The 69,509-nt window shown below is 57.3% G+C and overlaps 2 protein-coding genes across 5 annotated transcripts; one reads left to right on the top strand and one right to left on the bottom strand.

The window, feature by feature from the left end:
- Positions 1 to 9,465: 9,465 nt before the first annotated feature.
- Positions 9,466 to 10,617, top strand: LOC119507771 (splicing factor, proline- and glutamine-rich-like). The gene is made up of 2 exons (XM_037800923.1): positions 9,466 to 9,733; positions 10,006 to 10,617. Exons 1-2 carry the CDS (start codon positions 9,466 to 9,468, stop codon positions 10,425 to 10,427), a joined length of 690 nt encoding a protein of 229 aa, XP_037656851.1. The 3' UTR covers positions 10,428 to 10,617.
- A 22,544-nt stretch (positions 10,618 to 33,161) lies between these two features.
- On the bottom strand, positions 33,162 to 67,515 carry CXXC5 (CXXC finger protein 5). Of its 4 annotated transcripts, none has more exons than XM_037801860.1 (3): positions 67,497 to 67,515; positions 35,713 to 36,783; positions 33,162 to 34,228 (listed from the first exon to the last, which is right to left on the bottom strand). In XM_037801860.1, the coding sequence occupies exons 2-3, from the start codon at positions 36,616 to 36,618 to the stop codon at positions 34,184 to 34,186; spliced, it is 951 nt and encodes a 316-aa protein (XP_037657788.1). In that variant the 5' UTR covers positions 36,619 to 36,783; positions 67,497 to 67,515; the 3' UTR covers positions 33,162 to 34,183. The 4 variants fall into 4 exon arrangements, with proteins under 4 accessions (XP_037657788.1, XP_037657785.1, XP_037657786.1 ...); XM_037801857.1 differs by lacking the exon at positions 67,497 to 67,515 and adding an exon at positions 66,633 to 67,183; XM_037801858.1 differs by lacking the exon at positions 67,497 to 67,515 and adding an exon at positions 66,469 to 66,590.
- Positions 67,516 to 69,509: the final 1,994 nt, after the last annotated feature.

The following is a 69,509-nucleotide window of genomic DNA, read 5'->3' as shown; positions in this document are numbered from 1 at the left end:
CAGAAGCCCTCGGGGGCATCCGGCTCCCATCCCTCACCTCTGTGCACGCCCCCACCCACCATGACCGGCTCTGGCCCTCCCTGCCAGCCCCCCACACACCCAGGTACTCCCTGGCACAGGCATCCCCACCTAGGAGCCTTGGAGCAGATGGAGGGGCTACAAGGCAGCCACATTGCGGCCCTGAGGACACCCTGCCTGCCCCACCCCACACCGCCTGGCCTGGATCGCAGGGCACCGAAACCAGCAGCTGCCCAGGCTGGGCCAGACGTGCCTGGACCCACAGAGGGACACAAAGGCCGCCTTGTTGCCTCGCCAAACCCTGCGGGCGCTGGAGTGGGAGGGAGGGACCCGGGCAACTGGCACCCCTACCCCTAGCTCCCAAGTTGGCCCTGGAACAAGGCTGGACTTTAACCTCTTAGGCCACTACCAGAGCTGGGGCTGGAGGGCAAGGTGAGGACAATCCAAATCCCCTGATAAAACCTGCCCAAAGAGGGCTTCGCAAACCCAGAGCTTAAACCCCGCCCAAGGTCTTTCTGTTTCTCCTGAGTCAGAATCTCTCTCTCCCTCCCAACATTCGCACAGGTTGTTCTCTCTGCCTGGGACTCTCTCCCCTCTCCTCTTCTGGGGATCTTTTAATTTCCTCTCCTGAGAAGCCCTCCTGATTCCAGCGAGCTGCAGGAGGGGTCCTGCTGTGCTCCCAGGAGCACCCCCAGCATGGTCCCTCCTGGGCCCAGCCACAGGGAGCAGCAGTCCCGGGCGGAGGAATGGACGAGTGGGCCTGAGCCAGGGGACTCAGTGGCACCTCAATCCAAGCCCTCACCAGCCCCAGGACCACACGGTGGTAATCGGGGAGAGCGGGCAGAGCCACTAGAACATTCAAATCACAGACAGTAAACAGTCACCCCCACCAGGGGACAAGGACAAAGGGGAGTTCCTCAGAGGAGCCTGCTTTCTCACATCCAGACCTTTGTTTTCTTTGCCTGGGACACTCTTTCCCATTCATCTGCTTGCTAAGTCCTACTCACCCAAATGGTAGCTGTTTTTAATTTTTATTTAACAAACACTCAGAGAGCTCATACTCTTGCACTTATTGCGTACCAAAAACTGTTTTGAGGGGTTTAGATGTACTAACTCATTGAAACTTTGCAACAACTCTTTGAGGTATGTACTATTATTATTCCCCAGGAAAGCAAAGCACAGAGATGTTAAGTAACTTATCTAAGGTCACACAGCTAGTAAGTATTGAAGCTATAATGGAAATCAGAAAGTCGTTTCCTCCAGGCAGCCTTCCCTGGCCTCTCATACCAGATTAGGGGTTTGTGCAGTGAGCACCCCAACTTCAAATCAGTCTGAGATGTAATTGGCTGTCTACTGGTTTGGCTCCCCTCTCTTGATGGTGAGCCCCTTGAGGGATTCCACGGGGGCATTTATTTCTGAGTCCCAGGGGCCCAACCATGAGGGCTCTCAAGAAACATTATTAATTGAATGACCGAAAGCACAAAAAGGATGGCTGGGTTCCCAATACCCAAGGCCGGAGGAGGTAGGAGCTGCCTGGAAAGCACCAAGGAGTTCTCTCCCCTCCCTCCACCATGCACCATCTGCTCTGTCACTTGCTGCAAGGCCTCTGCTGTCCCTGGGTACATGGGGCCATGGAAAGCTGGGGAGGGAGAAAGGGGCTACCAGTCCCGACAGGGACTTCGGGAAGCCCCACTATTCCCAGGTCTCTATACTCTTCCAGGCAAAGGGTGTCTTGGAATCTTCAGGCATCCTGAACCAAAATTATAGGGCCTTCATAGGGTCTGCTGCCCCGTTTCTCTCTTCTTACACCAATTTTCCAGCTTACTGACTAGTTTCCCCAGCTCCCAACCAATATTTCCAAACTGCTGCTCAGACCTCAAGCAGTGCAGAGATCTGGGTGGAGGTGAGCCTGGGGGCCCAGTGGACCAGCCCGGCTGCAGGACCCTCACACCTGGGGGTTGTCCTCTGGATGGGGCCTCTGCCTCTAAGAAGCCCCATTTCCAAAAGCTCTGGCCCAGCCTCCCAGTAGCTGTGTCTGCACTTCTAAGGCAGGGCCAATCTCACCTCCAGGAGGAGGTGGGGTTCACTGGCACCTGGCCTCAGTCTCCCACCCGTGAAACTGGGCTGAGAAAGTGCTCTGTAGAACAGGTGAGAAAGGTTGCAGGTCACAAGGGACAGGGCCCTGCTGCTCTCTGGGGGACAGCTTCCTCCCTATGTCAAAGCAGATTTCCCCACCTGCCCAGCCAGGGTCAGCCCACACTTCTGGTCTCTCAGTGACGGTGACTGGAAACAGCATCTCCCTGAAAGGAGCTGGGGTTGCCACAGGTCCCCTCCTGCCCCGGAACCAGCCACCATAGGGCAGGGTTTCCAGAGAATTCTCTTTATAACCCAGGGGTGGCGGGAGGAGGCTATGGCTGGACAGAAGCAGCTCACGGGGGGACTGAGGCAGCAGTCTGGAAGGGAACTGGGGGCCTTGCTTGAAGCTGTGTGTGCAGCCAGTTTGTACTTAAATAACAGGTTACAGACCAACAACAACAACAAAAGAAGGGAAGTTTTCTAAAAATGCTTTACATAAAATGAAGAAAACGCCAGTTACCAATATCAAAAAATTATTGTTTTTATGATAATGACAGATTTTGTGGGCGCCAAGGACCTCCGAGTCATTCCCTGTTTCCGCACTAGGCTGGATGTGAGGGCTCCCTAGACCGAATGAGACCAAATCCCTTGGAAATGTAAAAACACTTCAACTTCAGTTGAAAAAAAATATGCTCCAAGCCAAATATAGAGAGAATTGTGACAAATCGCTAGGTCTGCCCTCTCAGGTTGAGCACCTACAGTGGGCCACACGTTTCGGAGGCCCTTCACCAGCCTTATGACCACCCACGAGGGAGCACTGAATCACTGTACTTCCCCCATTTTACAATTATGAAACTGAGGCACAGAGAGTTCATGTAACAACTATAGCCACATGTTGAGCGCAAACTAGGCCCTAAGCTGAGTGTTTTTATTTGATCATCTAATCTGCTCCCCAGCAGTGATGGTTAAGGGCTCAGATGGTGAGTCTGAATCCTGGCCTTGCTACTGACCAGCTGTGGGAACTTGGTCAAGTCTCTTCCCCTTGCCAAGCCTTGATTTCCTTGTATATAAAATGGAAATAACAATAGTACCCACCTAAGAGGTTGCTCTGAGGGTTCACAGAATGGCACTGTACACAGCCTAAGCTATCACTCAAGAACAGAGCTGTGGCTCTTGTACTGGGCAATGGGGGCAAAGAGGCCTCCTGACAGACAGGAACACAAGCAAAGCCGAACTGGGTAAGGACTGACCCCAGCCACTTCACCTCTTAGCACAAAGGAGCCCCCTGGGCTGAAGAAGAGTGAAAGCAGATGCTCTGATCTGGGCCAGGGCACAAGCTGCCCCCCCACCCAAAGCTTCTTTGACATCACCCGTTTTATCTTTAAAGAGGCTTGTGAATTCCCTTATAATCAATGCATGATTGCCTCTAATAAAAATAATGTATTAAAATACTGAACTCTCCCTTCACTGAGACAGACATTCCAGGAAGCAGAGCCATTTATCCCAGCCTGTCCCCCATCCACCTGCACAGCCCGGCCGTAGGCTCAGACACTCGGGTGGATGCCATCAGCAGGCCAGCCTCATACAGGGTGCCCTCAGCTGGGAGGGCCCTGCCTTTATGCTGGCTGGTTCCTCTGCCTGGAATGCACTCTCCTCCTACCCCAGCCCCAGCCCCAAGAGGGCTGGGTTTTCAGAAAATCTGCTTCACAACTGAAGGGCTATCCTCTTGAAACTCCAGTGTCAGCTTGCCTGACTTGTCTTCAGAGAGGTCTTCCCCCACTCACTGGCTAAACTGACCATCTATGCCCTCTGTCGTATCATCCTAGTTTCATGCTTGCCTAGCACTCCTCCCCATCTGAGTATTTTCTCATTTATCTACTACCAGGCTGTCTCACCCAACCAGGATGTAAGCTCCACTGTGCACCACTGTGTCCCCATCACAAAGAACAGTACCTGGCACATAGCAGGTGCTCAAGAAATACTGACAGAAAGAGGGACGAGAGAATGAATTATTAAAGGAACAAAATCTAGGTTCTTGTCCTCAAGCTTAGGAGGGTCCGTTGAAGCCTCAGTCACCTCCTCTGTAGAAGGGGCAGGCCCAGGGCCCAGTGCTAGCAATGGGCACACCCTAAGACTTGGACCCCTCCCCACAGTGCTATCACAGGCCTGGCCTCTGGGGCCACTGCTCCCTTCTCCATGCCCCATCTCAGAAATTAATTTCCCTTTGGCATAAACTGATTTTGATGAGCCCAGTCCTCAGCGATTCATCACAGGCCTCTCGGGGAGCACGGCAGGGAACGGCAGGTGGCGGCATGACTTATGGGCCTCGCAGCCCCAGACGCCCAGCTGCTTTGGATGGCTCCGGACACCCCCAACCCCTCTAAATCAGCTGTGACGGAGCGACCGGGAGAGCTGCCCAGCCTGTCCCCGGGTTCGGCTGGTGTCCCTGGTAGGCGCCTCCCGGGTCAGGGGGCGCGGGCTGCACTGCATGGAAGCGGGTGACTTCATCCAGTCTGACTCACCCCAGCCGGCCACTGGGGAGGAACTGTGAAAGGCGGGCAGCAGCCCTCTGCAGCTTGGAGCTCGGGGCATGCGGTGGGGACCTCACCCTCCCTCTGCACCTCCTAGAGTATCCCAAACCAGACGGGGCCCCACTCCCACTGTGCTTTCATCCAAGAATCTGCACTGACTGTTCTGCAAACAGTCCAGGCCCTCAGCTCTGTGCTGGCCTGGAGAGGTCTGAGTCCCAAGCCCACTGTCTCTCTTAGCAGCGAGGTAAAATGGACCAGCCCTGGAACCCGAGACTATTTTGTCATCTATAAAATGGGCATGGTGACCCCTGCTCCAACTACTGCCCAGGGATACTGGAAGAATCTGATTGATGTGAGAGGGTCTTGGGTGATAGGTAAGTACCATGTGGAAGGGTACTTTGTGGTACATCCTGGCCTGAATGGATGACCTGCCCTGCCTCCCCTCTGTCCCCTCACACCACACTCTACCCTCAGTCACACAGCCACATCCTTAAGTTCCTCAGAGAGCCTGTGACCCTGCCACCTCCACGCCTCTGCAATGCTTTTCTAGCCTAGAACTCTTTCCCCATCCTCCCCACTTCCTCTGGCTAAATCATAGGAAACCCTATCATTTTCTCCAAAAAACCTTTCCTGGCCCCTCAGTTTGGCATTAGGGTCCCTCGTCTGTGTCCCCGCAGTTGACCAGTTCCCCTACATTACAACTGTTTGCTCACATCTGCCTCCCAGACACTGGCCTTGTTCTCTGTAGCTCTGGTTCATGGTAAGTGCTCAGCAAGTACTGATTCGTCTGAACTGAATTCCTGTGGCTACTTATGTGGCCTAGCATTGTGTTAAGAAGGATTCTGAGGCTGCACAAATACACATAAGCACTATGCCTGGCAGAAAGTGAGTCATGTCAGCTGTTATTATTGGTGTTCCTACTGGGAGTTGGTTTTCGAGAATCTGCACCCTCCTCTTACCTGCCTCTACCCCCAGTCACAGTTCCTGCAACCCCAGGGGTGGGAAGGGAAACAAAGAGGGCTTTTTTTTTCTGAAGTGACCTGAAGACCCTTACCTGCCTCTAGAATAAAGACCTGAGTTTGAGACCTGCACCACCCTGCTGTCTCACTTAGGGGACTAGCTCCAACTGTCTGGGCCTCAGCATCCTCATCTGTAAAACGGGAATAATTTCCACCTTGCTGCCCTCACAGGACTGCTGTGAGGACCAAATTCAAAAGTGTGAAGGCAGACACTTGATGAAGGATACACGTCATCATCGTTGCGGACACTTCCCTGACCCCACCAAGGTCTTAGTATGACCTCAGAGGGTGGGGACCCCAGAGTCATCACCCACCAAGGCCTCCCAATGGAGACTCCCATCTTCATTCAATTGCAGGATGTGTTATGAAACCTGAAGAGCAGAGTCAAACTTTAACTCCCTCACTCTCCAGATGTGTGACTTTGGCCAAGTCTACTTCTCTGAACCTCAGTTTCTTCATTTATAAAATGGCAATGATAACAGTAGCTGCCTCCCAGATTTCTTGGAAAGATTGAATGAGATCATGTGGGTAAAGGATGGACATAGCATTTGGCTTGAAGCCCAGGAAGTGCTCAGTAAACACTGCCCATTATCATCATCATCATCATCATCATCATCATCATCACTATCATCCCCCTGAATGCTTGTGGCTAGGCACTGGATAAGATGCCCATGTTAACATTTCCAGTCCTTCCATACCACGATAACTCCTGGAACCCATGCAGCAGACCAAACTGTCATCCCTACTTCCTGGATGGGCAAAATGAGGCTCAGAGAAGCCTGGGACTTTTCAGACTGAAAACTCCCTGAAGGCAGAGGCCATGGGCTCTTAAGCCTGGGCTCCCCTTAGGACTGAGGCTGTGCCTCCCAGAAAAGACTGGGGGTTTTGTCTCCCTCCTAGGTCCAGGGGCTAGGTCTGTTTTAGCCCTCCCAGCCCAGCCTCAGAATTAGGAGTATGATCAACACACTGCTTTCTCTGCTTCCACCCTCGCTGGAGGGCCTGGCCTGGGAGAAGAGGAAAAAGGTAGGGTCCAGCAACCCTGCTTCCTGCCAGCCCAGGGTACAGCCCAAGGTGGGGTTTAGGCTGTGGACAGAGGTCAGCAAGGGGCCTGACTGGTCTTAGCTGCCCCAGTTCATGCAGGGAGACCTCGTGACTGCCACCGCTGTCCCCACCCTGGCTCTGGCTCCCCGCCTGACTGGGCAGAGCACTTCAAAGCCAGCATCTCTGAAATGAGGCTGCAGCATTTGAGATGGCAGCTGGTAGGGGGAGTCAGGCAGGTCCCTGGCCCTGGGTAGGCATCTCCAGGCACTCCTGTCAATGTTAGCTGGTCAGGCGATGCTGGCTGCCAGGATCCTGGGGGATGGCTCTGGGTACCAGGGCCATGGCAGAAGCAGTATTAGAGCTGCCAGCATGCCAGTGAGCCAGCTGCCTCCCAGGGCCCGAAGGGACCAACTCCTTCATGCAGGCAGGCCCTAGATTTCCATGTGCTGGCAGGAAAGAGATGGGGAGCCATGGAGAGTGACCACCAGGACACACACACACAGAGAGAGAACAGGGTGATATTGTGAGCTCTGTCATTGAAGACCTAGGTTCAAATCCTGACAATCTTACTTCCTAGCTATGAAACCTTAGGTAGATGACCATTTCTCAGAGCCTTGGTTCCCACAGGCACCATGCCTGGTGAGTTATGTCAGCTGTTACTACTAGTGTTGCTACTGGGAGTTGTTTTTTGGGAATCCTCCTCAGTGCCTAACCCCTGGTTTTCAGGAAGTTCTTCCTGCATTTTGACCACAATTCCTGGATGACACTTCAGAAACCAGTAGTCCCAGGTATCAGCCCCGTGCTTGTCCTACATGCTCACTCAACTTCCCCCAACTTGCCTTCCAAAGGAGGGGAAAAGGATCCCACATTCCCAGAGGTCTCTTCAATTTGGGTATCCTGTTCCTGTCCTCCTCCCAAATACCCAAAATCAACACTACTTAATCCCAGGACCTGATGGTTGACAAAGAAGTAAAGCCGGACATGGGTCTAGGAGGGTTAAACCTTCAAGGACTAACCAGGCCAGTGTCCAATGGACATTTGCAACTAACTCCAAGTTGGAGCTATGGGGTGGTAATATTTAACCCAAAGGTGAAAGAGACCTAAGGCCCCAGGGCTGGGGGAGGGATAGTTGAGACCCAAGGATGAGATCCTCCCTTCACCCCCTCTTCCCTGCCCAGGACCTGATGGAGCCCCCAGGCAACTAGCTTTGGGGAAGCACCAGGCTCTCCCATGCCCACAAAACTAATGTCTGAACCATAGGCGTGAGTTCCAGTTCTGGTTCTAATATTGGAGATAATGCAGGCTCACATTTATCATGCCATTACTAAGTGCCTGGACCTGCACTTGGTGCTTATCCATGCACTTTTCCACTGAAACCACACATTGTTTCAGTGGGGTTAGGGACTGTCAGTGTTAGCCCCATTTCACAATTGGAGAAACCAAGGTACAGACAGTTCAGGTCTGTGTGCCTTCCAGCGCACAGCTGAATAGTGGCAGAGCCAGGACTTAAGCCCCGTCTCAGAATCCAGAGCTCATACTCTGAACCACAGGGCCCTGTAACTGTCCCTACCTTACTGATTGACCCTAGGCAGTCTCTTCCTTTTTTCCTTCTCCTACCTGAGCAGTGAGGGTGCTAGATCCCATGACCTCTGACCTCTGCAGGGCCTCCAACTCTGACTCTTGGGAGGGAGGCATGCTTCTCATTATTCAGCCAGGGCACCAAGGTTTGAGAATTTTTGAAATGGTGGGATCCCTTGGCCAGAAGGAAGCTAGCAGAAAGGTGGAAAGAACTTTCCACCTCCATCAGTAAGCCCTGTTGGTGTTCTGCAGCCCAGTACTGCTCTTCTGGGGCATCATTAATGAGAAGGAGATCTATGAATTCCAGAGGTGCTCCCTTCATGGGGACAAGGAGGAAGAAGTTCTGTCCTCCTCCCCCAACTACCTCCCTCTGCCATCTCTGATCTAGATGGGCACAAGAGTCTGAGCAGAGCTCCCCTGCTCCCCCTCCCCCCAATTTGAGTGGAGTGGAAGAAATCCGCACAGCTGAGGGGGTGGGGAGAGGGCACAGGAGTGGCAGGAAGGCGGGAGCCCCGGGAGACAAAGGCTGACCCCAGCCAGGCCGGCCAGCCAGCACCCCCACTCCCACGCCTGCGGCAGGCAGCTTGGCAAGGCTGAGCGCCAGCTCCTCGCTCCAAACCGAGTTCCCGCCGAGCGTGCTTAATGCAGCGGCGGTGACATTTCTGCCGTCAGAGGCAAAAACAGGAACTCGGCCATTTTGATGAAGGTCGCCAAGAGCGCGGGTGGGAGACCAAAGAAAGTCAGGTTCCGGCTCCTGCCTCTCCGCCCTACCACCACCCCCACCCGGGTCCAGGGCACGTAACAGAGGGTCACAGAACCGGGGTTCGCCAGACAGAAGGAGGAGGTGCTACAGAAGAATACTCCCTTATTGTATAGGTAGGGAAACTGAGGCCACAGCGCTGATATGAACCGATCACCGGGGCGCTGAAGGAGGGGTCAAGAAAAGCCCAAAGATGACTTGAGGCATGTCCGGGATGGGCTCACCTGTCGGAGGAGCCGGAGAGCGGAATCTAGGAGGCCACAATGACCCATCCCAAGAGTCTGCACACCTGGCCCCTGACTCTGGCGCGCCCTCATGGGGGCGCTAGCGGAGCCTCTAATCAGACAAGCAGCGATAGGGTTAAGCTTCCTCGCGGTACATGCCGCAGTAAGTGGAGAGGAAAGAAGTGTCAACTCTGTTCTCACCACAGCGGGGCTGTCGGATGGCACCTCCCCCCGCCCCGCGCACCCCGCCCGGCCAGCTCTCCCGCCCTCCCCTCGGAGCGCGCGCGCACACACCGCCCACCGCTTTGCCCAAATTATTTTCGATCCCGGGAGACTCCGGATGCCAGACGCGCTCGGCGGCGGCGACGGCCGCCGCGCCTGATTCATTGCGCCAAAGCTGCAGATGCGACCTCCCGCCTGCGCCCGGTGCCCCGACCAGCTCCTCGCTGCGCGCGCCTAGAGAGATGGGGGGTGGGCAATATATAGGTACAGCTTCCCCCAGGAGGCGTCCCTGGCCCCCCGGGGCCAGGTCCCCAGTCCCCAGCTCCCGGGGATGCGCTAATTAGCTTCCTCCGGGGGCGCCACGCGGCGTAAGGGGCGGTAATTTTCCGGCTGGGCTGCGGGGGAAGCGCTCCCGCCGCCTGGGAAGGTGAAATGGGAAACTCGATTCAAAGAGAGCTTTCCTCCCCCCTCCCTCCAAGCGCCGTAGAAAACGGGTTTGAAATTCCTCCTCCTTTTTTTTTTTTTTTTATTTATAGTGCACCGTCTCCATAGCAACCGCGGAGGAGGTCACGGTAGCTGGGCCCCCGCGCGTCACCCCGCGCCTTGCCGGCTGCAGGCGCCGGGATTGCGGCCTCCCAGGCGCCGCGGCCTGCGTGGACTCGGCTCCGAGCTTCCCGCCCCCACTCCGCCCCGGGGTGGCTCAGGTCCCCGCCATATGACTCTGCTGGATCCCAGCCGGGAACGGCGCACCTGGGCACCAGTGCGCAAAGCTATGCTTCTGTCCCCGGGCGCTGGCACGCGGGACTGCACCACAAAACACGTGCTCAGCCCGGAGACGGGGACATGTGCGGTGAGACGCCGCAGAGGAGTTCTCAGCGTTTGTGGATGCCCTGGGGAATCGACCTATATTGGTGCACAACTCCGAAGTTCTTGCCAAGAGGAGCCCACCCATGGTTAAGAATGCGGGCTCTGGAGGCCGAGCCGTGTGACGCCTCGGTAACTTACTAGCTGCGCGTCTCCGGGCAAGTCACAACCTCTTGGCGCCTCAGCTTGCGCATCAGCAAAATGGAGTTGTCGTGAGGCTTAATTGAGTCAAAGCACGTTAAACGTTTAACATGGTGTTTGGCACATGGTTGTCAAAAACAGTAGCTCTGGTGTTGGTTGTTTTTTCCCGGCTGGGAAAGTCAAGGCCTTAAAGGCTTTGCCCAAGGGCGCGCGCTTAGTCGGGAGGCTGGAAGTTACGCCCTGGGAGCTCTCCAGTACCACAGCCTAGGCGCACAGGCGGGAAGTGAGCGGACGCGGGCGGTCTGGGCCGGGCCTGATCCCGCTTGGGCGCGGCGGGCGGGGTTAGTCTCCAGAGCTCGCCACTTCCGCACCCGGAACCCTGGAAACGCGGCTCCCCGCGGTGCGCACCCCTCCCCTCCCCCGCCCCAGCCCCATTAGCAAAAGGCCTGCCTGCCCTCCCTCCCAGGGCTGAGGCCGCACCTGCCCCACCGGATGGCGGCCGGGGGGCTGGGCCGTGCGCCCCACCGCGCACACTTCCTCCTGGCCCCATAGCGCCCCGTGGAGCCCGCAGGGGGAGGGGGCCGAGCCGCCCCCGCCCCGCCAGCTTCCCACAGCCTGAGCTGCCCGGAGCGGGGGAGGCAGGAAGTCTCAGAGCCGGGGCGTGGAGGCGGGGTGGGGGCAGGAAGCTGGGGGTGACTCTCCCAGAGACCCCAGACGGGGCCCCGGCGTGGGAGCGTGGTGGGCGGGCACGTAGGGATTAAGGGCGCACCCCCCCCGCAGCCTTAGACCATGTGACCCTGGCCAGAGCGCCCCGCAGGGTGAGGGCTAAGGTTGCTACCTCTGGCAAACCCCAGCAGAGTGCACACGGAGGGAGGGGCCGCCTTTGTCTACTTTGCCGCAGAAACAGCCCCCCACCCCCGCGCCCCGTCGGCCCCTTCGCAGCCCGGGTTTTCCATCCGGCCCGGCTCGGCTCGGCAGCTGTCAGGGGACCGAGCTGACCTTCGCGAGCAGGGAGTTTCAATTAGCCGCAGATCAGATAAGCGGGCGGGCCCGTCTCTCCGGGCACCGCGGGGGCGCAGCCCCGCCCCCGCCACGCCGCGCCAAACGCGCTCCAGATGGGAACAAAGATGAGGACGCGGCTCCACCTGCCTCCCCGGGGAGGGGGGAAGAGGAGGCCCCGCCGGGAGGAGCTTCCCACCCGAAAAAGGGGTTGAGCGCCCTCCCCTGCCGATCTGGTATCCCTTGCTGGGGCAGGGGGCTGGCCAAGATGATCTTTGCGGTTCTGCTTGCCTCCTGCACTGCGGAGAGGCGCCTGCCGCGCTGACCTCATCCCCAGGCGGGCATCGGGCCCTTCCTCCCTCCCTGGAGGGAGCGTTTTGCCATCTCTGATCTCATCCAGAGCAAGCCCTGGGAGGCTGGGAGGAGGGCGGGCCCAAAAGAAAAAGGAAACTGAGGAAGAAAGAGCCTGGGGCTTTTGGGTCCAGGTCACATGGACCACAACATTCTTTCAGTTGTTTATTGAGTGCCTACTAAGTGCCAGGCACTGTTTAGACTCTGGGACACCATGGAACAAATAGTCTTGTGTCCAGCCTCACAGCACTTATACTCAGGGAGACAGACCGTAATCAAGTAAACAGTTGAATAAGATCATCTCTGAAAGTCTAAAGAGTCATGAAGACAATTAAAATGGGTCATGTGAGATTGACTTAGGGGAGTGGGCCATAGTAGTTCTGGTAGTCAGGGAAGGCCTCTCTGGCAAGGCCTGAAAGACCAGGAGCTGCCAGCCAAGCAAAGGAGTGGAGCATACCAGGTGGAGGGCACAGCTATAGCCAAGGCCCAAGTTGGAAAGAATGCACCTTGTGAAAGGGAGGGGAAGGCCAATTGGCCAGGGCCTTGCAGGCTGCATCAGGGCTCAGGGTTTACGCGAAGTGCAATGGGAGCCTTTGGTGGGTTTTAAGCTGGCAGTGACATGGTTGGCTGACATTTTTAAAAGGTCTTTCTGGCTATCATATTGGTCAGAAGGAGGCAAAGGTGCAAGTGGGGAGAATAATGAGGAGGGGGGGAGGCGAGATTTGAATCCAGGGATATAGAGCTTTTGCTCTGGAGTAAGAATGCCAGGGTTTCACTACTGTTTCTGGTGTTCATCAGCTGGGTGACCTTGGGAAGCATCTTAATCAATTTCCTCAAGCATTTAAAAAGGAAAGGGGCGATAATCAAGATTGTCAGTGTAAAGTTTGCGTATAACTTGTGAGAAGTGTTTAGCAGAGTCGAGGAAAGAGTAGGTGCTGAATAAATTTTGGCTGTTGTGGGTGTTACTGTTACCCCTCTCACCCCCACACACCTGCCTCTTTGTTCCAGAACCGTCTACAGACTACCTGATTGCCCCCCGGCCTTGGGCCTTATTTTTCCTGGCTGCCTCCCACTTATCCCCCACCCCTGTGGAGGGCAGCGATGACCTGTTGTACCCAGCCCCATGCTAAGAGTGTGGGGTCATTGGGAAGAAACCGCACACACACACACTCCCCAGTCCTTGTTCACTAAATTGGCTGCTGGGATCCCTCCTCATCCCAGGACCCCAACTCACCATCCTGGGGTAACCCTAGGAGCCCCTCATGCCTCACTCATGGTCTCAGCATGGGCCCTGTCCTCCCTGCCTGCCACTGGAGTTGAGGGCATTCAGTCACCCTTCAGGCATTCAGGTTGAGTGACTCTCTGGCAAGGTTGTGGTGGGGGCAGAAAAGAGCCAACCCAGGCCCTGCCCTCAGGCGGATGCTTGACAACTCAGCCACTGTTTGTTTGGCATTTTGGGCTCTAGTTGCTCAGAGCAGGGCAGGAGGGGTGTGGGGCAGAGGGGCTGCCTTGGGGAGCTGTGCAGGTGAATTGTGTCCTCAAAAAGATATGTTGAAGTCCTAACCCTCCCACCGTGTCCCTGTGAATGTGACCTTTTTTGGAAATGGGGTCTTTGCAGATGTAAGCAAGATGAGGCCACACTGGCATAGGGTGGGCTTTAATCCTATGACACAGAGGGAAGATGGCCCAGTGAAGATAGAGGCAGAGATTGGAGTGATGCATCTATGAGCCAAGGAACACCAAAGATGGCCTGCAGCCTCCAGAAGCTAGGGGAGAGGCATGGAGCAGACTCTACCCTAGAAACTGCAGAGAGGGCTCAGCCCTGCCAACACCTTGATTTCTGACTGCTGGCCTCCAGAACTCTGAGAAAATAAATTTCTGTTGTTTTAAACCACCCAGTTGTGGTAATTTGTTACAGCAGCCCTAGGAAACAAATACAGGAAGCAACTACTATAATTACAATTTGCATTCATGGAACCCTCACCCAGGGCCAGGCACCGTGCACTGGTCCAGATGTGTATTATCTCAGAGTCCTTACAACCACCCAGTGAGGTCAATACTAATACTGTGCTTCATTTATAAACAAACTGAAGCTTCCAGAGGAGAAATGCCTTGCCCAAGATCACACAGCGAGTAAGTGGCAGAGCTGGGAATCAAACCCAGGTCTGGCTGAGGCCAGAACAGCAGAATCTAACCATTCTGTTGTCCGGTGTCGTATGCTATCAAATGGATGGATGCCTCAGAAGGGGCCTCACACATGATCAGCCCTCAACCAAAGTCCTGTGGACATCAGTCTGCCCCTTATTTCCTGTGTGCTCAACAGCTGTGTGCAGGAGTCTTCGAGGATAGAGGCTTCATGGGAATCCTCTGGCACCCAGCATGGTGTGGGTACACAGTGGGTGCTCAAGTACTGCCTGAATGTGGCATCCTCTTGATGAACCAATGATGATGCCTCCCCTCACTTCCACACCTCCCCTGGGGTTCTGGGCCTCCCTGTAGCCCATTTCAGAGTATGTCAGAGCCATTGACTAGAGAAAGAAAGTTCTCGTTTGCATAATATTTGCATCTGCTTTGCATGCTGTTCACATAACATCAAAATGCACAGAGGCCTGCCCTGGCACCCTCTTCCTCCTCTTGGCATCTCCTACCCCCACCACTAACCCAGGGCAGGGGTTGGGGCTTTGGGGGTAGCATTTAGGCTGTACCTAAGCTTGTCCACTTCCTATGTTGTGGGGAGGGAGATGGGAGGGCCCCAGCCTGCCCTCCTGCCTCCTCCCCTCATCTCTTCCTGGAGGAAAATGAGGTGGATCATGGCAGGGGAGCTGGCCTGAAGACAGGAGGCTCTAACATGCGCGCGCTTGCGCGCGCGCACACGTGTGCACACACACACACACACACACACACACACACACACGACAGTGCAGCAGGAAACATCTGGGAACTGGGTGCGTGGCACCCCTTGACCTGACCGAGGCTGAGGAGTAGGGAAAAGAGGAGGTGTTGCTGCAGTTGTTGCTGCTGCTAAGGGATAGGGATCGCTGGGGTGCCCCCCGGTAGAACCTCGCACCCCAGTCTCTCTTCACAGAGGGCCAGTCTGTCTCCTGTGGCCGACCTCACACCCACACACCTTTCTGACCTTTCTGATGTAGCTGCTTGGGCCGGAGAGAAGGGTAAGGGAAGAACAGGAAGGAGTGGCTATCCCAGCACTGGAATGGTAGCAAGGGCTAGAAAGAAAAGATGGCTCAGTATCCCTGGGGGCAGAACAGGGGAGCCTGTGCACAGCCTGGTCCCACCTGGATCTTTAACCAGGCCAGAGCCTCCTAAGGGAGCCTGGCATTGGGACTCAGGAGGAGGGAGCTCCTGTGGTTGGCTGATGAGCTGTGACCCACGTGAGTTAGGAGGCCAATAACCTGTCCTGATTGGACCCTGACATCATCGTAATGAGAGTCTTGGGGTCCAATTGGTCATGAGAGGTCAGCTGTTGACTGTTGGCAGAGGCATCCTGCAGTCCACACCTCCTCCTTCCCCAACTCTTTGTTGAGAGTCCAGGCTGAGAGGAACCCAGAAGCTGAGCAGGAACCAGAGACCCAGGAACTCAGAATGTGGGCTCACCTAGGGCCATCTGATGAATGAAAGGCAGTAGGATCCTAGCAGAGTGACTGTGTGCCAGCCACGTAATGGGTGCTGAGGTTGGCACAGGGTACTACTTGTCCAGCAGGGATCCTCAGACCTGCAGAAAACCACTGCCCAAACACCGTGCCCTGGGAGGCAGTAGTGGGGCTGGACCTCCAAGGATGGGTAGGGATAGTGACAAGACATGTGACTGAAGATGCATGGACAGGGAATGCTCTGGGGCACAGGAGGAAGGAGGGGGAGAGGAGAAAGGAAGAGTAGGCAGGGGCTGGATCATGCCAGGCCTTGGGTGCCAGGCCCAGGAGCTAGCATTCTGATAGGCAGACGGGGCATGAAAGGTATGTGCAGACTGGAGGAAGAGGATCTGAGATGCCCTGCCTGTCCCCTACACTCACACCCTTAACCTGCCCCTGGACAAGGAAAGTGCCAGGCCTGGGTGAAAGTCCCCAGTGCACCGTTGACTCTGTCCATGCTGGCCCCACACAACATGTTGGGTTCTGCCCCCAAGCTCAGGAGAGGCTCCCTGGGCTGCTCTCAGCTGAGCTTCCAGAGAAACGTTCCACCCCTGCTGTGGCCCCTCCTGTAGGAGATGCCCCCACGATGCTCAGCTGAGTGGCCAGGCCGGCAAAGACTTTCACAGTCACCCCCACAGCGCCTACACCTCTGGGGTCACACAGTCCTAGGGATGAATTCCAGTTACCGTAATTTGTAGTCACATAACCTCTTTGTGTCTCAGTTTCTTCACCTCAAAATGGAGATAATGCCAACTTCCTTGGGTTCTTGTGAGGATTAAGTTGGATGGAGCACTTAACAGAGTACTACGTTTCATTTATTTAATCATTTTATATTTATTGAGTGCCTTCCTTTTGCCAGGCACTGTTTTAGGCACTGGGGATTCAGCAGTAAATCACACAGACAATGTCCCCTGTTCTCAAGGGCTTCCATTCTAGAGAGGGAGAGTGAATATAAACCACAAATACGCAAATGAGAGAATTTCACTTTATGACAAGTGCTGTGAAAGTATAAATAGGATAATGTAACAGGGTGACATTCAGGGTCACTGGAGGAGGGAGGGTGATTTTGGATAAGGTGGTCAGGGTCTGCATCTCTGAGGCACCATTTGAATTGAGACCTAAAGGATGACGGGGAGTCAGCGAGGCTAAGAGTCAAAGAAAGTACGTTCCGAGGAGAAGAAACAAGTGCAAAGGCCCTGAGGCAGGAAGAGCTCACTCTGTGGGGAGGCTGGTGTGGCTAGAGCAGGCGGAAGTGGGAGGTCTCAGGCAGGGATACTGGGAGTCCTCAAGGACCTTGGAAGAAGTCTGACTTTAATTCCAAGGTCTAGGAAACCACTAGAAGTTCTCAGCAGGGGATACTGGAATTTGATTTACACAGTAATTGCTCAACAAAGGCTTGCTGTTATCATTTTGAATAATAATAATAACAATAATAATAATAATAATAATATGAAGCTCAGAGAGGAGGAGCAATTTGCCCAAGGTGACAGAGTCCCCTTCACACAGCCTCTTCCTCCTCTTTCTGGCCTTCCCCCTCCCATAAGGAGCCCTGGGGATCAGTCCCTAGCCTGGTGGGAAGAAGGTGAGGGCAGCCTCCCTTCCCTCATTCTGGCTCCCTTCCCTCCGGCCATTTCCCGTGCTCCCGGCGCCTGCGCCCCAATTAGCCAGCGAGGCTGACGGCCTGGGCTCTGAATGACAGACACCTCCTGTCACCCCCTGACGGGCAAGAAGATTAACTCAGAGCAGAGCTTGCTGGAGGGGATGACAAGGAGGGGAGGGAGGGGGGCTGGATGACCAGGTCTCCCACCACCAAAGCCCCCCCTCAGTGCCTGGAGAAGAAGGGGAGATGGAGGGGACCCCAAGAGCACTGGCAGGAGGGGAGGAGCACACACACACACACACACACACACACACACACACACACACACACACACACACACACACACACACACACACACACACACACACACACACACACACACACACACACACACACACACACCTCTCCTGATCAGCTGCTCTGAGCTGGAGCCACTGCCCCAACTTCCACCCTTAGCCCTTCTGAGGGCAGGGACCACACCTAGGGGTGCATTCACGGCTGAGCCATCAGTTTTGGACACAGGATGGGTGCCCAGTAAATATCTGTGGACTGACTGTTCCAAGCACTTTTCACAAACACTCTTTCAATCCTCACAACATCCCCATTTTAAAGAACAGGAAACCAGGACTCAGTGGTGGAGGGACTGGTTCAAAACCACGTGGCTGGGCTAGAATTTGAACAGAGATTGCCTGATGTCAAAGCCAAGCTTCTAATCACTATCCCATATCGCTCCTCTCTTGTGGAGAGAGCTCAGCCCATGCTATTTAGGAATTTGCAATCCACTTTGGGGCAATGAGACACAATCCCTGGAAAAGGGAATTGACACAGCAATTCTGAGTGTAGGCACTGGGCACCAGACTGAGGGTCAGAAGTTCTAGTAACTCTCCAGAAGAGTGGGGCCAGGAGAGATGGGTACAGAATGTAATCAAGTCTCCTGGAGGAGAGGAGGTGAGCTGGGCCTCTAAATGTAGATATGACTAGTCAGTAGAAGACAAGAGGAAGGCGTTCCAGGCAGAGGAGAACTGCATGGACAAAGGCTTAAGGCAGAAATGGGCAAGGTATGCATTAAGTGGGTGCAAGTGGCAGAAACCCAACACACTGGCTTAAACAACGTTGGAACCTATTGGCTCCCTCTGGGGCTTGAGTCCAAGAGTGTTTGGCTTAAAGCACAAAGGGATCAGTTTCCCTTTGCTGGCTTTATTCATGGGTAGCTCTCCCTAAGTGGTTGTGGCCCCCAATTGCTACACTACCAGATGGCTTACATATCCCCTTCCCAAAATTCCAACCAAAGCCCAGGGATTCAGTCTGATTGGCCAGACCCAGGTCACATGCAAACCCCTGAACCAATCACTCAGGGAGGAGGGGTCTGTTGACTGTCCAGATCCCCCAGAACCAGAGGTGGTGGTTAGTCTCTCTAGAGCCCCAAGGCTCCTGGTGGAGGGGAATGGGTGTTCCTCCAGAGGTCGGTGGGTGCTGGAGGAGGGCTCCCCAATCCCAGGTCTGGGTTCTGGCCCATGAAAGACCCTTTCATAGACATTGAGGATGCTCCCCCCACACACACACTTTCTCTCCAATTCCAAGAGTTCCCACTTGTATAGAAGATATTCACCAGCCCAGCTCTGATCAGGTAAGAGGGGGCTCCAGGAAGGGCCCTGATCCAGGACTGGAGGGACCTTGAGGGTCCCCTCTGCCCGAGTTTGTTCTCATGCCTTAGATGTCTCCATGGGCCTGCTTGATGTTCTCTCCACCCCTCTTCCATCTGTAGCCTTACAGAGAGCTTCTCCGAGATTTTCTTCATTATTTGGGTCTTTGCTTGCCTTTTACAAACTCACCAGCTCTGACTGGAGCTTAAGAATGGCAGTCTTGCACCAGGAAAGACTATGGCCAGGTACCAGCAAGGACTTCCACAAGGGATAGTGCTCCTCTCCATAGCCAGGGATAGGCATGGCTCTCAGCCTCAGGAGAGGACAGGCAACAACAGTCCTGCCACCCCCCAGGTCAGGGAGAGAGGCAGGTTGCCCATCCTAGAGCTAATAACCCTAGGAACAATGAACTCATTTCACCAGAGGAGGTGGGAGGCAGAATGACAGGTGAGACCTGGGAAGAGGCATTTGGCTTGTGGTGGTCACGCTCAGTAGTTTGGAGCATGGGCTTGGAAGGCATACTGACATGGATTTCAATCCTGTGTTGGCTTGAACCTTGGTTTCCTCATCTGTAAAATGGGGATAATGCCAAACCTGACCTCAAATGATAGTGAAGTTGGAATGAGATACTGCACACCAGGTGCTGGGACCACTCTTGGCACACAGCGACTGTTCCATAAGGAGGCAGCTGTTATTAATGTTGTTCTAACACTGTTCAGAGCTGGTCCTTTGCCTGGGACCCAAGGCACCCCTCTCCGGACCTCAGTTTCTCCATTCGTACTTCCAGCCTTCTCACTCCTAGGTGGGTGAATTACTTAGATGACCTCAATGAGGGTAGGACCCCCCCTCCAAACATGATCAATCCATGGGGGGTGAGAAAGCAGCAGTGCCCAACCAATGTTTTCAACAGGCTGGGCGGGCAGCACCAGGCAGGCAGCACAGGGCAGGCGGGGGCTGGTCAGGTTTTTAATTGAACGCAATGCAAATGAAATGTAAATACCATGCAAATAAGCTCTTGCCAGGAGGCGCAGGGTGGGAGGCAAGGAAGCAGAGAGGGGATTGCGAGATCCCTCTCCCCGCCCCTTTTCTTTCTCTCCCACGGCTGCCCATGTCCACCCCCTGGTGCTGCCCATCCCACAGGGCCATTCCATTTCGGGAACAGCAGGCACTTCAACCCAGTGCCCCCTCCCAGGCCCACTTCTCTGCCCTGCGGCTCCTGCTGGTGGTGGTGGGGTGCTCCAGGAGGAGCCAGGGACCCTGTGGACGGGTGGGGCTGACACAGACGCTAACAGTCGCCCAGAAGGACCCACACAGAGATGTAGAGGAACACACAGATACAGACATGCAGAGACACACATTCCCTCCCAAGCCCCCCAAGACACCGAGACCCACGCAGAGACAGCCAGTCGCACGTAAATATACACAGTCCCACATTCAGTCACAAATACACACCACGGCACAAATAAAACCAGTCAACAACACACACACGCTGCTTGCCTAGCCATGAGGACTCCAGACTGAAGTCCCTGTGCTGGCTGGAGGTCGGAGAGGGTGGGGTGGGGGGGCAGGCACCCTGTGTGGTCAGAGCCTGGTGGCCTAAGTGAAGCCATGCAGGCGGTAGGGGTTGGGGGGAGCTTCAGGGTGGCCTGGGCCCTTTGACCATACCCCAGGGCTCAGAACCACTAGACAATCCCAGGTGTTGGTCCATCCTCCAAGTCCCTGGGGCACTCTGGGCCCCATCCTGGCATTTGGGGTGCCCCCATGGTTCCCATTCCTGGGGCAGCCAGTCATTTGGGTGTGGTTGGCCCAGGGTGACAGGGCCTGGTCTGCTCGGTCAGGAATCCAACCCTGCCCAGCCACGGGGTGGAGGGTGAGGTGCAGGGGGATGGGGGAAAGGCTGGGCAGTTAGGACAAACCTCCATTCCACCCCAGGATCCACATCTGGGGGTGGTCCTGGCCCTCCTTCCAAAGTGACTCACACTGCACATTTAACTCTCATTAGCGCCTCCCAGCCCAGCTGGGAGGGACAACCGCCAACTTCCTCCAGCAGACAGGGAGCTCTGGGTGGGCCACCCCCGCAGCCTCAGTTTCCCTCTAGGGGCCTGGCCCAGTGACAAGGGCTGCGTGGGAGAGCAGCTACTCAATGTCCCCTTAGCCTGAGCTAGGGCAGTCCTCTGCCCCACGGAATGAGGAGCTGGGTGTGGCCTCTTCCAGGAAGCTCCCCCAACCCAGTCCCCTGCCGGATGTGCTGCAGCCTCAAATAGACACCCTGACCAGGGCCCAGAGGTTGGGAAGGAGGGGAGACAGTCAGACAGCACTGGACCTCTGGCTGCCGAAGTTTGAGGGTGATCCACCACCAGTCCTGCTCCGGTGTTCTCCAACAGCACCAGGGGTGGAGGGATGGGAGCCAGAGAAGCGGAGACGTGGCCAAGGACCCACGGCCTTTCAGAGTGTCTTTCTCCCTCGTCACAGGCCCAGCCCTGCTCTTATTTTGATTGCAACTGCCCTGTTTCGCTCACAGCGTGCGGGGCACCCTGGTGCAGGCCCCAGGGGGGACGTGCCAGAGACCCTCAGCTCACCGCAGGAGCGGCCAGGGCCTCCTGCCTCCGCCACACTCCCTTCCCCCCACCCTTCCCCTCTCTGTGGGAAGAAGGCAGCTGGGGCGGGGGTGGCCGCGGGAGCGTCTTGCCCGTGTGATCGTGCCGAGCCGGGAATTCGGGGCCATGTGGGAAAGACATTAGTGCCGGCCGCCCTGCCAGCCAGGAATGCGCCCCCCGCTCCGCAGCCGCCGCCCGCCTGGCCCAGAAACAGTGACTCACCCGCTCGTGTTCCCACCCCCTCGTCGTGCACCCTCCACAGCCCACCACAGGCCTGGCTGGGGCTCTCCAGCCTCCTTGCCTTTGTTCCTGGCTAGTCCTGCTACCTGCCTTCTTGCCCACCCCCTATTAGCTATCAATCTCTTATGATACTGAACCAGATGGCACCTCCTGGGGAGCCCTCAGAGGCCCCCAGCCCCACAAGGCCTGTCAATTCCCTGGGTTCCTTCCCTGGCTAGAACCCTCCTTTGGGACTTAGCACCGCAAGGTGATTCACCTCAGGGCCCTCACACACCCAACCCAGGCCCTGGAGCTCAGGGCAGGTGCAGAATAAAGAAAGGAGTCAATGTGGCCTCTTCAGCTTGGGAAGCAAAGCACTGTGTGGGGAGTGCTGTTTCCTTGGGCTCCTCCTCTGTGAACTTGGAACAATAAAACAATCCCTCCTACCTCAGAGGGTATGTGACCTTGGACCTTATCCCCGCTGTCTGAACCTTTGCTTTCCTCCTCTTATGGGATGGGAATAAGCTACCCACTCAAGGTGCAAATAGGGAGAGCCTACTGATGCCTATAAAGCCCACCACTCAAGGCCTAATACTGATGGGTACATGATGCTATTACTAGTAATTTAATGAACACCTACTATGTGCCAGGTCCCAGGATGGGGATTTCTAGACATTATCTCATCTAATCCCTACCTCAGTCCGATAAGGTAGCTTCTGTTATTATCCCCCTTTAACAGACAAGGAAACATTGACACTTGGTGAGGGGAAGGTACTGACTCAGGGACCCAAAACAAATTGACAGAACATGGACCCACCCCAAGGCTGTGGTCCCAGCCTCCTTTCCCCCTCTCCAGTACTCTCCAGAGCCCATAGAGGAGCATTCCTTGGGTCTGCCTCTTGCAAAGACCAAATGGGGCGCTAATTGGCGGCCTCTCGCAGCCCCACCCTTGTTGGAACCCTTCAACCAGACTTCTACCCAGGCCCACCTTTCAGAACTTTTAATAAGACATAATAGCACCAAGCAGCGGGCATCGGCTTTGTTTTTAATTATCTAATTTACATTTAATTTTTCCCTACCAACGTGATGCACTTTATTAATGTTTTACCTAAGTGCATCCATTTATGGACTGAAAACATGTTCCCAAAACTAATGGGCATTGCTTCTCTTTTGGAGGCCCCCACTCCAGTTCAGAGTGAGGGACCCCAGCCAGGGTCTCAGGCCCCAAGATCCAGCAACCAACACAGTCCCCAGTATAGGTCACTGCTAAAAACCCATCTCTGAAATTCTGAATGAACAAAGGTCCCAGAACCCTTTTAGAACATGCTCCTTCTCTGCCATCTTCCAGAAATAATAATTATTGAGTGCTTACTCTGCCAGACACTTTATAGGAATATCTTGCTTAATCCTCATGCCAACCCTTATAGACAGGTATTATTAAATACCTGCTTAACAGACAGAAAAACTGAGACCCAGAGAGATGAAGTGTCTTGCCCAGGGTCACACAGCAACCAAAGGGAAGAGCTGGCATGCAAATTTTGGGTGCATGTTTCGAAGCCCACTCTGTACCACAGGACTGGGTATTCCCCTTAGAAAATCCATGCTCTGTTCTTGCAGACACCAGCCCCAAACTATGGAGCCTTGGATCTGTGGGGAAGTGTGCCCTGAAGTGACAGGGCAAGTAGGGTGGAGTGTGGGAACCTGGGGACTCAGGGCCTTCCCAGGCCAGAGGTCTGTGTTACCTCTCACCTCTCTGGGCTCCCAGGTTTTTCAGGTCTCCTGATGCCCAGTGGCCACGACTTCCATGGTGGATTTTTCCTGCCAGCTGCAGGAGGGTCCTGGAGGTAGTAGGGTACACCCATCTTTATTTCTCCCACCAGTCCCCCGAGGAAACTGGGTCTCCTCTAAAGCAGAAAACATGAGCCAAAACTCTGCTTTCCAGGAGTGAAGAGAGACTATGAAATCCAAACTGAAGTCCCGCAGTGGAAGGAGGACTTGGGCTCACACTCACCTTGGCCTTCACTTCAGGAGGGCAGTGTGCCCTCACCCAGCCTCAGCCAGATCTGGGCAGACAGGCACTGTGGACATTTGCTCCATGCCTGGGCCAGACCTTGGATGAATGGACAGTATGGATGTTCACCTGAGCTTCAGCCACTCCTGGGCAGGTGGTGTGTGTCCTCACCACGGCCTTGGCCGGGCCCTGAGCAGACAGGCAGTGTGGACACTCACCTCAAGACCTAGCCAGACCCAGGCAAGAGGGCAGTGTAGACCCCTCTACTCTCAGTCATGCTTGTGGAACCAGAACTTCTCTGAGATTCCATGCAGCCAGCCCCTGCCCAATGTTGGGGCACGGATCTATTCTTCAACAATGCCTGGGGGCCCCAGAAGCTCAATTTGTCACTGCAGGGAGAGAGCAAGCCAACCTGGAACCCAAAGGCCTGGATTAGCATCCTTGCATCACCCTTACTTCTCCAACCTCAGAGTACTCATCTAGAAAAGGGAGATTATGAGTCCATGCATACCCAGGGAGCTGTCAGGGCTGCTATGAAATTAAATGAGAGGGGACAGCCAGGGCCTTGACTATCTCTATTCCTAAGCCCCTGCCTCCTCCGTGTAGCAGCTGCATTACACAAAAAGGGAAACCAAGACCCAGAGAGGCCAAAGGACTATCCCAACATCACACAGCAAATTGGAGTCAGAGGTGAAACCCAGATCTGGGTCTTTCACAGGGGCAGGACTTTGGGAACATCTGGGGACCACGGCATCATGTGGGTTAAGCAGCACCTTGGCGCCTGGTCCAGGCTGGGCGAGTGTGTGTTGGGGGTGGGGGGAGCGGACAGGGTGTCGGGGGAGCCGCTGCTGCTGCCTCCCTGGTATTTTTAGCCTCGAGAATGAGCTGAGCTCAGGGTTCTGAACTCCCAACGGTAGTGAGGGAAATGGGAAGGTCCCCGCCGCCCCTCCTACCACAGCCAGCCTGGAGCCGGGGGTATGGCGGGGGGGACCTGGAAAGGGGCAGGGACCCCAGGGGCTGGAGGCAGTCAGGCCCAAGTCCCTGCACCCCAGCCCACTCCCATCTGGGTCATTCTTCAAATGCCCTCCCTCCCCGCAGGGGTGCGTCAGCGCCTGCTTGGCAGGGACAGGCGCCCCCATCTCGCCCCCGCTACCCTCCACTTCCCCTGCTAGGAGCTCCGGGCCAGCTCTCGCCTGCGCCAGGTCAGAGCTGCGAGGTTCCCATGACAACGGATGACAGCAGCGGAGGCTGCCGGCCACAGGGTCAGGGGTGAGGGGGCTGTGGGTGGAGGAGCAGGAGAGGGAAGGGGGGCCCAGCAGGGGGGTGGGGGAGGGGGCTGGAGCAAAGGCCCCCGAAATCAGCTTCTTCTTGAGCCTTGAACACCAAGGAGAGGCTTGAAACCTCGCTGATTCATGCTGGAAGGGACCCCATTGCACTGACCAGGAAAGCTAGGCACAGGAGGGGCCTGGCTATGCCTTTGATCATGTGATCGGGAAGCCAGCTAGGGGTAGAGCTTGGATTGAAATCCTAGCCCCGTGCTTCCCAGCCTAGGACTCTGGAGTAGGATCTTGAGGGGTAAGGAATAGAGCCCAGGGATCCCTTACCTCACCTCTAGGAAGTCAATTGTTCCTGAAGTCCTCCAACCAGCCTGGCCATTCTGTAACTGTGATGAGGCATCAAGGCCCCCATGCCAACAGGTCACTTCCCATCAAGCACGGCCCCCCACTTCCTAATGTGGGAATATGTTTTGGTTCTTCTGGAGGGTACATGTCAGGGATCATGGCCTTCTGTGGTCTCCTCCCCAGGGACCCAGAGTGAGGTTGGGAAGCTATCCCCAATGCCCAGGTTGACCGAAGTCTTCATCCCAGTCTTTAGCCCCTTGCCGCACAGGTTCCAGAACCATCATTGGCTCCCACTGATCCCCAGACAAAACACACTCACTTATTTTGGAGCTTGAGGTTGATCCCAGTCTACTGTTTTCTCTCTGAAGTGGTCTCCTCACTGTCCCAGAGGTTTCAGTCTCCAAGCCTTCTTGGTAAGTGGAATGGTCCTTCAAGGCTCTATCTTCTCCATAAAGCCTTCTTGGCTATTCCTGTCCACTCAGATCTCTTGTTCACCAAAGATTACAAAGCTTGAGAGTTCGTAAGGCCCCTTCTCACAAGGCTTCTCATTTCACCTTCATAGTGTCTCTGAGAAGTGGTGTTAGCGAGTTCACCCAGTATGATCCCAGCAGAGCTGTGATAGCACTGCTGGGGACAGTGGGTGCACAGAAGAGGGACCTTGGCTTCCCTTAGGTCCTGCTGGCCTGGGGAACTTGACTCCCATGTCTAACCTCCATCCGACTCACTGCAATCCCTAAAGGACTTTTTAAGTGGCTGACTGGCTGAGAGAGGGCCAGAACCCAGGTCTCTGATCCCAGAGCTTTATCAACCAGCAACCTCACTCTAAACCCCCTCAGGATCTCTCTCTCCACCTACGCCAGAAGCCCTAGGATGGTTAGAGGAGGGAGGCCGGCTGGACAGCAGACCCGTCGGGCCCACAGAAAACAAATCCATCGAGCTCCTCTTCGAGCCCCCCCCACAAAACACTGCAGGTCCAGGGACTTCCTACAGCGTCCCCTCTCCCAGTTCTGCTTTGGGGAACCCGCAAGCCAGTGGGGCCTTCGAAGCAGAGGCAAGAGTTAGAGCCTCCCCTCCCAGGGCTGCTGAGCCAGGCCAGGAAGCAGGGAAGGAAAGAGGATTTGGGACGGCTGCTTGGAACTCAGGATCCCCCAGGGCCACCAGGAAGGGAAGACAAAATGAGAAAGGAACTCAGTCTCTCCCAAAATCCTCCCACCAGTTGGACTGGGGGCTGTGAGGGCTGTGGGAGGCAGGGCAGCCTCCTGACAGGGGACCCAGTGCCCCACCTGGAGGGGGGGGAGTCAGAGTGCTGGGTGCCCTCGTGATGAGGCCGGCTGCTGGGCGATTAATCTTGTGAGGACTCTACGTCAGCCCCTCCCTCCCCAGCCTCGCAGGGCCAACCAGACCCGCCTGCCCCGGGAGTTAATCTCCGCTCCCGGGGACTTCTCAGTCGCTGTCACGGCTGCATTAATTCCCAGGCGGAGGGAAGCGGGAAGGAGGGAACGCAGCTGCAAGGGGTGGGGGTGTGTGTGGATGGCCTCCTTGGAAAGGTTTTGTGGTCAGCAGCTGGTGGGGAGGGGTCCCAAAGGATGGGCCCTGGGTCCCCTTCCAGGTGCAGCCCTGGATGAGGCGTGGGGATAGGGGTGGGGGCGTCCAAGCTATGCCCCTCAGACCATCAGATCCTTACACCCTTGGCCTCTAGCCCTGGTCCACCAGCCAAGCCTCAAATGCAGTTTGCAGTTTTGACAGCAGATGTCTCTGCTATTATGATTTATCAAATTGCTTAGGGTAAATAATGCACACATATTTATAGGAGGGTGGGGGGAGGAGTGGGGTTAGAGGGTTTAATGGTGGAGGGTGGAGGGTGAGGGGCAGGCCTCCCCACTCAGACTCAGGCCTTAATCCCAGCCTGGCCCTGGGGAAACTGAGTTGGGGTCACACCAAGCCTGGGTAGCCACCCGCCACTCAGGCCTGGCCCCCAGGACGGCAGGGAGTGACGCAGCCAGTGGCTGGACTTGTCTTGCTGGGCCCCCGCCAGGCCTGGGAGGCGGCCACCTGGGGGAAGCGGCTGAGCCAGCCTCACACCTCGGCTTCGCGTTTCCATGGCTTCACTGAGTCCCCTGCTCCCGAGGGCTCCCATCGCCTTTTCAACAGCGGGTATTGCCCTTGCCCTTACCCTCGCCACCACTCTCCCCAGACCCCCGGTAGCTGTCTGCAGCGAAGTCAAGAGCCGGGTGAGGGGCTGGGAGCATGGTGGGAGACCCCAGGGAGGGAGAGAGGTGTATGTGTATGTGGGGGGGTTCTCTTTAGATTCAGTCTGCACCCACTTTGGGTCCCCCAAATACTCACACCCTGTCATTCCAAGGGAGGAGTCAGTGATCTGGGCCTGCCCTTCACCCCCTGCCCTCACTCCACACAGTGCTCTTTGTTTCCAAACCTTTCTGGGTTTGAGAACATTTGGTTAATGAGATTTATTGGGTTTTATTATTTGAAGAGCAATGTATGTTCACTGCAAAAAATATGTAAAAAAACACACCAAAAACCCAAAAGTCAGAAAATGCAGAAAAGTTTAAGGAAGTAATAGTTGCCCCTAATACCCCACCTGGCCATGATCCCAGGCAGCAGGGAAGGGGTGGTTCCTTCCAGCCAGAGCCCAAAGCATAACCAGGTGTTTAAGGGCCAGCATCTGAAACCAGAGGAACCTAGCTGTGTGGCTTTGTGCCTCTCTCTACCTCTCTGGACCTCAACTTTCTCATCTGTAAAATGGGGATAACTGATCAGTGCCCTCCTCACAGGGTTGTGAGGGCTAAGTGAGCTAGCATGGGCCATGAACTCTATGCCTTGTCAGACTGGGGGGTTTCCTTGGCACCTCTGACCAAGGGGTAGAGATGCAGGTATGGGGGGCTTTCTGGGGGCAGGGAAAAGGGGACTCTTCTTAGTAAGTATCCTTCACCTATGGACAACACTCCAATTAGGGCTGGAAATGCACAGGAGGAAAAATGCCCAGAAAGAGGAGAAAATATGTTTCTTCAGCATGTATGTTTTCTACCCCTTCTGTGTGCCAAGTGCCCTCCCCGAGCTGCAGATGGGTAGCCCTGTAGCCAGGTGACGTCACCCAGTGATTGATGCTGTGATGGGAGAGGCACAGGGACCCCTGACCTGGCCTGCAGAGGTCAGGAAGGCCTCTGGGGAGGCACCCCCCTGAGTAGGGGCCCTGAAGGAGAGGAAGGCTCAGTCAGGAGGGAGATGGCAGCAGGAATCAGACCTGCGTCTGACCAAGTACTGGGGGGGCTGGGGTAGCCAGCCACCCGAGCCCCCTATCCCAAGCCCCCCAAGCCCAGCCACTTTACACCCAGGCCTGGAGCCCCAGAGGACCCGGCTCACCTCCCCTGGGCCTGCCCCATCTTCACGCCCTGCTGCCTGGAATCTGAGGCAGCCCTTGTTCTCTGGCAGGAGGGGAATTTAATGCCGCTGAGAGATGGCAGGTCGACAGGCGGAGAGAGATGAAAGTGTCTGCTCTGGCAGCCGGGACTGCAGCTGCAGGAGACCCTCCCGCACCCCCATCAACCTCCCCGGCCATTCCCCAAGCGATGTGGCAGGAAGCCCTCAAGGGCCCCTCAGGGGAGATGTGGGCCTCTGGGGACAGGACTCCCTGCAGGGCTGTGTAACCTTGGGGGGCAGCTGGGCCTCTCTGTGCCCTGCCTGCGGGGTGGCTGTGTCAAGGTCTGCCTTGTTAACATGCTAGGGACTTCCCTTCCCTCTTCCCAGCCTTGGCTGTCACCAGCAGTGCCTGTCGGCCCAGGGCCACGGGCAGGCAGTGGGGGGCTAGAGTGGGCTATGCAGTGACCTCCATCCATCCATCTCCGGCACCTGGGAGGGGGCAGAAGTCAATGCAATCAGTTCAGGCCCCAGCAGTCTTGACTGCAGCCGAACCATGCAGCCATCCCATCCTCTTGTTTGTGGCAGCCCAGAGCTGGGCTGAGCCCGGGGATAAAGGCTGGGCCCCCAGTCTCATGTCCCTGCTGGAGATGCTATGGGCCTTGGCACTGTGAGGTGAGCTTGTTGCTCTGCAAAGCACCCTGTCAGGTGCCCCCACCCTATAGTTCCTGGCTATGTAGGGGCACTTGGCAAAGGTCATCCAGCAAGGGCACACACATATACAACGTGGCTTTCTCACATGGTAACCAAGAGATGAGGAGGGACCCACGTGTCCAGACTCCCAGGCCCCCCTCTCCATTCTTTGGGAGGCAGCTGGTCCTTCTCCCAAAGCACCCAGGTGCTGGGGACTGGCAGCCAGGAGCCTGGGTCCTAATCAGGGCCCCACCAGCCTCTTGCTCTGGGACTCAGGCATGCCTTGCATTCTCTCTGGGTCTCAGTTTGTTCTCTATAAAATGGGTAATAATTCCTGTCCTGACAACTTCCTGGAGCCAAAGGAGCAAACTTACTCAAGAAACTGAGACTGGTCCAGACTGAAGACTGAGCCTCCAACTAGCCTTGGGTCAAGGGGAAATACACATGTAGAGAGCCCAGCTCTCGGTCCACGTTCATCCACTACAGCTGCAAGAACTGTGCTGCTTCCCCTTCCTACACATGACCACAGGAAGTTCACAGAAGAGGGCCAAAGGCTCAGTCTGGGTCCTGTGTCGGGCCCAGGGTGTGGGACAGGCCCCCAGTCTTGGGTGGAGGCATAAGAGCAGCGAGGGGACTAGTTTAAGCCGAGCCTGGCTGCTGGGGGAGAGGGGGTTGCCTGGCAGGCCCTGGGCAGGCTGGGGTGGGGGGAGGCCTTTGGCGGCTGCAGAGAACAAAGAGGCTGGGGTTGCCAGGATATTCTGTGGAGCTGAAGCTGGCGGCGGTGGGGCTGCGAGAGGGGCCGCGGCGGCCGTGGGAAATGAGCCTGCTGCCCCCACGCCAGCTCCCCCATCCCGACTGGGCTTCGGGGCCAGGCTGGGGTAAGATGGGCTGCCAAGGCCCCAACTCTCCCCGCAGAGTTGCATGGCTGTCAGGGCAGAGACCCAGGAAGTGCTGTGGGCAGAGATATGCATGGGTCAGTGTCAGCACCACTGAGGGGGCCACAGGTGCACATTGCCAATGTCACGACACATACCCAGGCTAACACAGCCAGCGTCACATACATAGATCACCTGAGGCCGGTCCCAAGGCCACACCCACGGTGATCCCACAGACCCAGTGTCACACACACACAGAATCACCCAGTGCCTGTCACAGGGTCACATTATTCCAAATGACAGTGTTGCATATCCAATGTCACACACTCACTAGAATCATCCAATGTCACATTAAGTTGCACAACCCAGTATCACACTGATTCTGTACAGTGTTGTATAATGTCACAGGATCACACATGCCATGTCACAGAACATCCCCAAATAATGTGGCTGCTGACATCACCCACTAACCCGTGGCCACATGAGGGCTCCCAGCCATCTCCCACACAGTGTCCCAGACTCATTTCATAATGTCACATAGTGTGTCACACACAGCACTGCTGCACAAGGCCTCACGTGGTGGTCAGGGCCTTGAAGCACATGTATGCGTGCATGTGCATGTGCACAACACACACACACACACACACACACACACGCTGGGCCGTTCGGGGTCTGCACGGAGGCTGGGCTTGTCCCTAGCCAGTGTGCACCCCCAACCTCTTGAACTAACCCAGAGCTGCCTCCCTAAGAGCGTGTCCCGAATGCCAGCTCACCCAGAAGAGTGGGGTGAAGGCTCCTGGGTCACCAGGAGGTCTGCGCCCCGCTGCAGGAGAGGGGAACTGAGGGTGCCCCAGCGAGGAAGAGGAATTGGGCACACACCTCCACCAGGGAGTCTGTCTCTAAGTACTTTTCTTTCAGAGGGGAAAGAAGTGGGGTGAGCCAGCAACAGAAAGATAAGAGGTGCGAGATCCAGATCCAGAGAGATGCAGAGACGTGACAGAGACCCAGAGACACACGGAGATTCAGAGATGCAGGAAGATGAAGAGACAGACAGAAAAGAGACCAACAGAGACATTGGGACAGAGAGGCAGAAACGATGAGCCAGGTGGAGAAATGGAGGCAGAGACAGCTCCAGACACCAAGCCAGACAGGCAGGCTGGTGCAGGGCGGGGGAGGCTGGGCGGCTAGGGCTGCAGGGAGGACACACACCCAGGCAAAAGGTGGGGGACATCTTGGTGAGATTTAGGTGCATAATAGTTTTGAAATAGCAACACCAGCTGCCATTGACTGAGGACTTACTACGAGCCAGGCCCTTCCATAGTGTGACCTCATTCCATCCGTAAGCAACATTATGGAGAACAGATTATTATTGCCCCCATTTCCCAGATGAGGCAACTGAGGCCTTGACAGATGTTCAGGCCTTGCAACTCTCCCCATCCCTGCCTGGGGCTCCCCCAGACACGGAGGCACAGGGAGATGGGCAGGCTGCAGCTGCTCCAAAGCACAGTCCAAGAGGCTAAAGCTGGAAGGGGCTTTGAGTCTTGGGTGTCTCTGGGGTGGGGGGTGGGGGGTGGGCCCAGGAGCCCCGGCTGGGCTGTGGGTTGGCACACTAACAGGTACAGGCTGGCTGAGTCACGGCACCCCCCTTGAGGCTGGCACTGGAGCCGTCCACCCCACACCTGTAGGCCTGCCAAAGAGGGCCGGCTGAGGCCATCTGTGGCTCTAGTGCTGCCAGCAGCCCGGTGGGGGCAGGCAGGACCTCCTGCCTGGGCGCCCCCTGCCGGCTAGGCTACCCCCTCCCCAGAATCCTCTTGGTCCCCCCAAGGTTCTGGAGGTGCTGCAGTTTGCCTTGAGCTGGGGTGAGGGTGCCCCTGGCTCTAATAGCTCCTCCTCCCACCCGCTGGATACCCTCCCCTTTGGCAGAGCTGCCTGGAGAGATCACAGGCAGCCACATGAAAGGGAATTTTCCCCAGGCAGAGATGAAGGTGAAAGCTGCCTCCCACCACCCCCGCCCGCCCCCGCCCGCCCCCGCCGCGCCAGGCCTGGCTGCTGAGCCCCCGGTGCTCAAAGGGAGCTTGTGACGCCTGGGAAGGGGTTGGGGGTCAGGGGCCCCACCCTGCTGTGGCTGCTTTCTCCCCGCAGGAGCAATGGCAGAGACACCTCATCTCCCCCCACCTCCTGCTCACCTCAGCTGCAGGACTTGCCCCTGTCCAGAAAGCCCCCACCCCACCTGAAGGCAGGCCCCAACCAGTCAGGAAGCTCTTCCGGGCCAGCCGACCACTCAGGCAGGCACTCAGCAGCCGGGTGGGGAGCCCCGACCCCAGGTGAGTGGATGGTGGCCTTTGGGTGCGGGTAGGGAGGGCACCCAAGGCCCCTCTGCCTGTCCGGGCCTCCTGGCCTCCATTGTGTGGCTGTGCGGTGATTTCCCCTGACAGTGGCCTCTGAGTCTCAGACAACCTTGTGGGGGCGAGGACAGTCAGGCAAGAGTCAAAGCCAGGGGCACCCCCTGGCCCTTAGGCCTGAGAGGGTATGTATGTGTGGGGTGGTCTGTGTGTGTGCTAGGCAGTTAGGTCCCCAGGAAAGAAACTGCTCCCTGGGGAATCACATTGGTGGCTGGGGACAGCACTAGATCCCTTCCACGTAGAGAAAGAAACGAACAGGTAGCTCAGATCCCAACCCCAATACTGTTGGCTGCTTTGCACTGATCAGGCCATGGTAAATTTAGGTGAATGAAGAGGGGGGCCCAGGTGAGTGGAGATCTCTGGACGCTGGCTTCTGAGTTGTGTGGGGGTGGGGTGGGGGGGTAGTCTGGTGGAGAGGGTCCCCAGCACCAGCCACTCCCAGATTAAGAGCTTTTCCATCCCAAGTGACAGGCTGGCTGCTCCGCTCCCACGTCTGGGTGCAGAAGGCCTCTCTTCTCCAAGAGATCCTCACTCTGACCATCTCTGAGCCATCATCATCTTCTTCCTCTGCACAGTAGTCCCAGTCAACCCCTGCCCAGCAACAGCCCCCAAACCAGCCCCACCGAAACCGGACAGCAAGAAGCCACTGGTGCTTCGTGACACAAACATGCATTCGTTTTATTCACAAAACAGCCTGGTTTCCTAAAACAATACAAACAGCATGTTCATCAGCAGGAAGCCGGCCTTGGGCAGGGGGCCTGGGCTGCAGGGAGCCCCCGGACACCCACGCCCACCGGCGGAGGTGGGGAGGGGCACGCAAAGAAGCCCTTTCTTCTGTCACCACCAGCAAGGCCAGAAAAAAAGGGACTTATTTTCTCTAAGGGAAGTAGCCAGGATCGGAAATATCGAGACATGGGCTCCCCAGATCTCAATGGATAAGCAAACAGAATTTTCATTTTTCCAAAATCATCACTGTTAGGGTGGGGGATCCCATTCTGGGGACCGTGGGTACAGCACAGCTGGCCTGGGCTGGGGATGGGTGGGGTGCTCCCTTGTCCCTCCGCGAGCTCCTTGCCGGCAGCTCTGCACGCATGGATGGGTACAGAGGGGCTTCTACACGGCGCCATCAACATTCGCTTTATCAACTTGAGTGGATTCTCCAGGCAAACTATGCACTATTTCATGGTCGGAAGGAATCAAAGGAAGTTTAAATGAGAGTGGAGTTAAACTGTGCTAAATTACAGTAGTGCTTATTAGTAACTAGATTTCAAAAGGTTACAGAAAATTTACATTCTCTACACAAAAACTGCATCTCCTGCACAGACAACATCGACATCGACACAGGAAGGAAACTGATTGTCCATTCTTTGCCCAGGAAGTCTCGGTACTTTATAGATTCGTCTTTACCTCTTTTTTGTTGTTGTTGTTGTTGTTGTTGCTGTTCTTCTGAAAAAGCAGTCAATTTTTTTTCTTTTCTTTTTCATTTTATACTAGGGACGTGGAGATGTTAAACGACAACAAAAAATATATATATAAAAACAGGAATGAAATCTGTGAGAGAATATTTTTGGTTCTAAAGACGGGTGCATCCGTTTGTCTTCGCCCGAACCCCTTGCTGGAGACCACACGAGCAGTGACATTGCACGGAGAGGGCAGCTTTGGGTTCCCGCCGCCGTCACTGAAACCACCGGAAGGCAGCTCCCGTCGGAAGCATCACCTTCTGGCGGGGGCGGGAGACAAAAACAAGGAGAGAGTTCCGTCAGGGTCCGGGTGGGTCTGGTGCAAAGACGTTCCCCCGTGGATGGCCTCGTGGCGGAGGGATGGGCATAGAGTAAACGCAGCCACCCGTGGAGTTCCTGCCCATCCCGCTGGAGCTGTGACCCGCTGAGCTGCAGGAGGGCCAGGAGCACCCCGAGGCCTCCTGAGTCACTGTGCCCAGGAACTCTCCTTCCAGACAGGAAGACCCCTGCCCCTGGCCCAGCGGAAACAGGTGCCAGGTAGCTGTGTGCACGTTTCTGTTGAACGAGCGTGTAAACGTGTGCACTGCATGTGGGCACAGCTATGTGCCTCGCGCTATGCTAGTGTGCAGTGTGTACCGAGCTGGGGGTGTGTGTAGGGAGGATACTTGGGGTGTTTACCAAGAGGTTGTGTCTGTAATAAGAGAATGTGTATCGGGGCAAGGGTGTGTATGTGTGTGTCTCTACACTGGACGAGAATGGGTGTGGGCAAGTGGGTGTGTTCTCCCGGTGGGAAAGCAGACAAAGTCAGGGGTTGTGGGGTGGGGGGGGGACAGGTTGCAGGGAGAGGAGAGGGTGGCCAGAAGGTCATTCTGGGATATCATTGTTGTTTTCCAACCATTCTAGACATCTGCATCAAACCTACTTGTAGCGGGGCAGCGGCAGGGACAGTGGGCTGAAAAGATGGTTTTGTACCCAGGCCTGGTATCTCAGCTAGGGCTGCCACAGCTGGGGACACGGGGACAGGCCCTGCCATGGTGGTGGCGAGAAAGCAGCATGGGAACGCCTTTGGCTTTTCTTAAACCAATTCCACAGTGGACAGGCCTTGCCTACACCCAGGCTCACAGCCACCCCCCAGACCCAGGGCTACAGGAGCCCTGGCCATTAGCTTTGTAGCTAGACTGCACTCTGGGGCCCCAAGGTGCCCCAAATTTATCAACCGAGTGCCCAGACCCAGGGTTCTTTCAGGCCTCAGAGCACGGCAGCCAGCACTGCTACTGCTCTATCCTCGGGGGGCCTTTGAGCAAGGTCTGGCTCTGGGGGCAAACAAAGGGCTTACCTTCAAGGCCACAAGGCCCCTGGGACAGAATCCCTCAAAAGGGTCAGGGCAGAGATCCAGCGGAAGCTTTAGGACATGTCTGGAAATCAGAAACTTAGGACCTGTGTGGGAATCCCAATGCCTGACCCAGAATTCCAAGAGGGACAGCAAATCTGGGGACCCACCTGGGAATGTGAGGCCCTTGCCTGGGATTTTATGCTTGCCTTGCAAACTAGAACCTGATGGGGTTTCAGGGTGTAGCTGTGACTTTTGGGGCAGTGGATTGGTGTCTCGGAGCCTGGCCCAGAACCCCAGATCCCAGGGACTGGCCGGGCATCCCTCGGACACTCTGGTTGGTAAGGTGGGGCTGAGTGAGGGACGGCCAGACATATGCAAGAGCCCACACACCTCCCTCTAAGGCGTCGTTACCTCCAAAGCGGCGGAAGGCTTCTTTTTGAGTTCCTCACATTTTCTGAATTTGCAAATCTGATGGCCAGTCTTTCGGTTCCTACAACTGCTGCACTGCTCGCAGTTGATGCGCCGCCGGCAGGGCGCACACATGCCACAGCGTTTCCGCTTCTTCTTGCCCGAGCTGATGGCGGAGGCCAGCTCCCCCTGCATGGGGTACTCGGCCAGGCCGGCCATGTGCAGGGCGCTCTCGGCCAGGAACACGCCCGCCGGGGTCATGATGAAGAGGCCTGGGTTGATGGGGAAGGCACCCAGGTAGGGGAAGTCGGACTGACCGTTGAGGGCTTCGGCCCCCGCCACAGCCTCCATGTCGGGCAGCCCGGCGCCCGCCTCGCTCATGAGCGGCAGGTGCTCCTGCACCACGCGCTTCAGCATCTCCGTGGACTGGGCGAACTGCTGCAGCGTCAGCTGTCCCTCGGCTGCCAGCTCCGTGGCCCGTTCTGCCTTGCTCAGCAGACCGGCCACAGCACCACTTTTGTGCTTTGAGGTAGGGTTGCTTTTGTCCACTGCCATGGCCACCGCCAGGTCGTGCCCATTGGCCAACAGGGAGGCGGCGGCCGCAGCCGCGGCAGCCTTGTCGGCAGCCTCCCCGCCCATCATGCTGCCGCCGCCGCTGCCGCCAAAGGAAGAGTAGTGGGAGAGCGGGCGGGAGCGGCGCAGGCTCTTGTTGAGGGGTTCGCTGATGATGCCGCTCTTGTTGCGGCGCTCCGGGGGTGGGGCGTCATCTGCCACCGAGGCTGGTGCCACAGTGGCCGCCGCCGTGCTCTTGTCTGCCGCTCCCGCCTTTGGGCCACTGCCACCGCTGCCATTGCTGCTGCCGCTGCTGCTGCCACCAGCATCCTGGGGACCACTGCCGAGGTTCGACATGGTGGGGCCGGGGCCCGGACCCCGCCGCCAGGGGAGCCTGCCAACTGCTGGGGGTCTGCAGACGAAGTGAGTGCCTGGCCCTGCTGCCCAGAACAGGGATGCCTGCTGGGCCTCGCTGCTCAGGGCAGGCACATGGTCAGACGCCCACGTGGAAGTGTCTTCACTCTGTCGGGACAAGAGGACACAGGGTCAGGGCTGCGGTGAACACCTCCTCATCGTCAGCGCTACCGTCACCAGCATCAGTACCGGTTTTGCCATCATACCAGCCACTACCCTGGCAGGGGGTTTGCTGAATGCCAGGCCCACCCTGGCTAAGAATGTTGTATTTGTATTATCTCATTTAAGACTCACAAGAACACTATGAAGCAGTGGCTAGTAATACTCTATGTGACAGATGAGGACAACCAGGTTTAGGAGAAGTGTCCAGTGCACGGATAGAGGGCATGGTGGAGGCCTGGCCCAGCTCTCCCCAGCCCCAATCTGCCCTGCTGCTGTCGGGAAGACCTGAGGCTGGCAGGCAGTCCCAGAAGTGGGCGAGAGCTGGGGGTTGTTTATTAACTCAGGAGTTAAGAGTTATCTTCCACTCCCTAATCTTCCTCCCCCTGACCATCTAAGGATGTCAGAACAACCTTCTGAAGGGCTTTAAGGTACAGACCCAAAAGTCCGGGAAGCCACCCCAGATTCCCGTGGAGAGATTTCCTAATACCCATCAGTCAGTTCTTTCAAGGCACTGGCAAGTCGTGCAGGTAAAAGGATCTGTTTGACTTTGTTTAACCCAGCTTGCCCGATAGAACGCAGACTCCTTATTTCAAGGAGCATCTATCCTCCCCCCACAGAGCAGGCAGCAGGGGCCAGGGGGTGAGACTTCCCTGCAAGAGTGGGAGGACAGGCTTGTGCACACACTTCCTCCTCAGCTCCCAAACCACGGTCAGGGTTGTGTCAGACCCCACTTTTGTCTCTACTCAGGCCTCACCGCCGTGCTCTGGCCTGACTCCCAGGTTGGGGAGGGGGCAGGGGCCCTACAAGGCCTGCAGAGTGGGGCCTGGGTGGACGTGCCAGTGGCTGGGGCAGGCTGGGACTGAAAGAGTAGGTGTGACCCTCTAGGGAATGAAGCCTGGTCCGAGGCTGTCCCTTGTTCACTCCATGTGTCTGAAGCACTTCTCCCCAGGACAGGGCCTGCTCAACCCAGGCCCCACGGCTAAGGCATTTGAGTGGCCTGTCTCCTTGGCCAGCTGGAGCTGGGTTAGCAGTTTCTCCTCGGCCCTGGCTCTCTGGAGCCCCTTTCCTGACTAGCCCTCAGCAGTCCAGCACCCCCCAGGAGAGGGGTGGGAGGGCAGGGCCCAAACTCCGAGCAGCTGGTGGCCCAAGGGGGAGGCGCACATCTGGCTGGGCCCCGCCTTGGGCTTGAGGGCAGCACACACTGCATCTTTGTCCCCAGACAACCCCACCATCCCCGGGTCATATGACTCAGCCTGACCCAGGATATCATCTAGCCCAACCCTCTGCATTTACAGATGGGGAAACTGAGGCCCTAAGTGGGAAAGGCCCCTGCCCCAGGACTGCTAAGGAGTGGTTGCAAAGAGGAGGGAGTGTGGGAAAGGGAAAAGCTCCTATCTCCAGAGCAGGCAAATGGCAGGTGTCAGCAAAACCAGCCACCCCCTGCCCCTCACTGGGCCCTCCCAGTGAGGGGAGAAGTGTGATGAGGGTAGAGTGGGGTAAGCTGGCAGGTTCCACCAGGACACAACCAGCAGGGTGTCCAGGCTGAGCTGGTAGCAGCACAGGGGCTGGAATTGTGCTAAGGGAAGGGGGGGGGGGGGTCCTGTGTCCCAAGGCTGGCTGGGCTCTGTCCCACCTCCCCAAGGCCCCCCACTCAAGAGGCTGGTGACCTGCCTGGACACCAGGGACCCTGGCTAGGTGTCGGGAACCAGGGCCAGTGAGATCAGGCCACGGCCGTCCCCCCCACCCCCACCCCACCACCAAGTCAATTTACCCAGCCCCTGCCCCTCCCTGCTCAACTACCCCACCCTGGATCTCTACCCCAGCAGCCCCAGATACAGGGTGAGGGGAGGAGACAGGAGAAGGCGGACGCCCGGGCTAGCGAGGTGGGGAGGGGAGCAGCCTGGGCCCCAGCCCCTCTGTGTGTCCCCTGCCTCTGCGGCCTGCTGGCTGGTGGCAGAAATCGATGGCTGTATTAACGCAGCTCTTGCTCTGCTTGCTCCCCCCTCCTCCCAGATCCAGGATCCAGCTCTGCAGGCGGTATGGGCAGGTCACTTAAAAGTCAGCTCCCTCCAACACTGCTGGGCCTGGTTCGGGCCTGTGTTCGGGCTGTGCTCTGGCTCAGGCTCTCTGCTTCTGTCTTTGTCCCGAGTATCTCTAGGTGGGGAATGGACCTCATGTTCTGTTTATGTCTGGCCCTCTCTTTGAATCTCTTCAATCCTTCACCTTTCTGTTCTTCCTCAGAGATCACTACCCCAGCCCTAGGGTCCTGGGACATGGTGCACTTGGGGCCAGAGGATGCAGTATGTCACTGAACAGGTGCTGCAGGCAAAATATTGTGGTTTGTCAGGCACAGAAGATGAAGGACAGTGGTGGCGTAAGGGGGACTAACTCTATCCTCAAACCCCGGAGTAGGCAGATACCTACATCTAGTCCTCAAGACCTGGTCCCCTCTCTTGTCCCAAATCTGTCCCTGTCTCTGGCTCACTTTTTCCTTCAGACCTGGGAAAAGCTGATGCCCTGGTCCCAGTGGACCCCTGACCACAGGGCCCATTTGTCCTACTCACAGAAGGGGAGGACACAGACATCTTCCAAGGACCCCACCTCCTATTGCAGGGCATACAGCTACACCTTCCCAGGCCATGCAGGGCCTGGCAGTGCCCAGGCAGCAGGGGAGAAGCTGGGGCTGCATTGAAGCAGAGAGGGAATGAGCGGGAGGGAAAGCTGGCGGGCAGGCGGGCGCATCCATCATCAGCCCTGCCAGGAACGCATCCAGCCCCCAAAAAGAAATACTGCGCCTGAGGAGGGACAACAAAGGGCTTCGTTTCATCAGCAATGCGGAGCCAGCGCCCTGCCGCCCCGCCAGCCGCGGTCAGCCCACAAAGGACCCCTTTGTCCATGCAGGAGCCGGGCCGGCCGGGAGCTGGGACCAGGGGCTGACGGGCGGGGACAGAGCCCAGGGGGTGGGGTGGGGGGAGGAGGGGGAGCCAGCCATGGAGGGCTGGGGGCAGAGGGGACATGAGGCAGGGCAGAGACAGGTGGGGGGGGACCATGAGACTGGGAACTTGAGGGGCGGGTCAGAGAAAAGGGAACCTGGAGAGGAGGGGGCAAAGGGTCAAGGCCAGAGGACAGAGTGTGTCACAGGGAACAGAGACTGGACAATGGGGCTCAAAGAGACCCAGGGACCCAGGACATCTAGCCCGGACTCTGAGGCCTCAGTGGGAGAAGGCAGATGGACATATCCGCGGCAGAGAGAGGGAGAGAGGAGGGAGAAGTGGATGGGGACGGGGGCTGGGGGCAATGGGTTCTCGACCTCAGGGCCTAGCTTTGGGGCCTGGAGCCTCACTGTGGGCTCAAGTTCATTGGCTCAGCTGGGAAGAGAGGTACAGCCAAAGCTGGGACCACTCTCCTCATGCTGGGGGGTACTCCCAGCCTCTACCCCCAGGTCCTGGCCAGCCCCAGGAGGCACAAACCTCGCCCCCTCTGGCCAGCCCATAGCCAAGGGTGACACTGCCACTGCCTTAACTGGCTCCCTAATCCTACCAGCTAGCATTTATTGAGCACATACTATGTCCCAGGCCCTGTGCACTTGGGCTTCACAAGTCTTCTCATTGGCTCCTCCCCAGAACCCAGTGAGATGGGAACTATTAACCAGTTTCAGAGATGAGGAAACAGGCTCAGACAGGGTCAAGCCAGCAGCCAAGTTCGAACAACTGGTGCCCAGTAGGGACAGGATTTGAACCCAGAATCCAAGTGTTGGTCACCCTGCTCTGTGGCCTCCTTTGTTCCACTTGGGCTACTGGCAGTGTCCCAGGGCAAGATGACCCAGCTACCCGGGAGGCTGTCCCCACCCCCGGGTGTTGTTACCGTGCCTGTTACCTCTCCATGATGTGTGAGGGCGGGGCGAGCTGTCACCAGCCCCAGGGGAGTGCCCCCTCTTGGGGGGCTTGGAGATGCCCAGGCAGGAACCTGGAATGCTGGGCCGGTGACATCATAATGCCAGCTGGCAACGAGGTCACCAGAGGTGGTGGCAGTGCCCTCCGCCCACCCTTGGGTGGCACTGTGGGAGGGCATGGCGCTGTCTACAGGAAGACATGTACATAGATGGCCCACAGCTAGATGCTCAGCTGCACACAGCCCCCTACTGCCTGCCCCAGTAGCAGTCCCAGGCCCTGTGTGGTGTTGGGGAGACGGCAGAGGACGCAGACCCTGGCACTGCCCTCGAGGCATGCCCAGGAGCTGGGCTGGTGGTCACGTGAAGCTGTGTGAAACAAGAGCTGGAAGGGGCTGAGAGGGGCATCAGGGGCCTACCTAGAACAGCACATGGCAGAGCTGGGAGTTAAGGATAAGGAGAGGTTACCAGAGGGGGTAGGAAGTCCAAGCTGGAAAGAGGGCATCATAAGAAATGGGAGAAGTGGATCCGAGGGGTGGGAATGAGGCTGGCATCATCCCAACTAGGCAGGGCTTTGAAGTCAAGGGCAGGCGTTTTTCCCCCAGCAGCTTTAGTGAGGTATAATTTACATACTATAAAATTCACTCAATTTTAAGCGTACAACTCAGTGATTTTTTAGCAAATTGACAAGAGTTGAGCAACCAGCACCACAACCAAGAACAGGATGTGACCAAGGTGCCAGGCCTCTGGAACAGCCTCCCAGCTGGCCCTGTGGCAAGGGAAGGCCTACTAGGAGGTTGCATTTAAGAGGGGTCTTCAGGACCCAGGGGCCAGGCCATGCCACTTTGCAGACTCGCACGTCCGACTCAAGGCCCTTCCTCCAACGCTTTCTTGCTCACCCTTGACACCCGGCTCCACCCCCTCCCACTCCTCCACCCACGCTGGTGGGCTGGTCTCCTTGACCTCCAAGGGAGGGGACATGGGCAGCCAGACAGATGGCGGGCAGGCCAGCAGCAGCGGGGAGGGCAGACCACAGGCTGTGGTGGCTGAACGGGCCTGAGCAACAGGGTGGGGGGCTGGGGGTTTCCATCTCTGATTTCCATGATTCAGCCTGGGGAGTTTCCAGAGGGGAATAAAAGCCCTACTCAGGCCCAGGGAGACACACACGGGGACAATGGTCTTGGAGGCAGTGAGAACAGCCCCGGCCGGGCAGCACGGGGCACAAGCCCAGCTACAGACCAACACATGTGACCACTACCAGGACCCAGCGGGTGGCCTGGGGTGGGACGTGTCCTCAACACCCTAGGGTCTCCTCAAGAATGACTGCCAAGGACACGACCACATTTCCCTGACTCCACGCCCCTCCCACCCTGTTACATCCCTCCTCCCGGGGCAGGCACAAGCCCCCCACCTGAGGAATAACATGCGCTGCTAAGACCCAAGGCTTTGAGGAGACCCCAGAGGTACATGGGGCTTTGCTCACCCACAGAGCTCCCAAAGACAGCTGGAGAAAGGGGTCAGCCCATTTTAGTCAGGAACACTGAGGCCCAGGCAGGAGATATACCCTGACCTGGGGCTCTGGGGAGTGGCATGAAGCACCTGGGACAGCTCTGATTCGGATACGACTTGGCCTTCCTCAGCAGGCTCCCCCTGGAAGAACCAAAGGACCAGGAGGGCCCTCCCTTGCCGTGACCTTCACATATGGTGACCTGGCCAGCTCCCCCATCTGTAATATAGGACCAGGATGGTAACAGCTGAAGGGCACAGGGCCTTTCCTATGTGCCAGGCATGGGAACGCTTCACCTCCTTTAATCCTCACTTACAGTGAGGACAAGGACAAGCACTTAAGAGTAGGCAACTGATGAACAGTTGTGATGTACAGAGAAAATGACACCCTCTCCACTTGGGGCTCCCTGCACCCTGGACAAAACGTGTCCCCAAGTGGTGATGTCTGAGCTGAAACCACCCTGGGATCAGAGCCCATATACCTACCTGGACCCCCTTCCAGTGGGCCTGGATACAGCATGAGCCAGGGGAGCTAGTTTAAGACAACGAGGCAAGGAATTGGGGGTGGGGGGATTGCTGGGGCTCGTGTGTGTAGAGGGTGTCAGCAGGACCAGCTAGGGGACTGGAGTCCCAAGGTCTAGGCTTGTGGATCTACCCTGTCCTTCCCTGACTGTTGACTTCCACCAGGCCCCTTACCTCCAATGAGCCTCAGTTTCCCACCTGTAAAATGGAAAAGAGTGATTCTTGTTCCTCACTCCTCACTCCCAACTGCAGGAGTCATGGCCCCAGAGGGCCCTATAGGGATGGGGGCAGAGATGGAAGACTCCAGATAGAGACCCCTCCCACCCCCCACCCCACCCCCGAGTCCCAAGAGGAGAGCCCTTAGAGGGCCTGAACCAGCCCGTGATGTGCAGGTAGAGAGAGAAGTCTGGAGAGAAGGATTTTGACTGGGTGACAGGGTTGGCTGAAGCCCAGGAGATGTGAGCCTTTTTGGGGGCAAGAAGCATCCTGCGCCCTCCCACTCTTCCTCCCCCCCAAGCACAGGGTGACAGCAGGTCCTGATGATGAGCATGCACTCTGCAGGGCATTATGCTAAGCATTTTACATACATTTTCTCACTAGATCCTCAGCACAACCCTTTCTCTATTAACATCCTTTGCAGACAAAGCAGCAGAGGCTGAGGAGGTGAAGTTACCTGCCTAAGGTCATAAGGGTGCTAAGTGGCAGAGCCAGGATTTGAACCCAGGTCTGTGTGCCTCCAAGGCCTGGCTCCCCAACACGGGCCAAGGGCTGTGAGGCACATGGAACGAGGGGCTTCAGCTGGACAATGAGGCCCAGTTTGGCTCTCAGGCTAGGGGAACCCCCCAGGTTTCCCATGGGTCCTGGGGGATGGGTCTCAGGCCCTGGGCAAAACACGTTAGGGAACCGTTGCCAAGAATTCCGCAGCTGAACCCGAAGACCCAGGAAAAGACAGGGGAAGGGGCTGCGGGTGGGCCGGACGGACCAGGCTGGGCCAGAGCTCCGGGCATTCCGGCGGCCTCCGCAGGAAGCAGAACGGGAGGGAAACCGGCTTCTGCCTCCTCCCCCAGAATCCTGTGGGCAGCCCAGCCGGGCCACACAGAGGCCCTCTTTGTGCCTGCCCCAACCCGCCACCCGCGGCTGGCTCAGGGTTTTGAGTTTCCTGGGGGGTGGGGGCCCAGCCTCTGCTGAGCCTCCAGCTACCCCCCACCCCTTGGGGCAGCCACAGCAGTCCACAGCTGGAGGAGGAAGTGAGCGGACAGCCACGGCTACCCCAGAGACCCTGCAGGGCCTGGAGTGTGGCCACATGCCATCCCCAACACCCTAATCAGGGGTTGGAGGCAGAAAGAGGGACCCCGAGACAGAGCCTGAAAGGCCAGTTCCCGAGCCTGCCTCCCAGCCAGCTGCCAAGCCCACTGTGACCTCCCTGGAAGCCCCCCTCTCCCCACCCCATGCTCTTGGGCCCAGGGTGGTACACATAATGAAGCTGGCCAGGTGGGGAAGGCAGTCCATCTCTCACAGCACCATTCCCCGCTCTTTGGTGGCTCCTCAGACACACAAGGCTTTCCTCACTAAGGGACTCTGAGTAACAGGGAGTGAGCTTGCGGGTCAGAGTGTGCATCGTGATGAACACCACTATGTACAGGTGTATCTGTGTGTCTCACAACTGTGTGTGCTGTGCGCATGTCTGGTGGGCTGTGGGTGTGCCCAGGTGAGTGGGCACAGTCTCAGATGTAATCCCTGTGGGTCTGAGCCTTGACGTACACATGGGGCTTATATGCGAGTAGAGACAGAGGTCTGTGGCTGAGACTGCCCAGGTGTACAAGTGAAGTGTGTTATCTACATCTGTGAGTGTACATCCACAGATGCCCAAGTGTGCATTCTGTACAAGCTCAGAGGTTTACACGGTGGTTGGATGTGTGGGTTCATCTGGCTGTGTGTTGACATATCCTTGCTGTGTGTGCACCAGTGTGCGTGTGTACTGAGTTGTGTCAGGGCCTCTGAGGGGTTCTGGGATGTGAGTCCGGGGCCTGCCTGGGATGGGGAGGGTGTAGCAGACAGGAACTGGTGCCAGGTGCTGGGGCCCCTATGGAAACAGGAAGCTGCCCACAGGTGCACTGGGGCTGTGGTGGGGGCTGGGGCTCACCCAGGTTCAGTCTGTCCCCCTGAGAAACCACCCCATGGTTCCGCTGGCCAAGAACCTGCCCCAGGCCCAGCCACGAGGGAGGAACCTGCCTTGTCTGCTGTTCAAGGCCTAAGAGCTCTGGCCAGCGTCTGCCTGCCTGCCTGCCTGGCCTGAGTGTGTCAAAAACTGGAAAACAAAAGCCCCCAGACCGCAGGCCCTCCCTGCAGAGGCATGGGGGAAGCAGGCAAGAAGTGGGAGGCTGAGCAGGAGGGAGGGAGGTGTCGCCGCAGCCCCGGAACACAAAAATAATGAGGCGAGAGGGGCCATGGGGCCGAGCTGGCTGGTTCCGGAGTCGCTATCTGACCTTGACAGATGCCACAGCTGGGCGCCTGGAGAGGAGTCGCGACGCTGCCGTGCTGCAGAGCCGCCACCCACCTCCCCCAGAATGGGGTCGATGGAGGTCTGGAGGGGGGCCCCAGCCACAGGCAGCCACCTCACCAGGCAGGAACAGGGAGACTTCAGAGCACCTCCCAGTTGGGGGTGGGAGTGTCTGGAGGCAAGGGAGTGTGGGCAGGGCATGGGGGGGCAGCCACGGGGTCTACTGAGTGCACCCAGCCCTCAGGTGTGGGTAACGTGTGTACACAGTATGCCATTGTGCTGTTAGAGCTGTGAGGCTGCGGATGTGTGAGGAAAGGAAACAAAGTGTGAGTGTGGGTGTGACAGAGACAAAGATTGTGTGCCTGTGTCCTTGGGGTCACTCGAGGCTGGAGAGATAGCTGATGTCCCTGGGTGTGGCCATGTCACTGAGGTGGGGGCACTGATCATTCCTCCACCCCCAAAAGGCTGAGATGAAGCCTCCCCTCTCAGCCCCCCTTTAGGAGTCACAGCTGTCCTGGTGGGTGCCAGCCATGCTGGGGCCAGGGGTAGGGGGGACAAAGAGCCACAGGGTCCCCCACTGAGTCCTGCTCCTTGCAGATGAGGGAGAGCTGCCCCTGGGCCCTCCCTGGCCTGTGTTCCCTCCCCCTGGCCACTCAGTGCTGGGTGCAGTGCTGACCACCACCAGGCTGGGGACATCAGCAAGGCGCTGGGGTGTGAGCTGCAGGAGGGGCTGCTGGGCTGGAGACGGATTAGCAATTCCGAGCACTGGATGCATAATTAAAAAATCATTACGGCAGGCGGGCAGGCAGAGCCGAGTGTGAGCTCACGCTCTGCTCGGAGCGGGTGGGGACACTGCCATGGCACTCCCCCTCCCACTGCTTCCCCGAGCAAAAAATCCCACCTGCTAATATAATTACGGAAAAACACAAGCACGGAAATTCGGTTTCAGCAAACAACGTGCCTGAGTGCCCAGGGCCCCACTGGGTCCAGACCGCAGACCGCGACCTCCACCCCCACAACCCCAACAGAGGGGACTGGGGGGCATATAAAGTCTCGCTCCCCAAATTCCAAAGAAAACTGGCCATGATATTTTGCAAATGGGGAAACTGAGGCTAAGAACTTTGCCTAAAGTTGCTGTGTTTGTGGCAAAGCTCAGACAAAGAGCCTACTTCACCAGTTCAACACCTCAGGAGCTCAGCACAGCCCCCCACCCCATCTTTCCAGCTTCTTTCCCTCATGGGTCATCTCCCCAGGCCCTTTTGCTCTTCCTTGGGATAAGACCTCGTGCTCTCAGACTGAATGGGACCGTCCAAGCCATGCACCCCAGCACCCCACAGAATTCACCCAAACGCATCTGGCATTGTGTGTGTAAGGGGCGGGGAGTGATGGCGCCCCAGCCTTCCAGGTTTGGGATAGGGCGTTCCGGGCACGTCTGGGTTAAGCCGGGCGAGCCGAGCTGGCTCCCGCCCGGAGAAACGCAGCCAGCTCTGGGGCACAGGCCTCGCAACGTCAGGAACAGCCGCCATCACCTCGGGCCTGGGGCGGGCGGCGCGAGGAGGGGAGCCGGACCTAATGAGTCGGCCTGGGACCGGGGCGTGCGCCGCGAGCGGCAGCCGCAGCCGCCAAAGCCGCGCAGGCACGTCCGCGGCCGGCCCGGGAGGCGGCGGGGAGCCGGGCGGCCCAGGCGGCCTGGGAAGGCCGGGGCCGGGGAGATTCCACGCGGCGCAGGCCTGCCTCCCCTCATTCCTCGGTGCCACCAGGCGCAGCAATTAGAGGTTTTCAAAGTTTGTCCTTAATTGGTTTCATTTTTGCCTCATAAATGATTCATGGCCCCGGAGGTCGGGAGGAGGAGGGAGTGGCAGGGGAAATTTGGGGAGGCTTCTGCCTGGAGCCAGACCCCATACCTGAGGCCGGGGAGGAGACTTGCAGCCCCAGCCTGGTGGATATGAGGGGCTGGGAAAACCTTGGGCAAGTGGCAGATTCCGTGAAAATAAAAAAAACCCTGGCCCTCTCCTTGGAGAGTTGACTAATTAGAAATTTCACCTCCTTCTCTGCAGACCAGAGCTCTGCATGCAGGCCTAGAGCCACCGCGGCTGCTGGGGCCCCGGGGGTATGAATGATAATGCAGTGATAACAAAATAAGTGTCAATAATAATGATGGTGAACACTTACGGAGCCTTTAGTGAGTTTTGGGCATGGAGCTAAGAACATATGCATTATTTCACTTTACCCGCATTGCCTCCCCCTCCCCAGACACTACAGGGATGGGTACCAGGGTTCCCCATTTAACTCATGAAGAAACTGAGGCTAAGAGAGATTTAGGCCTGCCCTCTGATGCCAGAACCCTTTCCTCCTCAAGCTCTCGGGAGCACAGGGCCCAAGGCTGGACACCAGGAGCACTGCCCATCAGGCCCCAGGGAAGTCTGGGAATGGTCCCTGTTAGGTCCTGAGCCTGGAAGAAGACTCCAGAGGGCATCAAGTGACCCCACATTCCCTCTACAAGGGAGGGGCCCTTTTACTCTGCTTCTTTCCTACCTCTTGGGCAAGGCACAGCAGTTTCTATCCAAGATGACGGGGCTGGGCTGGCTCTAACCCTCAGCTGGCTCTGTGGCCTTGGCTGAGCAATGTCCTCACCGGGCCTCAATGGGCCTATCTATAAAACAGCCCTATGCACCAACCCCCTCCAGTGCTAACCCTAAGCTGGGTGCTGGGGTACAGAGAGCAGGTGCTATGCACCGCACCCTCAGGAAGCTCCCAGTCTAGAGAGGAGATGGACAGACACAGATAAGCACAGGAAGGGTTTATCACTGCCCTCCCCTCTATGTGGGACCTGATTCCCAGGGGTGTCAATCTCCCTGGCAACGTGGGACATGACTCCTGGGGATGAGCCTGGACCCAGCATCATGAGATTGAGAAAACCTTCTTGGACCAAAAAGGGGAAGAGAAATTAAACAAAATAGTTTCAGTGGCTGAGAGATTTCAAATGGAGTTAAGAGGTCATTCTGGAGGTTATTCTTATGCATTATATAGATATCCCTTTGTAGTTTTTAGTGTATTGGAATAGCTAGAAGGAAATACCTGAAACTGCTGAACTGTAATCCAGTAGCCTTGATTCTTGATGATTGTATAACTATATAGCTCTCAAGGTGTGACTGTGTAATTGTGAAAACCTTGCGACTGACACTGAAAACCTTGCGACTTACTCATCTGTATGGACAGATGAGTAAGAAAACAAAGACAAAAAATAAATAATGGGGGGGGGGATAAGGGGAATGGGATGTTTTGGGTGTTTTTTTAAATTTTTATTCTGATTTTTATTGTTTTTTGAGTAATTAAAATGTTCAAAAATTGATTGTGGTGAAAATGCACAACTGTATGATGACACTGTGAACCACTGATTATACACTTTGGATGAGTATCTGGTATGTGAATAAATCTCAATAAAATTGCATTTAAAAAAAAAAGAGAGAAGGGTTTAACAGTTTGCGCAAAGAACCTTGAGCACTCTGCCAATGGCTAACAAGCTGGGAGGAGGTACCAGGGAAGGCTTCTTGGAGGAGGTGTGGTGGGCAGAGGAAACTTCTCTCCTCTGACCAAAGTCCCCCACTCTTCTGACTCCAAATCTTACCCACACAGAGGATGCTCAGGGAGTGAAGTGGGATGCAAAGTGCCCAACTCAGCCCGCTCATGATACTTTTATTCTGAACAAATGGGGAGTGAGCCCACTTGGACACTGGGGAAAACCTAGAGGTGAGGGAATGCACTGAACAAAATCCAGGAGTGTTGCAGGGCTCTGAGCTGCTTGCTGTTTATCCCTGGGTGCATGGCAAACATCACTTCCTCTTGCATCCTCCAGCTACTCTTCCAGCTGTATGTACCCGGTTCCCCCCAAAAATCCTACTGGCCCGCTGAGGCCCTGGTACCAGCACAGTCCCAGTTGTTGGTGCCCTGCTCTCCCACCCAGCCTGCCTCCAACAGGCAACGAAATAACCTGATGCTTGGTCTAGGAGCTTCAAGTGGTTATAACTCATTGCTCCTCTTCATGCCCTTTGAGTGACATATATGATTATTCCAATTTCCCTGATGAGGAAAATGAGGCTCAGAGAAGCTAAGGGATTTGCCCAAGGCCACACAACTTGGGGGAACCCAGCTGTGACCTTCCTGAGAGCCCGTATTTCCCACCACACTGGCCTCCTGTGGGTCAATATCCCTGACCTGTTTCAGGCCTGGCCACCTTGTGCACCAGCCCTGACCCTTCTCCTCTCTAAACAATAACTGAACAGATGACTGAACAGACACTGATTCTCCAGACTCTAGAAGCTGGTCTAGCTGAGGCTTGTGGTCGGGGGCCCTACAGGGAGCCCAGGAGGTTCTGCCTCAGCCCGAGGTTGGCCTTCCTGGGGGACAGAAAGTCAGCTTTAAGGCCTTCGTTGCCCACCCTTGGGACCCTACCAGCTCAGGCTCTACTCACTCCCAACTCCAGCCTCCTACAGGACACTGTGGAACAACCTGGGCAAGTCACACTCTCTCTCAGCCTTGGTGGCTTCATCCGCACGTTGGGACCAATAATGTACTTTGGCACTTTGGAAAAGGATTTGGGATTAGGTTTAAGGTTCTCTGAGAAAAGGGGTTTGGAAGAACTGGACAAAACAGCCAGCAGCCTGTGTTGGCTGGGGCACCGGAGACACTGGGGTCAGTGTGCAGACTCTGGACAACAGCTTTTGGAACATTCAAGCAAGAGGCTGAGTTCTCGGGATCCTTAGTTCACCCTCCGCAGGTCCAGTCAAGGAACCCTCCCCAGGCGCCTCCTCTGCGCTGGGACACTGGTCTGCCCTTTGCCCCATCTGCCCGTCCCAGGGCTGCCCCGGCCAGGTCATGGGGCCCCTCTCTCCAGCCTGCCCGTGAAGCTGCACGTCGCAGGCAGGTCAGCACTGACGTCAGCAGGACCGGCCGGGTGTAGAGCCCGCCACCTCCGGAATCACCAATTAATTAACTTTTTCAAATTAATTTCCCAAGCAAAATTCCATAATTACATCTGTCTCCATCAGCTTGATCTGGGCAGGAAAGAGGACCCCTGCAATGAGATGGAATGTGGGGTGAGGAGCCCCAAGAGGTGACCATACTAGCCCTGGAACCAGGTCAGAGAGACCATTGGGGGCTCAGTTTCACCAAGGCAGGGCATTTGCCCAGCTTCCTTATGGATGCTGTCTGGCAGGGGAGGGGAGGGGGCTGAGAAGCCAGAACCCCCAGTCTGGAGGTGGGAGGCTCAGGGAGCCCCATGGCCTGCCCAGCTCATCCTGTTGCCCCCCCAGCCCCCACCCTGGTGCCCCCAAACCACAGTGGGTCTTGGCACGGCCTGGTAGCAGCACAGACACTGTGAGGCTGAGGAGGCCGCCACTGCGGCGTTCTAATTTCCCAAAGGGGCTGAGATTAATTAGCTCACACACAGGCGCAGAGAGGGAGAGGAGGGTGGGAGCAGGGGCGGGCAGCATCAGGCAAAGAGCTGCCTGGCGCTCCCCCTGCCCGCCTGCCCAGCAGGCAGGCGGCCTTGACAGCCTGGGTGCTCTGAAGGTCAGTAGCCAAGTCGGCTGAGCCAGCAGACTGGCACCATCTCCTTCCCAGAATTCCCGAGGCCAAGGCTGGGGGGAAGCGACCGTGAGGCCGGCCCAGGGGGAGGGAGTTCTACTGTCTGTGCCAGGTGTTCTGCCCACACTACCCTGTTTCACCCTCACAGCAGGCCGAGGAGGAAGGCACCATGGCGCTCCCATTTCACAGATGAGGACACTGAGGCTCAAAGCAGACTAGGGCAGTGACTCATTAAGTCTTCACCCAAGCTGTGAAGGGTGGAGGGGAGGCTGAAATCCAGGTCAGTCCAACTCTAGAGCCCACCCCGCCCCTGCTCAGATCCCCTGTACTGGCGTGAGGGCTGTAGGAGCCCAGGGCCTGGGACCTGGGAACACCAGTCATAACGCATGTGGGTCTGTCTGCAGGGAATGAATCTCCCCTCTGCCTCAGAGAACAGGCAGGGCAGACTCCAGCGCAGCCATTTCACAGATGAAGAAACTGAGACCAAAAAGGGGAAGTGACTTGCCCTAAACTGGGCCCCAAACCCAGAGATCATCCTGTCCCTCCAACTGAACCGGGGCCACGCCCTGCCTGGTGCTCTCTGGCTAGCTGGGACATTGACCAGGGGTGGGGATATGGGGTAGAAGAGGAAGGTATCTCCAGCCCAAGGGCACTTTCTCAGCCACCCCCTGTAGAGCTCCTTAGAGAAGGGTAAGGAGCCCTCAGGAAGGGGGAGGAGAATGTGCGACCCAGGCCAACTCCTAAGCAGCTCCTGCAAACCTAGCAATTGAGTTTCCTTTCCCAGAACCTGTCTGCAGGGAGATCCCTGCAGCCCCAAGGGACAACTATTTGCTTCCCAGGGCAACCCCTGGTACCCCTCACCCCAGTCCCAGTGAATCATTTCCCCTGCAGAAGCCATCGCCAATGGGTCTACTCTCCCCAGGCCTAAACAGTCAAGAGTCCCAAGACCTTTAGGTCCAAACCTAGGGAGTGCCCTGAGATGGCAGAGCCCTGAGACAGTTGTGGGGCTGGGCATAGGTGGGAGGAGACTGGTCCAACTGGGAACATTACTCATCATGCGTGATTATAGGGGGGATGGGAGCTCCTCCCCTCAGGTACAGGTTCAAGCCATGAAAGGGTCCAAGCAGGCGCTGAAGCCAGAGTTCCTAACCCAGCTCTGCAGCCTTGAGCCTAGGTGCTTCAACCTTGCTGAGCTCTGAAATGCACATGATGGAAGCCCCATCCCTGACCCACCCAGGAGAGGACATATGTGAAACTCACTGATGGCCAACACCCAGCAGACACTCAATAAATGATAGCTGTGTTATTTTTACTGTCTTCATCAGCCAGCGTAAGAGTGAGTGTCAAAGACAGTTCAGACCAGGGTTTGGGAGGCCTAGGTGGTGGCCGCAGTTCTGCCTATGAGCTCTGAGCCAACCCCCTGGGCCTCAGTTTGCCCAGCACTGAATGGATAGTATCTTTTCTGCCCTCTAATCTGCAGGATAAAGGGGTATGAGCATAAGTAGGAGTCCAAAGGCTCTAAGGAGGGCAGCACCCCGCTGGCCAAAGGAAGAGCCCGCCTACATTGCCTGCCAATCTTTCCTCCAACCCCCCTGGCCCCCCAGCCCTGCCTGCTGTATCAGCACTTCTTAGCTCTCCTGCAGTCTCCTGATGGCCCTGCCACAGAGGTGAGTGCTGTGGCCCTCACCACCCTGCAAAGGCCCTGTTTGCCACCTGCAAATCTATATCCAAGTCGAATTTGTTATGGCCTTGTGTGAGTGCTGGGGGTGGGGAACAGAGAAAGCCTTGGAACCAAGGCCAGCTTTCTCTGCTTCCTCTCAGACTGTGAAGCCCCCAGGAATATTCACCGTTTCCAACCCATTCCCATTCCCCATCCCAGCTCAACCTCTTCATTTCTGTGACTCAGCATTCCCATCAGCAGCCCCAGAGAAGACCAAATCTAAGACATTTTAATTAAAGAGCCCTTGTTGTGGGGGTCCTACTCCCAGAAAAATTCCATCTTTGGTAGAATGGACAGGTGGGGCAGGGCTGGACTCACCTGAACACCCAGCTGTGGCAGTGAGGCTGGTGAGACCCACACCCCATCATCTACCTCAGGTCCTGCAGCTTTAAGACACAGAACTGAGACTCATACCATTTTATAGGTGGCAAAACTGAGGCCAGGAGGTTGGCAGGCCTGTCCAATTCCAGAGTCCATGGGCTCAGGGGACGTCCAGGCCTCCTGACCGGCCACTGCTGGTCGGTTTTCTTTGGGACACTTGGACCCCTCTCCCCTCCTCGACCACTGTCCAGGCCCTTTATGGAAGAGACCTGTGTGGCCAGATAGTGGGGACCCACCCGGGCCTGAGTCCTTACAGCCACCTGTCCTTTGACCCCATGGGTTGTTTCAACCCTGTGGGCACAGAATAATCTATAGTCTGGGTGTTAGAGGTGACTGTGTCCAAAGTCCTTCGTGACCATGGTTAAGCCATCCTCACTGGATTCGATTCTCTCATCTGAAAGATGGACATGCCCCCAGCTCTAGCTCTGCCCGGTTCAGGGAAGGCAGGCCCCAGCCCCAAAGGGCAGCAGAAGCTAGAGACCCCAACAGCCCAGCCCCTCCTGTACTCAGGCCAGCTCTGTATCTGTCCTGCAGGCCAAGAGATTAAGAACCAGGGGCTAAGGCCAAATTCTAAGTCTCAGGGTGCTGGTTGTAAGGGGGGTGGGGGTGGGATAACACGGGCTTTGAGAACCAGGGAGACAGAGAAAAGGGGGCACCAGGGTGAGCAGATAGGCTCCCAGGGCACAGCCACTCAATCAAAGGGGTCTCATTCCTCTCCCAACGTCTAGCACCCTCGCCTCCGGAGTGGGGAGAGCAGCTGGTCACTTGGAGCTTCTGGGAAATGGATTTTCCATGGTGCTCCTTCTCCAGCCTTTCCTCCTCCCAGCTTCTCTGCATCTCCTCTCAATCCACCACTGCCCGGGCCAGAGTCCACCTGAGAGCAGCTTGGTTTATGCTTCCAAGCCTGACAGCTGGGTCTCCTCCTGCAGGTGGGGCCAAGCCCAGCCTGGGGGATAGAGGAAAATATCCCCACCTCCCAGAAGCTGGGTGACTCCTCATGGCCGAGGCTCAGGGCCTCCTTTGTGTGAGTCTAACAGAGCTAAGTGTGGGCCTAACCACGCTGAGTATGCATGCGTGTAAGCACGTGTGTGTACCAGGCTACGTTTTTGGTGCTCCTGGCCCAACTCTGGCACCATCTGGACGTAAGCTGTGGATGAGGATGACGGCCTGGCCTGTGACGTGACGGAGCTGGGTGTGGGGTCCTCCAAGGGTGTACACCGTGTGGGACAGTGCACGCCCCTTCGCCTGTGCACCTACGAGTGTGGGTGTGCGCCAGAGGCTGGGCCGTGAGGGTAACAGTGAGTGTGTTTCCTAATGGCCACATCAGAGCTGTGTGTGCACGGCATATGCGACCGAGTCAGCTGTGTGCTGGTGCGTGCTGTGAGCGACTGTGTCTGTTCTAAGTGTGTGCCCCTGGGTGTGCGGCATGTGGGGTGCGTGTGTGCTCTGCCTGCCAGGCCGCAGGGCCTCGTGGGGCTGCTGGGGATGGGTGACTCACGTCTCCTGAGCTAATCCTGCCGCCCGCCTGCCCGCCCAGCTCACCCTGCTCGGCTGGGCTCAGGGCCGCCAGTGCGAGGAGGTGGGGGGGGCGGCGTGGGCAGGCGCAGCAGGGAGGCTGGCTTGATAAATAACCTGCTGCTTCCCCCAGGCCTTGGAGCAGGGGAGGCTGCGTGGGGAGGAGGGAGAGGGGGAGGAGGGCGGGGGAGGCAGCCCTGGTCCCCCAGGCTCTGGCTGTCCTGGCCTCCATGGCCTGGGCTGCAACTCAGGTTCCTGTTTCATCGAAACCTGAGCTGGGAAAAGCCTATCGGGTCATCTTGCCTGTCCCGCCGGCCGCCAGGCCCAGGCAAGCTGCCCCTCGGGGGACAAGCCTGCAGCCTGGCCGCCTAGCCAAGGGGTGGGGGTGGGGGGTGGGGCAGATACTTCTCTCCAGACTAAATGCGGCTCAAAGCCTCTGGCCGTGCCCCCCCCCCCCCAAAAAAAACAGCTGCTCCCAGGGGCCCCCTGGCTCTGCAGGACTAAATATAGCCCCCCAACTACAGCAACCACCTAATGTTTGCCTCTTCCCATTGGCCCCACTGCATGAGGGTCAGGGGCAGGCTGGGGAGCCCACAGTGTGTCCTGGGGCTAGTATATCCCCCTCTCTGGGCTCTCAGCTATGAAAAGTATTACTCAGTCCATGTACTATTGGAGAGCAGACCACAAATCTGACTAGACAGGGGTCTCTGTCCAGGGAGATAAAGTTGAGGTCCAGAGCTCACCCCCCAAATGACTCCACTTGCTTCAGAAAAATGTCTAGGAGAGCCCTCCCCAGCACCCCCAGTGCCTACAGGCTTATAAACATGGCCTTCTCCATCCTGCAACGTGTTCCCTGCCCAGGCTGGGCAACACCAGGCTCCTCCAATCTGCTGGGCAGACCCTGGCCAGGAAGCAAGTTGTGCCAGGCTGGGGGGGAGGCGGGGTGGCACAGGGAGTATGACAACTGCTATTTCCTGAAGGCCACAGTCGGCCACAACCCGGATTCCTGCCTGGCTCCATACTCCGACAGTCCACAGCGCTTCTCCTGGGCTCCTGGCCCCTTGACAGGGTGCCTCCTTCCCCAACGTCAGCAGGGTCATCAGATCCCCAGCCAGGACCACAGCTCCACAGCCCCACTCCTCACTGCACTGGGATAAGCAGGAAGAAGGGGCCCAGATGCAGTCCCTCTAGGATGGGGCGTTGGGGGTGGGGTGGGGAGTGGTGGTCTCTGCAGGGTTCAACAGGCGGGCGAGGTAGCCCCAGCTTCCCTCCTCCCACCTGCCCACCCGGCTGCTTCCCCCAGCCCCACACGCACCAAATTCCCCACATGCCTGTCTGTCTCTGACAGCTCGTGCAAATACTTGGCTGCGCGGGCACCCGCTGTTCTGAGCCTGCTGCGCCTCCTCCCCTGCCTTCCCCGGGGGGCTCTGCAGACACAGCCAGGGACAGGAGGGGGCCAGAGCCAAGAAGCTCGGTGGGCAGCAGTGGGGGGAGCGAGGGCAGGAGGGATCAGACCCAATTCAGAAGCACCCCCCCTGCCCCTACCTGGGGGGCCCCCGGGGACCTGGGAGGCCACTGGGAGCCAGCCCTGGCTGGGTGGCAGCTGCTGACACCCCCGCTGCCCCCCGGAACCTCCCAGAAGGACCTTCCGGAGGCCTCCCACTCGCCTCGGCCGATGAAACAGCATCTGCCACCCCAGCGGCGGCTCAGGACAGGGCGGAGGGCACAGTGAGGCCCCTGGGGAAGACTTTGAAATCTGGACTATGGCCCGGCCCCTCCTGGCAGCCCCGGCCCCCTCACCATAGGCCCAGCCTCCAAGCAGGGCGTGTGTGTGTGTCTGTGTGTGTGTGTCTGTGTGTGTGTGTGTCTGTGTGTTCCCGTTCCAGCCCTCCCGCAGTGTGAGAAGCACACCCGCCCAGCTGCCTGGCCTGGGCCGTCCCCACTCGCATTGGCTGGGGGGCCTTATCTGCCCCCCAACCACCCTCCTTCCTGCTTGCCTTGCCTCCCTCCCAGGAGACCAGTGGAGGAAACACTTCCTGAGAGTGGCTGGGATTTTCCGCTGGACATCGCCTCGCCGGCGGGCTCCACCCCCCCCCTCATTCCTTGCTCCCAGTGTCACTCCTGCAGCCAAATCACACCCCCACCTCATGTCTGCAGCCAAGGGGCCTCCCCCCTCCCCTGGCTGCTCTGCCACTCGCCTCAGCACCCCCAGTATCCCCACCCTCGCCACGCTTCCAGGCACACAGTACACCCTGAATGAATGACCTCATGTGATAACACCCTTCATTTTGCAGAAGGGTATACTGAGGTCAGAAGGGAGCCCAGAGAGCTAGGCCTCCCACCCAGGGCCCTTCCTGAAGAAGACTCTTCTGGCAGGTCCTGTCTCTTTCACCTCCCATCTACCTTCTGTCCCAGCAACCAATTCAGCCTTAGGGTCAGACTCCAAACAGAGTCTTAGTGTTTTGGGGCCAGCGATAGCTGGTGATTCAGGACTACTCTCCCAGCTCTCCCACAGCCTAACAGCAGCCTTGAAAAGAACCCCCCAACTGTATTGTTTTCGTGACACTAAACCGCGGGGTAGAGGCTCCTCTCCCCATTGCACAGATGGGGCTGCTGAGGCCCCCAGGGGAGGGGGGAGCTGCTGACGGCCGTGAGTCAGAGGGGGAGCTGGGAAGCCGCCCGGCCCTGCCGGCTGTTGCTGGAAGCAGCAGCCTGCATTTCCTCCTCACGCTGGTGCCTCGGGAAGCGTGGGCAGCGGGCGCGCGGGCACCGCCGCGAGGACCCCTCCTGTGCCGGCAGGCCGGCCGCATCCCCTTGCCACCTGACTGGGGCACACAGCTCACTCCCTCCTCCAGCTGGATCTCCAGAGAGGGGCAGACTCATGGCAGAACTGGTGTTTCTGTCCCAGGTCCATGCCCACCTGAGGGCTCCAGGCTAGCTCTGTGACCTCAGGAGGCCCCTCCCCTCAGAATCAATGTCTCTTGGTGTCAAACAAAGAGACGGAATCATGTCCGTTCATGTGCCTTCCAGCAGTAAAACCCACGATTCTGTGATTCTAGCACCCCACCATGCCAAGAATTCTAACCTGAGAATCCCTCTGCTCTAAACATTCTGATTCTAGAACTAAAAATCCTGGGTGATCAAGATCTGACACTCCCAGGAAGAAAGGGGGCCATGCCCACCCCAGCATGCTGGGGGGCCATGATTCGCAGCCTGTTGGCCTAGCTCACCAACTTCCCATCTAGCTATGGGGGAGGTGGGTCAGGCAGGAGAAGGGCTGGATCTCTCCCATTTGGACAGGGGACTGTGGGAGGGGCCTGTGGGCCTGAGCATGGAGCTCGTCTAGACCTTGGGGACAAGCCATCTCTTCCTGGCATGTACAGCCATGGACGCTGCAGATGTCAAGAAGCCCAGCCCCCACCCCGCCAGAGGAGAGCACGAGTGGGTGGTTGGGGGTTTGTGAGCTTGTGCCTCCACCCTGCGGCTTAGAGTGAGGGCGGGCGTCAGGTCAGGGCCGGTCTCCCTGATTCTCAGGTTCCAAGCCAAGCTCCAGGCTTCATCTTCCTGTCTTTACCACCCACTACTTCCTCCTTCCCACCACAGTCCCCTCACCTCCCGGACTCTCAGGCCAGTCCTAGCCCAGGATAGCTGGGAGCCAGCCAGGGCAAAGGCTCCCAAGCCCATTTGACAGATAGGAAAACTGAGGCCCAGGGAGAGGAGATGACTTGCCCCAGAGCTCAGTTCCAGAAGCCTGTTGGTCTCTGGGCATATCTCTCATCTCTGCTCCCACCTCAGTTTCCAGAGTTCTCCAGAGGGACCATTCTGTCCACCAGCACACCCCACATCCCAGCGTACCTTGAGAGCACACATTCCCACACTTAGCCACCTGCTCTTTCATTAATTCAGTCCTTCATTCACTCTATGACCAAACAGCCCCCCCCACCCCCCCCCCACACCAGGCCACTTGCCAGAGCCTATGGGAGGCCTCAAGGAAGAAGTAGAGCAAGGCCTGCATTCAGCAAGCATTTAGGAGTTGCTTCTGCATGCCAGGAAGTGTGGAAGGTGCAGGAAACACCGCATACAGGCCCAGCCCTGGCAGCCCTCACAATGCTCACAGCCTGCTTGTCAGGGGCAAGTCACAAACTCTCCAATCACCAGTTTTCTCATCTGTTTATGGGGATGCTCACAGCACCCAGATCACTGGGCTACTGTGGGGATTAAAGGAGGTGAAGCTCAGAAAGCCTTTAACACAGGGCCTGGCCCCAGAAGAGCTTAGGATGTGTTAGTCATTATCATTATCATTGTTATGAACTATTATTTCTATAGTAGTAATATTTGGGGGATAGTAATTGACTATAGCAACAGCTAAAGCTCTTCAAACACTTACTTGGTGCCAGGCACTGGGGGTATGGGAAGGAACCATTGCCACATCCCATGACTCAAAAAAACCCCATAAGCATCTGATGAACAAGGGAATCAATGACAAGAGGCCATGGCCCTGCTTCCAGGGAGGGTACAAGCCAGCATGGGTTCACGTGTGATGGGAGAGGTCTTTCCACACACATTTGTTGTAAACACTCAGGTGTGTGCACACATGTGAACCTGTGTGAGGGCCCCGGGGTGGGGTGGGGGAGTCTAATAGAGGAGGAATTATTGGGGCGGGGGAGGAGTTGTGATGCAGGGAACACAACTGCTCGGGCCCGCTGGACCCTACCCCGCCCACTCCTGCCATCGCAGCGGAGCTGAGCGACTGTGGCCAGAACAGGGACCAGGCCCAGTGGGGAGAGGCCCAGAGAGATCCTTTGCATAGTTCTGGCCACCAGATTACAGGCTTAGGCTAGGCCCTTGGGTGGGGGCTGGGGTGGGGGGAACGCCAGGTGCTGTCCTACACGAGCCAGGCCCCGACGCCTGCACGTTATGCCCGACCTTGCGTGGCACACGTGCTCCCGCTGGCAGCCCTGCAACTCCGAGGAGGTCGGAGGAGGTCACAGGCAAGGGAGGGAGCGTGGGCCCCAGGGCCATATGGGGTCTGCTGGACAGGGAGGGTGGGTACAGGGCTCCCCAGGGGCCACCGGGCAGGCCTGGCTCTGCCCTGCTGGGGCCGGCAGCTAGAGGGGAGTAAATATAGCATGGGGCGTCCCGGCCACATTCCTGGGAGGCCAGAACGGCCCGCCTGCCCGCTGCTCCAGGCAGAGCGTAGCAGCCAGGGCCGAGTCGCCACTGCCCTCTTCCCAAACAAACAGAAAAATAAATAAAACCAGCTCTCATGGCCGGCATAGCTTGTGGGGGGTGGCAGGAAGGGGTGGACCCAGGAGGCGGACAGGCGGCAGACCAGTTGCCGCGGTTTCTGTTCCACTGGGAAGGAGGAGGCCAACAAAAGAGGAAAATGGAGGAAAAGGGCAGGGAGATGGTCAGAGATGTCAGAGAAGGGAGAGAACCCATGTGAGAGACAGAGAGCTTGAGAAGTGGAGGTGTGGGAGGAGAGAGGTCAGGAGGGACAGGGAAGGTGCCAGGGGCAGGCACAGCTGGGGCCGTGTGGGGGCAAGGCAAAGGCGGCCTTGGTGTCCGTAATTCAGCAACAGAAAAGCCCCCGAGGGGCAGCAGGCAGACAAAGGGGGCCGTGTGGTCTGGTGTGGGCCAGGGCAGGGGGCCGACTCCAAGAGCCATGAAATATTAAAGAGCCCAGGCCGGTGAGTGACAGAGGTCAGAGACAGCAGGAGACCAGCCAGGGAGCAGTGGGGACCCTGAGGCGGAGGGCTGCCCACCCCCCCATCTCCATCAGAGCCAGTCTCCCCAGCTCTCCTCCTGCTGTGACTCCTTTCTGTCTTTCCATCGACAGCAGCGAGGACAGGCTGACGGGGGTGGGAGGGGCCGTGGAGATTAGTGATGGGAGAGAGACCTTTGCGGTTTCCTCTTCCCTCTGGCTGATCTGTGCACAGCGACCTTCCAGAGCTGCCAGCCACCCTAGCAAGGCCAGGAGGCCTGACAGCACAGCCACTGCCATCAGTGCCTCCTGGGGAGGTGGGGGTAGACACCAAGTTTCCCCTCCCCAGAAAAAAATCAGCCATCCACTGCCGGGAGGGAAAGCCACGCCTCAAGGCTCAGCTGAGCCAGTGGGTAAATGGACAAGCAAGCCAGCAGGTCATCTCCTTGCCCTCCCACCCTACCCTGGGCCCATTACCAGCCTCATGACCTTGGCCCGTACCCTCATCCCTGAGCCTGTGTCTTCACTAGCCCCTCCTTGTCCCAGGCTTCATGTGAGGAAAGAAGAGAACAAACACGTCTGCATGCCTTATCCCAGATAATCCTCATAGACACCCTAAGAGGTCGGCCCTATTATTGTGCCCCTTTTACAGATGGGAAAAGAGAAACTCAGAGAGGCAAAGTGTTATGCCCAAGGTCACACATCTGGTAATTAGCAGAGCGGAGACAGAAACGCTAAGCGTAAGCTACACGTTCCTCCTTTCCTATTCGCCAGGGGATAGGACGTCCTTGTCACCATAAAAGCCCACTTCTACTGAGTGTCGACTGTGGGTTAGCCATGGTGCTGGGACTGTGCCACCTTCCCCATGTCCATCCAAAAACGGCCTTGTGAGGTAGGCGCTCTTACTGTACCACTTTAGGGATAAGAAAACCAAGGTTCAGAGAGAACGCAACTTGTCCAAAGGTCGTACATCTAGCTAGACAGGGACATGGCTAGGATTTGGAGCCTGATCTTACAGACTTCAGAGCCAGAGCTCACATACTTGGGGGTGGGGGCAAGGGAGGGTACTGGGAGGACCCAGTAGGAGGGGAGCTCAGTGGTCTAACTGGACCCCAAAACAGACACCATGCAAAGGGCAGGTACAAGGCCATGGCTGCAGTGCTGGGTGGTGGCCAGCGAGTGCTCTGGGAGCAGAGCCTAGAGGGGTCCAGGGAGAGGATGCTGCCCAGAGCCCCTGAACCAGATAACACTTGCCCCCTCCCCTAGGATGGGGATACTGAGGTTGGTGCAAAGTGTCAGTGGGGTCCCGGCCCCTTGGCCCCCAGGGTTCCACCTGCACCCCAAAGCTAGGTTGTCAGGAACTAATCACCCCCACAGAGTCCCCAATGCTGGCAGAAGGGGGGTGGGATCCCCTCCCTCCCAGGCCCTGCAAGAGCCCCGAGGGAGGCCAGCATCAGAGGCAGGAAATGAAGAAGAATTTGCGATCTAATTGAGCTGGCGGGGGATTAGGCGGCAGAATGCAATTACAGGGGCTGGAGTGGGGCCAGGGGCACTGACACCCCGAGATGTGGCCTGATCCAGGTGACCTGGCCCAGCCAGTCTGTGGCCAGAGGCACCTAGCTGGGAAGCATGTGAGTGTGTGTGAGCGTGTGCATCGAGGGTGGTGACGGTTTGGTAAGGGACAGAGCCAGACCTCTCCTCAGCACACACAGGACTGCAGGGTTCCAGCTCCATGTGACATCCAGAAGCAAGAAATTTTTGTGGGAATTCTCCCCCAGGGAACAGCTCTGTGGCCGCTCACATGGGGGCAGGCAGACAGGCACATGCCCTCTCCTAGGTTCTGCTCAGAGGTGTACATGCATGTGCTCACACTCCCAGGTGAGCCCCATATATCCATGTTCATTTGCATGGGGACAGAATTCCCAACCTGCAGACACACAGCCCTGGCCCTTTGCTGCCACTGGCTCCACCAAAGGGGGGAAAACACAACACAACACAAAACAGAAAATCCATGACCTTAAAATCCTTTTATTCCTGTAATCACAGGCTGCCATCGCCGTGGATACGCGCTGTCACCCCGGCCCCAGCCTGTCTCCCTCCGCAGCTTCCAAAACTCCTGGCAGGCAGGCAGGCAGACCAGGAGGCTGCCCAGTTACTGCCATGGCGGGGAGTGGGGAGAGGGGGGTGATCCGTGGTGGGAGTGGGTATAGGTTCAATGCTAGACACACTCACACATACTCAGGGCCTCAAACAACCAGGGAGAGACTCAAAGACAGAATGGCAGACGGAGATACAGAGAGAGAGAGAAAGAAACACACAAACAACCAGCCACCAAAGACAGACTGACACAGACCATTGCCCAAACAGCTCAGACATGTCCACTCCCAGATTTGCACACACAGGCACAATTCAGATACACTCAGGGAGTCAGACACTCGCAGATTTAGAAGTATTCACAAAAACACATTGATACATACAAATCAATAAACCCAGCCACTCCAAAATTCCAAGCACACACAACTCAGAGAATATACACATTCCCAGATTCACAGGGACATATCCACCTTTCAGATATACACTCCCAGATTCACAAACACACGTGTAAACACACAGTGCACAGATATACACTCCTGGATCCAGATACACATGCCCTGACTCACAAATACAAACATGCTCAGGTTCCCACACTCCAAGACACACACACACACGAATGCAGACACACATACATGTATCACACAGATTCACAGATACAGATACACATGTCCTGAGTCATAAGCACACACTTCACCCAGATGCCCACATTCCAGGTTAACAGACTAGTACCCACACACAGCCCGTCTGCTGGATGACATGGAATTTGACTTCAAGGGGCAGGTGGAGAGGTTGGAGATTCCTGGATCTTTGAGGGGGCACAGTCCTTCCTCCTTGCCCACAGCCTGGGAGGGTGGGCTCTGAGTTGGGGGGGGAGGTGAGGGGGAAGTAAGAGAGAAAGCAGAAAAAAACTTTAGTGGGATATTCTTGTTGGGCAGTAGCGCGTGAGTAACCGGGTAGGCTTTTTGTTTTTGTGGTCTGCTGAGCTCTAGCTATAAGCGTGAGTTTAACTATTAATACACTTAAGCAAGGACACTTCACACCCACACACCCAGGCTAGGACGTGGCCAGGTGGTGGGTGTAAGAGAGGGAGAGCCCCAGAAAAAAAATGGGAAAGCCCCAATCAGGGTCCAGGAGGTGGAGTTGCTACCCTGGGCCTGCCTCCAGAGCAGAGAGTGACTCATTTCTGCACCCCCAGAAGGGTGGGGTCTGACCACACAGAAGGTGCTCAATAAATAAACACACACTGGACCAATGAATGAATAAATGAATTAATATAAACAGTGGCAATAATAACAGTAATAACAAAAGTGAGCTCTCCATCCATTGCCAATTAAGGCATGCTCTAGGGGAGGGGATTAAAGGGAACAGGGAGCAGTCACTCCAGGGTAAGTTAGTCCTGATTTAATGGTCACGTACCAGATAGCAGCCTGTGGCAAAGGAGGTTGGACTCACCTGTAACAACACCCCCTCACCCCCAAGTCCCTCACACCATCCAATATCCTGGAGAGTCAACTGTCTTCAGCCCAGGCCACACCCCCCTCTCTCCCTCCCTCCCTCCTAGGGAGACCGCATCTCCAATAAGCTTTACAGGTACATTCCTCCTCCCAAAAATAACTAGGTGGGGTCCTGAAAAAGGTGGGGTATTTAGTTCCCAGAGACTTGGTTCCTTATTTATATGCAGTCTTGCCTCCCACACCCCTATGGGCCAAGTTTCACACTTGCCAAATGGGTAGAACGCAGGAAAAAGCTGGAAAGCAGCAGCAAGTAGCTGGGGGTCCTAGTGGGAACCCCTGGAACACAGGCCTTTGCTGGCCTGGGTCTTGGATGCAGAATCCTCCCTCCCCTTCCCCCACACATCCCAGCCCAGCCCAGCTGGGTGGACATTCCAGGCCTCACGTGATAAAGATGAGGCCGCTGGCCCATGGGTAAGTCAACAGGCTCTGTTAGGGGAGAGATAGGAGGCCCAGGCCAGGGTCACCTGCTGAGCCAGGAAAACAGCCTGGCCCAAATACACACATAAATAAGGCACCCGACAGCCAGCTAGCCAGCCAAGGGTCTGTCTTCTGCAGAGGAACCTCTGCCCCCACCTTGGAAGGGGGTTTGCATGGAAGACGAAGGCACAAAGCTGGCTAGGGTCGCCTCTGGGAGATACCCAGCTCCTGTCAGGATGGGGAGGGGGCTTTTACTCAGTCCCCAGGGCAGACTGAGAACTCAGAGGCCAACCTTCTTCAGCTGTTACCACCCCTTTCCAGGGAAAAAAATCAAACGGTCACCGCCCCCCCCACCTCCTCCCCAAGGAGAGAGGACAATTTCCGTTCTGGGAGGGGGTGACAGCTGCAGAGCGGGCCACCCCCCCACACACCCGCCAAGCTCCTGGAGTCTCATCCAGAGAAACTGCTCTATCAACACTACGCAGTTACCGGCAGCGCCGGCGTTCGGCCTCATCGCAGCGCTCTCAAAAAGGGGTCTGGGATGGGGCTCTGGGTCCCAGTTTATGGGGTTCCAGTGGCAGGTGGAATCTAGGGTTACAGGGGTCTTTCGGAAGGGAGATCAGGTCAAGCTTAGGCCAATAAGTCCCCTAAAATATGTCCTAGTTGCCGGGATGGACGGCCCCCGCCCCCGCGGGCCGGGGCAGCTGAGGTGGCGCCGGGCGTTCAAATCGCGCTCCAAACAAGTCCGCAGCGACCGCGCTCGCAGCCCCCGCCAGGCGGCCCCAGCGGAAAACTTGAAAGGGACCCTGTTTGCTGGCGGCCCTGAGGCGGCTCCGGCGGGGGCGAGGGCCGAGCGATCACACACATCCCCCCCTCCCTAGCACTTCCTGGGCAAACGCGGGGGGCGGGGAGGCGGCCACCACAAAACCAATGGCCCCAAACAGCGCTCTCCGCGCAGGCAAAGGTGGGGGTCAAGAGATTGGGCCGCCGGCCGCCCTTCAGCGCCACCCCCCCAATCCGAAGACGTAGCGCTCAGACCACCCAGGGTCCAGGGGGCAAAGTAGGGCGCGGCTGCCAACCCTTCAGACCCCTATCGCAGGGAACCTGAAGAGTGCGCGGGTCTTTTCGGATGAGCCAATACAGACCCCCTCCCCCCCAAATCTGCGAGTGTCTCCGTGCAGCCCGTGGCACCAGCCCAACTCCGCGCACCCCTTTCAGTTCCCGGGACTGTGTGTGAGGGGGATTTGCGATCTCGCTCCCTCATTGGATGCTTCAGTTCTTCTGACAGGTACCGTAGATGGACCCCGTTTAAAAACTGGGGTCACTCCTTTTCTGCCCATCCTACGAATAAACAAAGCCAGGCGCACCCCGCGGTCCCCGCCGGAAAGCAGCCCATTCCGGGCGAGAACAACTTCCCCCAGTAAGAAAATTAACACATTCCTCTCGCGGCGGTTCAGCCCCTCACTCCGGGGAAGAGAAAGGGAGGGGGACTACGGGCCGAACTTCAGGAGTAAATGTGGGGCCAGGGCAACGTGGCAGGCGCCTGAGACCCCGCCACCCGTTCTCACCTAGGGGAACACCCCAATCCTCACTCAGTGGCTGTGCACGCTGCTTGGCCCACGCGGGGATCGGGAGACAGCCCGAAAGACTCCCCAGGGCAGGGGAAGAAGGGAAAGGGAGGGCCGCGGTAGGGGGTGGGGGAGGGCGATACTTTGACGGAAAAAAAGGTCAAACTTGATCAGCCCGCCAGGAACCCCACAGGCAGCGGGGGCGAGGAGTCAGAGGGGAAATGCAGAAGCGACAGCCGCCCCCTCCAGGTGGAGGGGAAGGTTCAAGCCACGCGTGGTTGAAGGCGCTCAGAGCAGTTACCGTTGCCCCTAGAATGCAGGGCTGAGAGTGGGGTTCAGATGGGGGGGTGCGCGCGGGAGATCTCCAAGCAGTCGCCCCCGCAGGCGGAGCGCCCGCCCAACACCGGGAGGTGAGGACCCCAGGCTCCCGCCAGCCCAGCGCCGGCGAGCTCAGTAATTGGGGAGGGGGCGGTACCCCGCAGGGAGAACCCCGGTCCCACTCCACGGCTCCCAACCCGTCGTCCCCGACCCTAAAACCCCTCTTTTTGTCTGAACTCAGTGATCTGAGACCGAGCAGACTGCGGCTTGGGGAGGATTGGGGATAACTGCGGCCGCCGAGCGATCACCCGCGCTAGGGCTCAGCGGCTCAGGCTGCGGGTGTCCCCCGCCCCTCCCAAACACGGACCCCTCATTTCCCGTCCCTGGCTTTCCGCACCTGAACTTCGGGGGAGCCGGCGCAGCCAAACTTTCCGCCGACTTGAAGCGAACTCCGGCCCCAGCCGCGCACCGGGCCCCGGGGGAGGAGAGGGAGGTAGGCGGGGTAGGGGAGGGGGCCGGCCTCCGGGGGTGTTCGGGGGAGGGCCGTGGCCCGACACCTACCGGCTTCTCGAGTCGTCCAAGCCGCCACTGCTGCCGCCGCCGCGAGGCCGAGGGGGAGGGGCGGGACGGGTTGCTGCGCTCCGCTCTGGGCACCACAGCCACTGCCGTGCGCTCCGCTCCCGCCGCGCTGCCTGCCGTGCCCGGGTCCGGAGCCCGAGTCGCGCCGCCGCCGCTGGCCGGAGGCGGGGAGGGGGTGGGGAGCCTGCAGCACCTGCCCCTCCTCCCCCTCCCCGCGGCCCAAATTAAAAAACAACAAAAAGCAACTAATCACCCCCGAGCGGAGCGCCGTGCGGCGGGTGGAGGGCGCAGCGTGCGGCGCCCGGACTCAGCAGGCGGCGCGCATGGCCGGGCGCGGGATGTGTTGGGTTGGGCTGGGCAGGACTGGGACGCGGGGCCCGGCTTCGGGGCGCGAGGTTCAGCGGCTCTCTCGCTCCGCTCGGACGCCTGCTCTCGCCGCCGCCTCTGCTGCCGCCAGTGCCGCCGCCTCTACATCCCGGCTCAGGCTCCGCCGCCTCTGCCGCCGCCGCCGCGCGCCCGCCCGGGCAGGAGCTCTGAACGCTGCCCGGGGGCTGCAGGCAAAACCCGGACCGGACTCGCCGCTCCCTCCTTTTCCCCCCACCCCCCTCCACCTCGGCTCCCCTCCCTCCTCCTTTCGCCTCCCTCCCGGCGCAGCTCTGGCCACTTGGACGCCGCAGGCTCTGAGGCTGGAGCCGTCGCCGCCGCGCCTCGAGCTCCCGGCGCCCTGACAAGGTTGGCCCAGCCTCGGCTCCGCAGCGCGCCCGGTCTTCACCTCTTTTTCCGCAACTTTACAAAAAAACAAGACCTCCCCCGTTTTGTGAGGGGTGCCTGGGTTTGGAGACGCACCTTCCGGGGAAAATCGCCGTCCCTTTGCCCATTTTCTGGCGGGGCGCAAAGCTAACGGGACCAGGAGGGAGGATTTAGCCGCACCCCCCAGCCCAGGTGCGCGTGTTGCTAGGGACTCGTAGCCGAGGGCTCAGGGATCTAAACGCTTGTTCAAAGACCCCGCCCTTCTCGGGCTCAGTGGGCACTAGGTCACCGGCAGAAGCGGGGAGGAGATTCCTGTCCCCACTTCACAGATGAAGAAACTGACCGTTTGTTTCTTAAACAGGCTCCAGCCCAAGCTCTGAGTCCTGGAGCTAAGGTGATATTATTCAGTTCCTTGAGACCGTGCAGGGGAGTTCAGAACCTGAAACAGTGCCTGGCAGAGGGCAGCGCTCAAAAGACACTGTTTGAGAGAACGAAAACCCAATCTTGCCTGAGTAGGCACTCAGTAGGGACAGATTTGGGGCCGTATATTCTCATCCTCACTCAAGTGTCTCCGTCTGCCTAGTTTGAGCTATCCTTTCGCCACCTCGGGGGCCCATAGAGCGAGCCTCGGGCTCACCTAATCCCAAATTGCAGATAACCCCAAACTGGAAGTTTCCTCCAATTCTCTGGAATTTGTGGGGACGGGTTTGTGCAGCAAGGCAGATCTTCCTCCTCCAGGCGGAAAAAGCGCAGCCCCCAGACCCGAAACTCGAGCGGGGGAGGGGCAGAGCGGTTGGGGAAGTCCGCCTTGTGTTAAACGTTACAGTCAGCGATCGATTGGGGCCCAGATAACAGGGAGTTAACCGCGGCGACCCGGGCGCCTCCAGCCACAGGCGCGGCCTCGATGGGAGAAGCGAAACCGTCTCCAGCCTCGCCCCGCTGCTTCCCTCCTCTGCGTCGCCTGGCTGTCCCTGAGCAGGCACGGGGGCCTGTGGGGCTTGCGTCTCCCGGGGGCTAGTGGCTAGCGCCCAACCTCCAAGTTGTCTGTGCGGCCTTGGGGCCTTGAACCGGGGGGCGTGGGGCACCAGGGGAAAGGGGTCAAAGGGCAGAGCTCATCTGGAATGTGCTGCCTCCGGCTTCTGACGTCCAGGCCACAAGGAGTGACCCGTCCCCGGATATCGTGGACACCCCATCCCAGCCAATTTCTTCCTTCTGCAAATGCCTTATCCACTGTGCCAAGAAATGGCTTCCTGAGTTGGGGTCGTTTAGCCTTTTTTTTCATCTCCAGCAGCTCTCCTCAAAGCTACCCCAAACAAAGGTACTGTGTAAGTAAAAGCAGGATGTTTGCCATGGAAAGACAAGTTTTGAGATGAGTACCCCCGATTATCATCCCTAAAATACTTAAAATTAGATGTCCCCCCTGAGTGTCAGGTACTGTGCTGGGTACTGGTCATATAAAGGAAAATAAGGGAGAACCCCAGGTTTAGGGGCTCCAGGATCTCCAATCACTTAAACCACCTCCATCTACCTTTGTTGTAGAAGCAGAGGCACACACTGTGAGGATAGACCTGTTCCCTGGAAGGTAGCAGCAGGGAGGAGTAGAACCCAAGAAATGAAACAATGTTGCAGGGCTCCTGAAGCCCAGGGTCAATGCTGCATCAGGCCCTGTACACAGAAAAAAATACTTCATGCTGGGATCTGTCAACCTAGGGAATGGCTATTAATTATCCACTTTTTTTTTTTGGGGGGGGGTGGCTCTGTCCCCTTCCCCAACCCAGAAGGGTCAAGACCAGGTGGATCTTGGAATCTTCTTCCTCTGGAAACTAAGAAATGGGGGGAGACCCCAACCCCACCTATCCAACCAGGTACGAACCAGGGAGGAAAGGGTCAGGATTGTTCACGGGGAAGATACAATATGAACCAGAAATGTCGTGTGCAAACCAACCACACAGAACTCTCCCCCATAGATGACCGGTGGAGGATAACCAGGAAAGCTGAAATGGGAGTCCCTGACCCTGAGGGAGACTAGCTACCCCAGCCCCCAGCCCCCTTCCTCAGGAAGAAGGGAGGCCACTCTATCACCATTCCCTCTGTTCTCCCAGCCTCCAA

Source organism: Choloepus didactylus, chromosome 13 (genome assembly GCF_015220235.1).
Source record: "Choloepus didactylus isolate mChoDid1 chromosome 13, mChoDid1.pri, whole genome shotgun sequence".
Classification (NCBI taxonomy): Eukaryota; Metazoa; Chordata; class Mammalia; order Pilosa; family Megalonychidae; genus Choloepus; species Choloepus didactylus.
Note: the sequence above shows the minus strand (reverse complement) of the source record. Positions and strands in the feature narration are given on the sequence as shown.

What these genes read in the sequence shown, in the direction of transcription:
- LOC119507771 (XM_037800923.1), top strand. Translation starts at nt 9,466, where the DNA reads ATGGCACCTCCCCCCGCCCCGCGCACCCCGCCCGGCCAGCTCTCCCGC. An exon ending in GGGGGGTGGGCAATATATAG is followed by an intron (nt 9,734 to 10,005) that starts GTACAGCTTCCC and finishes TTTTATTTATAG; the next exon opens with TGCACCGTCTCCATAGCAAC.
- CXXC5 (XM_037801860.1), bottom strand. Translation starts at nt 36,618, where the DNA reads ATGTCGAACCTCGGCAGTGGTCCCCAGGATGCTGGTGGCAGCAGCAGC. An exon ending in AGCCTTCCGCCGCTTTGGAG is followed by an intron (nt 34,229 to 35,712) that starts GTAACGACGCCT and finishes CGCCCCCGCCAG; the next exon opens with AAGGTGATGCTTCCGACGGG.